Source organism: Aristolochia californica, unplaced genomic scaffold, assembly GCF_029961685.1.
Source record: "Aristolochia californica isolate CCGP_79_NKW_82.1479 unplaced genomic scaffold, dmAriCali1.0.hap1 SCAF_11, whole genome shotgun sequence".
In the NCBI taxonomy this organism is placed as follows: Eukaryota; Viridiplantae; Streptophyta; class Magnoliopsida; order Piperales; family Aristolochiaceae; genus Aristolochia; species Aristolochia californica.
Genome location: NW_027181782.1, coordinates 5,994,677 through 6,066,388, shown reverse-complemented (window position 1 = coordinate 6,066,388; position 71,712 = coordinate 5,994,677). Strand labels below are relative to the sequence as shown.

Genomic DNA, 71,712 nt, shown 5'->3' with positions numbered 1-71,712 from the left:
TTTCACTAGTGAAAGTGATTTGAAATCGGTTAATTAGCACGGACGTCGGGTGACAGTGAATTATTTTTTTGTGTTCGTATATAATAATTTTTTTAAAAAAACGAGGGAGCAAGGCGAGAGGGTGACGAGTGAAAGTGAAGTATTTAGGTAATTCACTTGCATCCGTTCCTAAAAACGCACGCGAACATGTTTTAGTGAAAGTGAATTCACTTCTATTTTGAGTGCACTAACAAATCTTAAATTATCTAGTGAATTCTTTTATGAAAAACGAGCGAAAGTGAATTGACTCTCTACAACGGCTAAATTCTCTTTCACTTGCTTGTTCCCCACTCTCTTTCTTCTGTCTCCCCACTTCATTTTCCATTTTGCACATTAATGCACAAAAATACTTTCCGTTGTACTTTTCATTACACATACTAACACAAAAAAAATACTTTTGTTAGGTAAAGTAGATTATTCTGGAATTCACTTTCACTGGGTAATCTACTTTGAAAATGCACTAACTCCCCTTTTATTTATTTTCAGATTCACTTCTTATGAGAGCCATAAACCTTCATTTTTATGTATAATAATATATACAAATTTGTTGAAAACAAAGTTGTGTTCATGTATATTTTTCCCTTTATTTCTTCTTTCTTTTTAGTTAGACTCTTTAGTTTACCCAGCTATGGACCAAGTAATTTAGTCATAATGTAATATTTGATTTATGATAAATAAACAGGAGGAGATGAGCTCGACCTAATTCTGAGCAAACCTCTTCTCCTCTCTCTCTCTCTCTTCTCTCTCCTATGGCTGTCTCTAATATATCTTTCTCTCTTGAGCTCTGATCTTATCTTCTCTTCTCTTCTTTTTCTACCCCTTTCTCTTCTACAACTCTTTTGTATAAGCAAAACATAACATGGATTAAAGCCCTAAAACTTGTTGAATTCAAGGGTTTAATCAATGGATGACTTGATTTGAGAAAAAAAAAAAAGGAAGAAGAGAAGAGAAGATGAGAAGAAGAAGGCAAGAACACGGGTTGAGGAAAGAAACTTTAGGGATTAAGAGAGGACACGAATGAGCTCCTTCCCTCTCTTTCTTATTTATATAGGTGGGGCATGGATGCCCAAATACATAAGAATAAAACTAACTATTAATTATTACTTATGTCACCCACTCTCATAATTACATAGAATACCACTCAAACTCTGCAACACTCTCCCTCAAGTTGGGGAGAAAACATCAAAAACCCCCAACTTGGAGCAAGTATTTGTGAATGAATTTGCAGCAATAGCCTTCGTGAAGATGTCTTCTAATTGATTCTTTGAAAGAATAAATTGCATAGATATTATTCCGGCTTGAAGTTTTTCTCGTATGAAATGACAGTCTATCTCAATGTGTTTGGTTTTCTCATAAAAGACTGGAGTGGTCACAATGTGAGTAGTTGCATGATTGTCACAATGAGGTTATATAGGCTTGGTTATCTGAAACCCAAGCACAATCATGAATGATTTTAACCATAACAATTCATTTGCTACAAGTACCATAACTTGATATTCTGTTTTCACTCTTGATCTAGCCACTACATTTTATTTTTTTATTCTCCAGGTGACTAGACTGCCCCCAATAGTTGTGGAGTAACGAGAGCTGAATTTTTTGTCTTAAGGGAACTCAGCCTAGTCAGCATCAACAAAGCCTTCAATTTTATGTATGACCATGACATTTATATAGCAGCCCTTGACCTGGACTTTTCTTGAGATGCCGAAGGTTTCTTTCTAATGCTTCCCAATGTGATTGTTGTGGTTGATGCATATATTAATAGATAACACTGACCAAATAGGAAATATCATGTCTTGTGACTGTGAGATAGATCAGCTTCCCAACTAATCGTTTAAACTGACCAACATAAACATCACTACTAGTTCCGACTCAACTTAACATTAGGTTCTGTAGGTGTGTCTGCGGGCTTGCATCCAAGCATCCCAGCCTCCTTCAACAAATCAACTACATACTTCCTTTGTGATTGGATTATACCATGTCTGGAGTGAAGAACTTCAATCTCATGGAAGTTGAGAAGCGCATGATCCTTGGTTTGGAACTCCTTAAGAAAGTCTTGTGTTACCTACTGAGTGCCACTAAGGTCATTGCCTGTAATAACAATATTATCCACATATACCACCATAAGAATGTTGCCCTAAGTGGAATTTCTGGTAAACACTGAGTGATCACTTTCACACCTCTTGAACCCAAGTATTGTAACCACAATGATAAAGATCAAACCAAGCCTACGAGACTATTTCAACCCATATATTATTTTATTCAATCGGCATATTTTCTCCCCCTCAACCACATTTGAGTACATGAGCCCCTATTTATAATTAAGGAAACAAGTGGAATCCAATTACAATTAAACTACCCTTATCCCAATTACACCCAGAGTCTAATACTTAATGATAAGTCCTAACATAATTAAACAAATGTGTTGTTTCTAAGTGGACAACATTGTTGGCTACATGTTCTTCTATACAAATAATTAGCCAACTAATTATCAAATTGTCATCTTTAATCGACTTTACATAGGATGGATCTTCTTCATCAATTTGTAGAAAATGCTTGGTTAAGTGACCCAAAAGATCTCGAGTAACAAGAAACCTTCTAACTGATTGAGACCAACTAGGATAATTGGACAATCCTTTGAAGGGAATAGTAGTAATTTTGAGAATGTCACTCTTACTACTTGTATTTTCTTCAACCATCTTAAATCAAACAAATGCTTAGCAAAGCACAAATAAGAAGAGGATATGGTACTAACTCAAAATCAAGATCCAATTATACAATTTCCAATTTTAAGAGTGAGTAAAATCAAGTTGGGATGGCTAAGAGAAGTCACTTAAAGTCATGCATAGGCTGCCATATAGATAAATCCGAGGGGAGAGAGCAATCTAAATTTCCAAATGCGTTCCAAATTTGAATAACAATCTGATTGCTTAAATTCAAATTTGGAATTTATATCAACTAAAACCACTTTCAAAGTTGAAAAAGATATCATGGCCGACAATGAGGAGATAAGATCGTACAAAATTAACTCAAAAAATATCCACCAATTCAAACCTAAAGAAATCTTGTACCAAATTAGCCACTTTCAAATTGAGATAGAGTATCTTAATCCACAAAACCAGGCACTAAATCATCCAAATGCCTATGTCAAGTGGAATCACCATCCATTAATAAATCAAATCCTCTTATAACCTTAAAGCAAAACTCAAGAGGGTAGAGAGAAAAACTCGTGCGTAACCCAAAATTCCAAAATCGTGGCTAATCACTTAAAAACCACAACTTTTGGACATTCTTTGACATCCTTTTAGCAAATAAGATCTCTTATAAATCCCATCCCATAGGAGGAAATACCAACTTTCAAATAACACATTATCAATCACTTTAAAAAAGTCATAGAGAGAACTTGTCTCATGCTTTATAGACTAATCCGAGTATATAAAAAACTTGTCATGAATCCAAATCACCAAAGAAAGGATCTTAAACATTATGAAATCGAGCCAAATCTCATGCAAGTATCAACTAAAGCTCAAATCATTCCCATCACATAAGCATCCTCTTCTTAAATAATCAATCTTGATAACAAAAACTTGTAACAACTGATCTTGATCAAACTTGTAATTTAGCCACAAGAATACCAAAATTATAACATCTTCTTAACACTAAGAATTATGTAAAAAAATAATAACCAAGAATAACGTATCTCTTCATAGTTGGATTCCTTCATTCACAAGTAACTTGCATGAAATCTTCATAAAATTTTTTGTATAACTTTGATTCCATATAGAATTTACGATCTTATGATAATAACCTCGAGCAAAGTAAGAAGAAGAAGGATAAGAGAAGAGAGAGAGGAGAGCTTAAAAGACAGTTCGACTACCAAAAAGAAAGAGGGAGAGAACTTATGCTCTACCTCTTACCCTATGCGTATTTATCCGCAAGCATCGGCTAGTGGACTCAATAGAGAGAGGAGAGCTTAAAAGAGAGTTGGGCTACCAAAGAGGGAGAGAACTTATGCTCTACCTTTTGGGCTACCAAAAACGAAAGATGGAGACAACTTATGTTCTCTTACCAAGTGACTCAATTTATCCTTAAGCATAGGCTTAGTGGACCCCACATATCGACGGTTTCAGTGCCACTCGGCGGCTGATCATTTTCGTTTTCATCCTCTGAAAAGGCAGAGAAACTTAGAAAGGGCGCGGGCAAAGATTAAGATAATGACGTCTACGTTCCTATCCGTTACGAACCCCATGAATGCAGCCATGTGGAACCCCCAGTGGAGGGCGCCAGCCATGGCCGAGGATTCTTAGCTCATACAACTATAAATAAAAATTCTGCCGTTCTTCTCTCAATTGAACTTCATCGCAGAAAATGGCTGCTACCCTCGTTTCTTCGACCCTCTTGAGACCGTCTTTTGCTCTGTACAAGTATCATTCCCTTCCCCTCTGTCTCTCTTTCAGTCCTGTTTTTTTTAATGTATCATTCTCTGCTGAAATGAAATTTTGTGCTTTAGGCCGTTGCCGGCATTGCAGGCGGTGAGGACTAACTTTCCCTGTAGACAAATCAGCGCTGGAAGCCCACGTTTGATATTCAGGTGAGTTTGAACTGGAAATAGGGTACGGGTTAATGAGTTTCGATTCTGGTTGCTGAAACTCCTGTGTTTGTTGCAGAGGAACAAGAGCTGAGGCGCGGAATCAAGAAGCAGTCGGGGTTCCGAGGTCGGTGCCCGTCAGGGTAGCGCACGAACTCCTTCAAGCTGGACATCGTTACCTCGATGTGAGGTGATTTTTCGTCCATTATTTGTAGTTTTGTTGGAAATTTGGGTTTTGGTTTACTACGAAACTGATTTTGGGTATTTATATTTTTGTCTTCATATCGGGTTTTACAGGACTTCCGATGAGTTCAGTACTGGGCATGCTCCTGACGCTATAAACGTTCCATACATGTTCAGAGTTGGAAGTGGTAAAATTTCTCATGTTCTGGATTTTCTATTGTCGCTGGCACTTCTAAATTGTGCTCAAACTTCCCATTCTTTCTGGGGCCTGATTAGATTATCTTCTTACTTAACCGGTATTTCACTCTTACAAAAAAATCATGGTGGGATTCTGCGAAGATAAGAAGCTCGCATAATGGGATTTTTTTTTCTTTTTCAACTCATCAAAGAATATCAAGAGTGGAGATGAGATAAAAAAATTCTCACAGTGGAATAATTCTTTTCATTTTTTCAGAATGTTCTCATAATCTGAGTATTCCTAAAATTGGAAGGAATTGAAATGCTACCCACTTTGTCAATCAATTTGTTACCAGTTCAAGTTGAACAGCATAAGCTGATAGTGGTTATTAGTCCACTGTATCAAAACCATTCTTATTTTAGGAAGTTCAGCTGTCAAAGGGGAAATATGTTTGATCTAGGACTCACTCATCTGCTTGTTTGATCGTATACTTCTCATGGATTTAGTGCCTCATAGAAGTGGTTTCATCTGCTCAGTTGAGGGTTAAACATTGTTAATCTCTTCTTGTGCCATCTTTTGTTCAAATACAAATGACCAGTGGCTGGGAAGCAAGATCAACTACCTGTCATTATTCATTAATGGTATTTGCTTATGAGATTTCACTCTCTCTCTCATTCTCTCTTCAAACAATAAGCAAGTTTTTTTGCCTTTTCTTTTTCTGTAAGTTAGGGATGACAAAGAACCCAAATTTTGTGGAGGAGGTGGCATCACATTTTGGGAAGGATGATGAGATAATAGTTGTAAGTTGAGGCTGCAGATACTTTACTGAATCAAATGAGATTATGGTCTATTAGCTATTACAAAAGTATATATCAACCTAAGTTATGGATCCTTTACAGGGCTGCCTGAGTGGGAAGAGGTCTCTGATGGCTGCAACTGATCTTCAATGTGCTGTGAGTAGGATATACCATTAAACTTAAGTCCTGGGAAGGATAACGTGATAATTATTTTACTTTGATAATGCGATTTAATAATGAGTGTTGTGTGGCAGAACATAAGTTTTCAAATTGTTGTATCTTTTGAAGCTGAACTTCTTTTTCTTTTACTTTGGTTATAGACTCTATGCATTTTAAATCCAACATCTAGGGGACCACTCTTTTCTACCTTGACCGATTTTGTGAGACATTTCAGGAAGTGCTGTGAAATATACTTGTTAGTAAAAGATCAAAATTGGAAATATTGGTGAAAAAAGAATAAGAATGGGAAACAACCCATATCCACATGAAACAAATCTAAAATTGAAAATGTAGTTGGTGATAAGATCCAAAATAGAACATTAGTTGAGTTTCAAACCTGGTATATGTTTCATATAAGCAAGCTAATGGCTTTCATAGTTGGTGGCAGTATCCCCTCCTCTCTAACTGTTAAATTGCTTGCTGAGGCCTAATGAAGAGAGGAATCTCATTTACCCTAAAAGAAGGCAAACAGAATATATTGACTTTCACTCTATACTCTAGTTCAACTTTAGTTTCTACCTTTCATTGTTCAGCCAGTCAAACTGACTCAAGGATTAACTATAGAAATCTTCACAGAAGACCATGGCTGCCCCAACTCTAGTACTAAAGTCACAAGGTAGCAATGCTTGAGGAAATTATCATTAAAAACAGCTTTTTGGAGTGTACAAGCTTGTTTCTGCGTTCTCCACTCATTAGCTGCTTCCGAGAAGGATTTCCAGTAACGGCGGACTGGTTCTGATTAATCGTTTAGGAGCTCTGATACCATGTAGAGAATAAGATTTGAAGAATTTTCCAATACTTTACATTCATCAATTCAGTCATTTATAGGTTACACAGAGATAAGATTTTACATGATAAACAGTTTTTATTGCTTCATAGTTACAATTTGAGACAATCTCAAATTCTATCAGCTCTTATCTTTATCTCTCTTATCTTCATCTCTATGATCTTTACCTCTATCAGTCTTGAGATCTTATTGGACGTGCATATCGAGCTAGCTGCACTATGACTGCAGTGACAGGTTATTTGCTTCACCAAAAGTTTAGAACCCTCTGCTTGTTAATTCAAGCATGAACTTGCAGACTTACCCATGTCGATCTTTATTCCTGGCCAACTTTCCAATTGGATTTGAAAGTTTATTGTCTGATCTTTGATTACAGTAGATTCGGTTTGTGAACATTGTTGCTACTAATAAAATTATAATCTTTGTTACTCTGTGGTGAACCAGTTTCTTGCTGTTCTTCTTTTCAGGGTTATACGGGCATCACTGATATAGCTGGTGGCTACTCTGCGTGGGTACAAAATGGACTTCCTACTGCTCAGTGACATAGAAAAGTGATCAACAAACGACACTCTGTGGATATTAGAAATAAAGGGAAATACTGCTCAGTCTGACTCAAATTGTGCTAGTTGAGAAGGGAGGGACACTTACAGCAAAATCGGCAGGCAAATCCTCTGGGGAAGATTTGTTTGTTTCTGTTACAAACTAGCTCATCAATATTGGCTGATTACATTGAGACTCCAATCCCCACGGAACTGTATAGCCCGTCTCAGAAACAAAAAATGTGATATTATTCTCGGCATAAGAACTCGTTTAAAGTTTTAAGAATTATAACAAGAACTTTTATCTTGTAAAATCTAGATCGAACTGGGTAGTTAAATCAGGTTCTGCCGAATTCTGGTTAACCAGCTGAACTTTGCTGATTCAACGAGACCCTCTTGATCGAAGCTCTATCAGCTAAAGACGCTTCGTCTCTGTATTGAATTGATAATACTGGTGATGATTTCATCGAAGGAAGGAACGTAATTACTCTCAAGTGACATCACCTTTTTTCCTAGACATCTCCTTTAACATTCATTTTTATTCTTACTACCTTAATCTCAATTTCCTTATGAACTTCGAGCTTTAGCCTCATTTCTTCTTCTTCTTCTTCTTCTTCTCCTTCTTCTTCTTCTTCGACGAAATTCAAGTGAGATTTGTTTATTTCAAGTTTTAGCTGTCTCAGTTTTAGCTGTCTCATTTCTTCACACTATCCACCATGAATGTGCACTTTTAGATGATCAATTATTTGTAGATGTTGATCGATCATGCCAGTATCATATCAATTAAATTTACTTTAAAAGCATGAGATGAATGATCTTAAGGGGTTCATATCCACCATGAATGTGCACTTTTAGATGATCAATTATTTGTAGATGTTGATCGATCATGCCAGTATCATATCAATTAAATTTACTTTAAAAGCATGAGATGAATGATCTTAAGGGGTTCATTAACAAACTTGGCACATGAACTTCGATTTCAAATTCATTTGAATCATTTACACAAATTTCAACTTCAAATTTGGTGTTAGTGTGGATGAGTTCATATGCACTGGAAAACAATATCCAGTAAAAGTGCCCCAAAATGAGAAAAATATTAAAAATAAGAGAATGAGTAACTAGTAATAATATACTTAAATAAAATTGAATACCTAAACACAAAATTAGGTAAAACAAACATGATTACTGCACTAATAAGTAATATAATATATAATTAAAATTATATTAATTAATTAAATTAGTTATTATATTATTTAATGATGGCAGTTTATTATACATTAATACAGTAATTACGTGAGCCAATTAACTGTGCACATGATTAATAATAAAAATAAATAAATAAAGTTAAAAATAACATAAACGAATAGAATAAAAATTTATTAATTTATTAATAACATAAGATATACTTTAACATAAAAAGGAATGATCAAACAAAAAGAATCGATCAAATGCTTACTTTAACACACTATATATTTTTACGTATTATTAATTAATAATATTTTTATTTTAAATTTAAAACCATTGGTTTTATTAATTATAAAAATGGGTTAATTAAACCAAAATAATTGATCAAATGTTTGATTTAAAAATATTTTAATTACCACTATTAAATCACTAATATAATACAGTAATTAAAAATAAATATAATGAATAAATAACAAAGGAATACAATAATTAAAAAATAAATATAATGGATAAATAAATCACTAATATAATACATTAATTTTAATTTCCTCCACCGAACTCGACTACGTTGTCCTCCACTATTGATTTACTTATTCTGAAACCCTAAAACCCCAATTTGAGGTGGCAAGCGTTTTCTGTTTGTACTTTCATGGTGCAAGATACGGTGTTGCTGAAGGAAATCGCCTCATTCTCGTGCTCTTCTAACGTTGTTCATCATCATGGGAGTCGCGGGCTCAAAACTCGAGAAAGCACTCGGTGACCAGTTTCTTGAAGGCGAGAGGTATTTCTGGTTGGAGAAGGAAGAGGGAGGCCGAGAGAGAGAAGGGAGAAGAGAGAAGGAGAAGAGAGTAGAGAGAAGGGAGAAGGAGGCTAAGGGGGAGAAGAAAATGTGAGAGGAAGAAGGTGACCGAGAGAGGAAGAAGGAGACTGAGAGAGAAGAGAGCGGGAGAGAGCGACGACACGTCCCGACGATTCATCTGGGTGAATCGAAAAAAACTAAGGATTCCTGATTCCGGAAATTATACCTTGGGGGGTTAGTCAACTTGAAGCAAGAGATAGCACCAGCGTTCAAGTCATGTAGATGAATAAGATGAATCCAAAAATCATCTCCACGATTTAATTTTGGGAATCTGGTTTTTACAGTATTTTGTGAATCATCCAGATGAAGCGGGAGTCGCACTTCGAACCCTCGTCGATTTTATTTTGGCTCTATCTCCCGTACCCTCCCTCTCTCGGTCTCTGCCTTCTCTCGTCACTTCTTCCTCAATTTTTTTCCTCCGTCTCTCATGGCCATCTCCGTTCTCCCTACTCCCTCTGGCTTCTCCCTTCTCCCTTCTCCCTCTTGGCCTCCCTTTCCCTTCTCCCTCTCGCTTCTCCCTTCTCCCTTCTCCCTCTTGCTACAAACATACTTTCGGCCTCCCTCTCTCTCCCTCACACTCGCTCTCCCTCTCTTCTCCCTCTCGGCCTCCCACTCCTTCCTCCCTGTCGCTACTATCTTTTCACCCAAAATACCTCCCGAATTCATTCGATTTCTCCCATTTTGATTTCAATTTTCTTCTATTTTCGACATTTTGGCGTAAATTTCTTCTATTCTACTTTGATTCGGCTTCGATTTCCCCATCTGGCTTCGATTTCACCCTTCGGCTTCAGTTTTCCCCAAATTTTAGAACCTAAGTCTAAACCTTAATTTTTTTCGATTAATTTAGTGACGTATTTGATTTAATTTTAATTTCTGTGCATAATTTGGGGATTTAGGGTTAGGGTTTATGGTTCAATTTTGTCTTTATAGGGTTTAATTTCGGGATTAGGGTTAGGGTTTGTGTACTTAGGGTTTAGTGCTTGGTATTTAAGAGTTTAGGGTTTAGGATATTTTTAGGGTTTAAGGTTTAGGGTATTTTTTAAAAATAGGGTTCTCAATTTTGGGGTGATAGGGTTTAGGGTTTAGAGTTTGAAACTTTTAGGGGTTTTAAGATCTAGGGTTTTAGGGTTTAAGTTATGGAATTAGGGTTGAGGGTTTAGGGTAATGTTTTTAGGGTTTAGAGTTTGGGGTGTTTAGTCGAGTTCAAACAAGGCTGAGTTGCCTACATCGGCGTCCATTAGCCAACGAAACTCAACCCCATCACTGACGAGGTACAGTTCGTAGTGATTACGAAATCATATGGGGCTCTACCAGAGGTGTTCGGTCAATTTGGACTTGATGTGTGTGTGTTTTTACATTGTTTAGTGCATATGCAATGGAAATAGTTTGATTAATTTTGCAATGTTTTAGAATGTTGTTGAAAATTTTTGAAGTGCTATGGAATGATTTTGCCATGTGGTGAGGAGATTCAGGTGTTATAAATATCCACCACGTGGTTTCTTTTTTGTGGTTTTTGTTTCCATGACGGGTAATGGTTGTCTGATAAAGTTTTTTCCATGAGGACCATCTCGGATTTAGATTATAAATGGTTGTAAGAAGACAACCAACTGCTCTATCATATGACATTTGGACCTTTGAAGAAGATAGTAAAATGCTCGATCTCTTGGTCGAACAAGTCCATATAGGGAACAAGTTTCTCTATGGGGTTTGGAAGCATGAGGTATATATGGACTGTGTCAATAAGTTCAATGAAGACGTAATCAATAAAAAAATTGTTGAACAGCTCAAGAATCGAACAAGATCATGGAAGAAAACATACCAAACGATAACGAGTTGTCTCAACACTAGTGGGTTCGGTTGGGATGCAACCACACAGCGAGTTACTGCATGTCATTCTGTATGGCAAGACTACATAAAGATCAGTAAATCATGATATACTGTAAAACATTTTGTATAATTTTCCTCATTACTAGAACTTTATTCCAAGTCGTTTAAACGATGTTTTATTTTTATAAGAGCATAGAGATGCTGAAAAGTATAGATAACAAGGTACAAGAAATTGGCTTTGGTAGTGGGAAACTCAATAGCCATGGGGATAGCTAGTATAACTCCTGTAGATCTGGGCGATGAACTCCTCCATGAGTGAGATCCTGTCTCGATGGATGACCCCGAGGATGTCAATGTAGTTAGAGAAACTCCATTGCAATTCACTAGCAAAAATGAGTCGATAGTTGGGCAATCTCGAAGAAGTAACGCGTCATCTTCGAGTTTTCATAGAAAGAGAAGCAAATTGCCCACTGATGATAGTAGTAAATCCATTGATGTAGTTAACCGTATCGCTCAGGCATTGAATAATGTTATGAAGCCTAATGAGGGCGATGTCAAAAAAGATTGTATCAATGCCCTCAAGGAAATCCCAAACTTGTCGGACGACATGAAGTATTGCGCGCCTAAATAGTTGGATACGCCAAGTAACAAGGCCCTGTTTACGACGATGACAGTGGAAGAACGGTCGGGTGGCTTAAATATTGTTCAAGAAAATATTTGTAATGCGTTTTAAGTATACTATCTTCTTTGGGAATATTGTTATGTATTAATGACGATGTTTGAATTATGACGTTGCAAGACTTATCAGTATGGTTAATATTTTTATTTTATATGATTGTTGTGTTAATATATTATATGGATGAATATGGTGGATGAGTATAGATGTGGTCAATTAAAGATTTTCATGGCTATGAATATGATTGTTGAGTATGGATGAATAGGTTATGATTGAAGATTGATGTTTATTTTTGTTTATGACTTCTAGGAAGATTAAATTTGCAAATTTTCATGGCTATTATGATAGACGAAGAAAGGGTTGCAACTTTTGTTGGATTAACATGTATTATTGTCATCATAGGAAGATACTATCTATGCCATTGCGATAGACGAGTACCAAGTTCTTATGGGATTAATGGTCCATTGTATTTGCAAAAAGCACTAGACAAAACACTAGTTAAATTTTGAAAAGTTTACATGATGAATCAAATTGTATTTCGCAAATTGGCAAAGATATTTAATAATAGAGGTTTTTATCAGCCACAAAGACCATCTCAATGGAAAAACAATTTGCCTATATTAAATGATGATTGTATCTTATTAGTTTTTGAACATGTGTTGTTCTTATGTGCTTTTAATTTGATGATTTTAATATTAAAGGCACAAACTCGTTATTAGAATAATCTTTCTTAGGTTATTAAAGAAGTTGTATATTTATTTATATATTATTTTTATTAAATTGTATTACTATATTAAACTAGATATTTAAGTATGGTAAATAAAATATAGTTACAATATCCATTTGATCAATTAATTATTTTCAATTTTGTGGAAATATATTATTAATTAATACCATGTAAAAAGCCATCTTCTGTTATTAATAAAATAATTCTTTATTTATTCATTATATTTATTTTTTAAATATTGTATTATATTAGTGATTTAATAGTGGTAATTAAGATATTGTTAAATCAAGCATTTGATCAATTATTTTGGTTTAATTAACCTATTTTTTATTTAATAAAATCAATGGTTTTAAATTTAATAGAAACATATTATTAATTAATAATACATACATAAATAGTATGTTAAAGTTTTGGTTAGATCAATTTTTTCTGTTTAATCATTCCTTTTTAGGTTATCATATGTTATTAATAAATGTATAGTATATCATATGTTAGTAAAAAATATATAGTATATCATATGTTATTAAAAAATATATAGTATATCATATGTTATTAATAAATTAATAACTGAACTTATTACATTAGTTTCTGTTATTTATAACGATATTTGTTTATTTTTTATAACTAACCATGTACGTATTTCATTGGCTCATGTAATTACTGTATTAATGTACAATAAAATGCAATCATTAAATAATATAATATCTAATTCAATTAATTAATATATTAATATATTTTAATTATACATTAAATTGCTTATGTGTAGTAATAATGCATGTTTTACCTAATATGGGGTTTAAGGATTATGTTTTAATTAAGTATATTGTTAGGGCTTAGGGATTCTCTTGTTTATTATATTGTTCTCATGTTGGGGCACTAACACTGGAAACTTTTTTCCAATGTACATGAAATCGTCCACACTAACACCAATTTTGAAGATAAAGTTCATGTAGATGAATGAAATTAATTTGAATTAGGAGATGAAGATGAATTTCAAATTTTCTTATTGTTGACTAACCCCCCTGGGCATCATCTTCGAATTCATCTGGTTCATTAACATGAATTGGGCGCTGGTGCACCACTAACGACGTCAGGATATGAACTAAGTAATGCAGGTGAACTTCATCTCCTGATTCGTGTTGACTAACGCCGCCCCCTAAGTGCTTCTAACATGTTTACAAGATGTATATGATATTTTTAAAATATGTATGAATGCAGTGTATATCCTAAAGCTCCAAGTTAGCATTGTACCTCATAGGAGTTAGACTACTCTCTTTTACATATGAGTTTTAACAAATCTCGGTAAATCCTAAACTCTAGTCTTCATCTTCCAATGGTGCTTCTTCAAGATTGACTTTCCATGATACTTGAACTCTTTGAGAAGTTTGATTCATTTTGAAACTTTAAACCTTGAAATGTATATCTCTTGAAGGAAAAGTATATGAAATACTTAATTTACAATTGTCAATTCAATTAATTTTTGTTATCATCAAAATAAAATAAACAAGTCAACCTATGGTCAACAACTCCGCCTCATTTTTTTCATTCTCTCTTCTTCTTCATAGTGAGATGATCTAATTCATAGGTTTCTTAAATTTGCCTCATATTTTTCTATTCACCTTCAAGGATCATGTCCTTGGGGTTCTGGTGGATGTCACAACAATCTTAACTTCATGACTTCACTCACTATGAATTTTCCAGAGTCTTTTATCTCTTGTACTCCTCCATTGGTTTTTCCTTTTGTGCTTGCATCCTCAAAAGTATTCATTATTTATATGAGCTTTTTCTAGATAGGATTTCCATAAATAACCTAATCTAAGTCAATTTTCTTTATAGATCCCTATTCTCCCTTATCTTTTTTAGGCCATTTGAATTACGCTCTCAAAAATAAGATTTATCTTTGTTAAAAGACACCCACATGTGTATGGGTGACATGACTAGTAAATAAGGAGAAATTTCATAGAGATGGCATAAAATTATAATTATGTAAGTTGGTGTATGTCCTTTTATGTCATTTTCCTTTTGAAACATGTAGTTTTAAGGGCATTGTAGTCATTGTAATCACCTTCACACAATTACAAATACAGCCTCAAGGCATGGGGTAGAGCATTTAAGCTTCTTCCTCTTGGCTCAAATACATCCTTACACCTTCTTTTTTTTTCTCTCTTCTTTCTCTCCATATGTTTTCTTCTCTCTTCTCTTCCAAGAGCTAGAGTTCATTTCTTTTCTCTTTCCTTTGAGATATCTTGTGTTTATATATTGGTCCTTGAATTCAACATGGTATCAGAGCAAACAAATATCTGACATAGAAAAGGAGAAGATAATGGAGAAGAAAGGGAGGAAGTAGATGAAGAAGAAAAAGAAAAAAAAAGGGAGTTTCTCGTTTTTCCCTTATTTTCTTTTCTAACTCCTATTTTTCATTGGATTTTTCATTCTTTTACTATATGTTCCATATAGAAAATTATGTACCATTGGAAATATCTTTGAGTCTAGTTTCCAAATAAAAAATATTCATTGAAATCATATTTTTCTAGAAAGATAAATCATCATCTGAAGTATCAAACGTCAAGCAGTAGAAAAGTTTTGTGTAGTAGCAGATTGCCTCAAATTCCTGAAAGGTTTTTACCAAAATTACTGAAGATTTATAATGAGAATTATATCTCAAAATAAATATATTTGAGTCTACTTTCTATCTCAATAAACCGTTTCTCAATCTAATCTTTTTAGACAGAGATATCTATATTGGAAGAATAAAAGGTCATGATAGTATCATCTTGCATGCAAATATCCGAATTTAAGCTAATTTTTTTGCTTCACTATTTGAGTTGCTAATGTTGGTTAAGTTTCCTATTTTTTTTCAAAATTTATTCTTGATTTTACCAACTGGAGTATCTTTCCTTCTTTAAAATTTTACTTTGTTTGATCTCTCATTACATTAGTTTTCTTAAGAGAAGTCTTTCCCTTTATGAGTTTAGTTTCCTTTTGTACCAAGTCTAGAAATTTTGAATTAGGAAGTCTTGTTTGCTCATTCTAAATATCAAAAACTAGTGTCCTAAAACCTCTCTCATTCCAGAAATTATCTTTTGAATATTTTTTTTTGCAAATTGGTCATGATGTGTTAAAAAATAATTGCCTTATTAGAGAAGTCCATTTTTTGAAAGTTTTCACTATTATGTTTCATCTCAAAAGTTTTTTATTGAAGATATTTTTTTAAGTTTCCTCAATCATCATCTTCATAGAATAGTTTTTTTTATCTCACTCTTGAGTCAAACTTGGTTACTTTTTACCCATCTATTGGATTAAAGTGCCTCCTTCTTACTTGGAAGTATGAAGAGTTACATTGTGCGCCTCCTTCCATTTGAGGTATGATTTTTGTTATCTTTTTATTCACACCCTTAATTCCTCAAAGTACTTTCTTCAATTTTTTTTTTTTTTTGTTAAAATCACTTTAGAGCAATACCTATAAACCCACTACCTAAAAATTATAGAAGTGCGCCCAACATCCAGCTTGAGTAAAGTCTTTTTATTCTTCACCCAAGAGATGTTTTTTGTTTGAGCTACCCTTAAAGTGAGTAGCTCTTGGTTGTACCCGAAAGTTGGGCTACTTTTTCGTCGTTGAAATTGAGCTGAGTGTGTTTTAGACTATGACTATTTTGACTGTTGTATGGAGCTTTATCGTAAGATTAGTAGTGATTTCTCTTCACGCACCTTTATGTTGTGCAAGTTGGGTCCCTTGGTGAAGAACAAAGAGATCCTCAGCTTTACGAGGAGAAGTAAGAAAAGAAATACAAGAGGTTGCCAATAATGAAAAATTCCACGTGGCTAGAATATCCAAGTAAAGGGGAGACAAAATGAGAACAAGATGAAGACTACAAGCAAAATGTGAACAAAAAGAAGATGAATCAAATCAAGACAATCAAAATTTAATTTTCAAACAAACAAGTTTGTTGACCAAGATTATTTGCAAATTGAAGTTACAAACATCAGCTTGAGGGGGGAGTTATAAGACACCCACGTGCGTAGGTCTGGCATGTCTAGTAAATAAAGAGAATTTTCATAGAGATGGCATAGAATTGTAATTATTCAAGTTGGTGTATGTCCACTTATTTCTTTTTCCTTTTCAAGCATGTAACCCTAAAGGCATTGTAGTCATTGTAAATACCTTTACACAACTATAAATATATCCTCAAGGCATGGGGTAGAGCATACAAGCCTCTTCCTCTTAGCTCAAATTTGTCCTTACACCTTTCTCTCTTTTCCTCTTCTTTCTTTCCTTATATTTTCTTCTATTCTCTCTTCCAAGAGCTAGAGTTCATCTCTTCTCTCCTTCCCTTGAGATCTCTTGTGTTTATATGTTGGCCCTTGAAATCAACAATAAAGTTTCACACCTATTTATCCATCCAGTCTTCCATATTTCATAATTGAATCCTAATGTGGGAGATCAACATGTTGTTGGTTCCATTACGCCTCACTTCGAAGACAACACTCTCTCACTATAACCCCTTGAAGAAGCACAATGTTCACCAAAATGTGTGCCTCCATACTAAAATTCTTCTTCAACAAGATCATGCTTGACCACACAATTCTATGTGGCAGCTTGAGGATGAGTCCTTAATGAGGTTTTCGGGATTTAAATCTTGAGGATAAGGTTCTATTAAAGGTTGGGAGGAATGTGAAGAGGTAGGGATATTTTGTGTGGTCAATTAGTAACTAATGGATGTAATTGAATTAGAGGGAATTATATCTTTTAGAAGGGTTAGATCAAGGAGGGGAATCTTGGCAGCCAAAAAGAAGGATAATAAGTGATGTCCCTCTGCTAGAGTTTCCTATTTCACAATAGTCTGGAAATTAACTATTTTCATGAACTACTCTCTTCAACCTAACTCTATTCTTCTCCCCTTTTGTCCAGCTAAGACATAATACATCTTCTCCTATCTCTTAAGGACTAGGGTTTTTATCAGAAAGAAGAGAAAAGGGAAAAGAGAGAAGAAAAGAGGGATTTACTTGGGGTCTATTTGGAAACCTTAGAAAAGAAAAAAAAAAGAGAATTTAACCATTTCCCAAAAATAGTTAGTAAAAATGAGATAATTATCAAACTCTTTTTCACGTATTATTTTTGGGAATAATAATGGTCAAATTCTTATTTTATTTTATTTTATTTTATTTTTCATAGGGTTCTGAACAAACCCTTAGAAAAGCCCAAGAGGAACTACTGGCTTGTGAGTCATGGAATTGAGCTTGATTATGCCCAAGCTCGATTTGTTCCAACTAAGAGCTCAGCTCATGGTTCAAACTCAGCTCGAGCTCAGATAAAACCAAGCCAAACTGATCGGGACACCGAACTAGCTTCGATCAGCACCACCGGTCCACCACTAGGCCCTAAAAGAACCGGAAGTTACAGCTCAAGAGAGATTTAAAATCTCAAATTCAGTTCAATAGCTCATAAAATAAACTCCCATTTGTTATTTTTACTCATTTATCTTTTATCCAATGAATTAAATCTCGTTTCTTAAGGTTAATGTCACTTTGATGAAAAGTGAGTTTTGGGAAAGAAAGCCCTATATTCTTATCCCTTTTTAATGGGGTTTTCCCCCTTCATCTTCTTCAATTTGATAAAAAGATGTTCCCCGAGTAAGAACAGAAATAAAATAAAAAGGAAACGTAAAAGAATGCATTCCTGATATCAGATGTGGAATCAAAGCGATGCCATTATTGTTCTTCATAATTAACTGTTGACTCTGTCCCCTACCCTTTCAAACGATTGGGAATATGAGAATACGTAAATCCTCTTAAATGCTGAATAATGATGTTACATATCTTCTACAGTCCTCCCTCGATTCTTCATTCCCAAGTTGTTTACTAACCAGGACGCTTGGATTGAAAGAAAAGAATGGAGGCCTAACCACCCAATGACTTGCACTTTAATACCCAAAGAATTTGCAAATCTTGATCATATGATTTACCCAAGACCAGGGGAGGCATCGAGAGCCGATTCGTTTGAGTAAACAAGTGGGAGTGTTGTAGGCAAGATCGGGACTGCTCTTTTCTGAATTCTGGTCTGTGACGAGTGAGAAAAAAGAGTCTCAGGGATCAAGTTTCAAGTATTTATTGTGGAGTTTGGTTGGTGGGATTTGATCTCTCCTTGCAGCTAGCTCCATTCCATTTGTGGTTTTTGGTTGTGCCGGTGGAGGAACGGAAGAAAGAAAAGCAGGGATTAGGAAGAGGAAGGCAATGAGGATAGCACATCAATTATCCAAAGTCTTGATTGATTTATGTTAAGAAACTATACTGACTATAAGCAAAAGTTGCTGTGATCTAACAATACACTTCCATTGCCTGTATAAAATAAACTGAAACAGGTGGTGGCATCAAATGTCCGAAGTTGTGGACGAAGAAGCCGCTCTTCCCGTCTCCTCCACAGGAGCGGCTGCTTGCAATTGCTCAACTACCTCCCTGTACTCTTGAACGTGCGCCGGCGCCTGCACTAGTTTCAGTCTCTCCCTGTACTCCTCCATTTCCCTCTTGTATCTCTCCTTGTCCTTCACTCCACAATCCTGATATGTCTGCGAGGAATTTATATAACAAATAATGTAAGGGTGACTGTCGAGAGAAATAAATTAAAAAATAACCAGGTCGTCAGGCAAGTTCTACCCTCACCAGCCTCTCTTCCTCCGTCAGCTTGTTCCATGACTCACCGATCATTTTACTGAACTCACGTTCTCGTTGCGGGTACAGTACTTTAAGCATGGAGTGCTTCTCGGCGAAGAAGAAGTTGTACGCGCTCCGGTTGGGTTTCGGATGAGAAGGGTCCCACCGCCTCCGTCCTCTCTTCCGTCGCCGGTGTAGACGAGTCGGAGAAGCGCCAGAGCCTTGGAGCTGAGCGTTTTCCGAGGAGGATGGAGTTGAGGGGTGGAACAGCACGCTGCGGAGTACCTCCGCACCCATCTTCACGGTTACCAAGTAGCCATGATCGAATTTCGCATCGATAGTTCCGACAACAGGGAGATTCAGTTGCCCTGAAATACAACTCAATGGGAAGTTATCCGACTCTCCTAGTTTGACAACCGACTCATGATAATGGATATATTCAATTCTCGTTCATTAAAAAAAAAAAACAAAAACAAAAAGTGCAGGAGCCAAGACGAAGACAACACGAGAAAAGACTAGAGAGAGGGAAAAGGCCCTCCCTCCGAGTATGAGAGCCAACCAACGCGAGGATCACTCACCTCCGATCTGCAGCCTTTTTCGCCTCTTGGGCAACTGTGTCTTCTCCTCTCCTCGCGTCTGCAATGCGTCAGGCGCAAACATTGAAAGATCCGCGCTTGATGGTTTGAATGTAGGGATTTTCGCAGGCGCTGTCACTTCAGAGATCGACAAGTCCAGAAGAGAACAAGCCCAAACCGAAGAGGAATCAAAGAAGAGCTTAGAATTCAGATGACTAAAAGAACAAAGAAAAGAAGACACCATGGGAGGACAAACCTCGAAAGATAAAAGAATGAAAAATGGAACCGGGAAAGGAGAAAACTTTACCATCGGGAGGAACTACGGGGCCTCTTAATCCGAAATAGTAGACATTCTCGAAGTGGTGAAGTAAGCTGATGTAGTATTTTCTAAGAACGAAGGAGGCGCTCGTCGTCGTTGGTGGAAAGTTAAATGCTGCTATCACCTCCTTCCATTTCCTCTCTCCCACAACCTGCTCATTGGAAAAACAAGAACTTTTCGAGTCGGAAACGCGGAATATGCGAAGATTTACATGCCCTTCAAAAGGAAATCTCTCAAGGTTGCAGATAAGGATTGCTTGGTAGAACCTTTTCCAGTCCACCCCTTTTTGTTACTTCCAGGTATAGCAGATGCAGGTCTAGCTCTTTCCCTCCGATCACCGGCATCCTTCAAGATAATAAACTGGACAAGTTATTAATCAAAACCCAGAAGACAAGAAAACTCCTTCAGTACAGATTGTGGATGAGGGAGTAGAAATACTTGTTTCGATCGAAACTTTATTTTGTTCCAAGAAATAAACACAAATTACATATTTTATTTCCGGAACTAAAATGCAATTATCAGAACATAACACTTCCCAAAACAAAAACTTGAAGGGACAATGGAAGGTAAACGGTAACCCAGAAGAGAATGTTACTTTTACATGTTCCAGACATCTTCCCCAAGAACACATTTTTAAATCCCTCCAATATAAAATACAAAAGACAGGAAATGAAACTGCACCACCCAACAAAGAAAAATAAAAAGCCGAAAAACATACATGAATCTGGTGCCCATCACAGAATGGAAACGTCGGAGAGAGTCCATGAAAAGCCCCTTATTCCTGACGACCTCTTCATGCGTCGCGACTGGGGCAGGATACTCCCTACCCTGCGCACCTTCTGGCGCCATTCCCGTCCCGCGACGAACTTGAAAACCTAAACCTACGAAACCGGAAATGCCTCGAAAACCCGAATCAAAGAAACAGGTACGGATTTTTAAACCAAGAGATCAGATAGAACAAAGCGCCTGCAAGTCCAATGGTTAAATACGGGGGATCGAGGTGGAGCAGAGACGCGTGGAACGTAACGGCTATATATAATTAGCCATTTTTATTATATTATAATCCCTGAGCATTGCGGAAGGTTTGATGGTCTTTATTTAATAATACGGCGCAGTAATAATGACGCTTCTGAGTTGGAGGGAGAGGGGAGAGGGAAGAGGGGGAGAGGCGAGAGGAGAGGCGAGAGAGAGGAGGAAGGATAAGAGTGTCAGCGACTCGGCAGCTCGGCAGGCAGCGAGCGATCTTTCTTCCGAGTTCTAACGATTCGGCGACTGTGACCGCGGTCGTATCCTCGAAGTATCAAGGCCGTGTGTTTTATTACACGGCCAGGATCTGGTACTTTTTGGGATGGAGATTGGTACACGTGACGTCACGAGCGGAGTTTGGCTATGAGGGGGTGAAATGACCGAAATGGCCCGAGTGGGTCGGTGGAGGAGACGGCCGCGTGGCGGGGTGGAATCGGGTGGGTGGTGGCAGTTGTCGAGGTCAGGAAAGAAGGGAACGCTCGGTTGGGCGGTTAATTGCCGGGCGCAGCTTTTTAGGGCGGTTGTTGACTCATGGTGGACAACGGCGTTGAGTTGATCCGGAAGAGGGTTCGACGGATTTCGGGAGTAATTTTTATTATTTAAATGCCTTACATAATGAATTTTATAATATTTTTAAAGATCTCATTGATGATTGTTTTTCGGACTTTGTCTATGTAGTTATTTATTTTTTATGATTCTATATTTTTATTTAAATAACTTTTACACTATTTATTGATCCCATTACCCGTTTAGTTATTCAATAAGAAGGTAAATACTAATATATATATATAGCTTCTATATCATAAATGCACTAAATTATATATAATAAAATATTTTTTTTTCATTTATATCATTAAAAGGGTTTATATATAGAGAAGGTTGATCAAATAAAAAAATCCATTTGGTGTGAAATATGTGAAACATTATCTCAGTCGTCCGATCATGATTGAATTATCTCAACCATTTCGCATGTTTCGCACCAAATGGTTTTCATATTGGATCAACCGTGTATATGAGGGTTGATCCAATACGAAAAGTCATTTGGTGTGAAACATATGAAATACTATCTCAGTCGTTTGATTAACGGCTATCGAATAGTTGAGATAGCCGTTTTGCACCAAATGGTTTTTCATATTGGATGTGTGTGTGTGTGTGTGATCAGGTACGAAACTCGATTCTGGTTGTTCAATCTTGATCAACGGCGGAGGAGAAATATTCATCACGCACCTCTCACTCCCCCTTCTTTCCCTCTCTTCTCATTTCGCCTAATCGCTCGCCTAACCCATCATTCTCCCCACTCCCATTAGCATGTTGTCGCCTTCGCATTGTCATCACCGTCGCCTAAGCCCCGCGACCTCGCCTCTCCTCTCCTCATTGCCTTCCGCCTCACCTTGTCGTCGTCCTCTTCCTCTTCCTTGTTGTCACCACTCATTCCCAACGGCACCTAATTCTTTCTTCCTTCTTTCATTCTGTTTTTCCTCTTCCACCAAAGCTTCTCCCATAGTTTCCATCACAGTCTCCAGTGACATCATCGTCATGTGGTTGCCATTCCATCGTCAGGTACGAGTGAACCTTAATCAAACTTTCACTTTAACAATTTATTTATTTATTTATTTGCAAAGCTTTGTTAGAGAACAGGAAGATTATTCGGCTAGCTTAAATTTTGACTTTGCTTTATCTGCTTATTCGGCTTATTTTATTTTTTATTTTGCTTTGTCTAATTAGAATAATTGTTGCTTTAGGGTTTTCTTTGTTGAATTATAGGAGTTGGGTAAGATTTCCTCTACTTTTTCAATGTTAAGTGCCAATTATTATCATTTTTCATTTATGTATTGAAAATTGTTATTAGTCGATACCTTTTGATTAATAGTAAACACATCTTCATGTTAAGTTGTGGAACCTAATTTAACACCTTACGTTGTGTCACGGATTGACCTATTGACTATTGTTTCATTAAGGGTAGTTTGGGGATTTTACACTTATAATTTGATTGCCCTAATTTTATTTTTATTGTTGGGGGCATCATTGTTAATGTTTCATCATTGAGGAGGATCATCAATTATGGCTGAGAGAGGTTAGAGGAAAACACGAGTGTGTGCGATATATCTTGTAAACTATTTCATCTTTGTTGATTTTCAGGACTCCATGATTTAGGTCATGGAGAATAATGAGAGAGACACCATTGGGAGAAAACTGGAGGTTATGGACTTAATCCAAACCCTCCCCCATAAGATATATTTATAGATATAAAAAATATCAATATTACAAGTATACCCTTCACCCTAATAAGAGTGAAGAAGAGACAGAAAAATGTAAACTAATTACATCAGTGCCACCCTAATTACATCATATATTGCAACACCCCCCTCAAGCTAGGAGGTAATGGCAGTCATCCCAGCTTGAGCCAAATAACATAATGTAATAATAATCACCTCCATCATGGTGTCCCAAGGATAAGTACGAAACTGGACACAAACTCTCAAAAGGTAAAAATGGGTGATAAAACATAAGTCGAAACTAAAGTCGAAGGATTTTGAAAGAATATAGTGACAATAATCACTAAAGTGGGTAATGTCTGTCATTTATAAGACGGCGATAAAAGACCTATAGGTACCAATAAAAAGTCTCAATGGGCTTAAAACACCCATATGAATAAAAGGGACAACCAAAGCAATGTTTTAAAAAGGGTTGGCCAATAAGGGTAAGTGAGAGTCAAATAAAGGATGGTAGGAGAAAGACTGCCAAAGGGTAATGGGTAACGGGTAAAAAGGAAGATACGATATTAAGGCCACCATGTGATTTATTTTTCTAAGAAATTCAAATTTTGCATAAATAAAACCAATGCCAACAACAGTCAACAAATAATGAATCCAAGGCAAGCAATCGAGGAGTTATTTTTCAGAAATAATGTCTCAATCAAAGAGACACAATAGCAGCAGTAGAAATGGACCAATGCCCAAATAACATGCACCATATGTGCAGTTGTATAGTATCGGATAACCGATAAATAATAGAAGTCCTTAAAAGTAATAAGGACACATGAAATAGTTCGCAGTGAGCACATCAGTACATAAGGAAGTTGCACCAAATCCGGTTAATAATCCAACCGAGGATAGAGAACCGAGTAGAACTGAGTCAAATAATAGACCAATATAGCCGAGTTGTGGGAGGAATCAGGATAGAACTCGGGACCCAGACACGTATACCGAGGCAAAAAAATTCTAGTCAGTTTGACCGGGCTGAGTTGACTCAGCCCGAGTTGACCCGAGTTAACTCAGCAGAACAAGTGGCTTGACTTAAGCGTTGAACCGGCGCTTGATTACGTCCGTTTCCTAAGTTAAGAAAATCAATTTTTCCAACAATGTCTTCTTCCCCCGGAGCCGAAAAACCAAAGATAGTGACGAACAGAGAAAATCCAGGCAGCTAATCAAGCTCCAACCGAATTTACGGAGCAGAGCAATATGGCTTCCATAAAAAACTCCTCCAAATAAACATCAATAAAATCAATCCAGCAAGGAAGATAAAAAATTTCAGAAGCTCACGGATATGTATCTCGGTATGGAAATCCAGCTGCAGCAGAAAAGAGTTTCTGAAATCTTCTGTTAACCAACTTAACAGCACAGATGACTAGCAAGGAGATTAATAGGTAGATATCCGATGAACCAAGGATCACAGACAAGAATTTTTGTGGATGCCGGATTCCGAATCAAAACATGACAACGTCTTAGTTCAGAAACGGCAACCAAGCTATTAGTATCAATCAGCCAGCATCTTGGTGTCGTCGTCATCGGCCTTCAAAAATGGAAACAAAGCCGAATCAATTTTCTGGATTGACAATAGATTGATTCTTCATCCAGAAACGAAAATGCATCTCCTCTATTAGAACTCGCTTTGTCTCGGGCAGAAGGAAGATGATGAATATCGTCATAATTATAATCAAGCAAACGAAAAGGATGAAAGTCCCATATCGGAGGTTATAGAGAGCAACAAAGAAACACTGAGCAATCATGACTGTGAAAAACATATTGATGCATACCACTATACTTTGCCCAGTTGATCTGGTCTCCAGAGGGAAGATTTCACTGGGAACCAACCAGCCAAGAGGTGCCCATGACCACCCATAGGCAAGGCAAAACAAGCAAGTCATGATCACTAGCACGATGTCGTCGGCTCTGGGGAGCATTTGCCCGTAACAGTATGTTACCAATGAAACCAGTAATAGAAAGATTGTCCCGACAACGAAACCAGTAAAATTAAGAACTCGCCACCAACAGCAGTAACTCGCCGGATGAAGATTCTGGTTTGAGTGAAGAAATGCAATAACTCGGACAGTAGAATCAGCAACATGTTCTATACTTTTAGCAGAAAAACTTCCAACCAGTAACATTATTTTTCATTGAAGATAAGTATCATAACTTTCTAGAAATAATGCTGAAGGTGGTGTTGATACAGGGTTGGATCAAACCAACGGGTTGGGATAGAGATGTATGTAACAAAACCATGATCATCCACCGAGCAGAATCTGATTCTGCTTTACAAACTCATTCACCGAGCAGCAGAAATCTGAAACTCAGCAACAGAAAGGGACTTCCATTAATGACGGAAAAAAAAACAGCAATATCAGCAAATAAAAAAATGATGGTTTTTTTTTTCAATTCTGAAAACCATAGATGTGAGTCCTAAAAATCAATGCTCTGATACCATGTTGATTTTCAGGACTCCATTATTTAGGTCATAGAGAATATAAGAGAGAGACACCATTGGGAGAAAACTGAAGGTTATGGACTTGATCCAAACCCTCCCCCATAAGGTATATTTATAGATATCAAAACTAATATTACAAGTATACCCTTGTGAAGAAAAGATAGAAAACGTAAACTAATTACATCAGTGTCACCCAAATTACACCATATATTGTAACAATCTTCATAGTGGATTATTGTAGCGGCAGAAGACAAGACGTAATCTCACCTAGAGGCGAACCTGTATAAATCTTGTGTTCTTCGTGCTTGCTTCCTTCTTCTTCTACGATTATTATTATTCTCGCTAGTTTTGAATTAGGGCATTTAATTCCTAACACTTCATAAACAACAAAAATATCTAAAAGAAAAACATTGCCCACCAAATTCTCTATCTCCATCTCCCACTACCTTTCAAAAGAGCTCCCCACGCATTAGCTTGTGCTCCAAATGATATAATCTTGAAAAAATCTTCAGCCTCAGATAATCTTTCTGATCTAGCCAACAAACCTTCTCCACAGAATTAAAAGTATTGAAAGCCTTTTTCTCCCAATCCATGGATCGTACAAGCAAAATGAACACCTGAGAAGATGAATTTTGGGAGATGAGTTTTTTTCCTCATTTCTTAAAACTAGTCACAACATCTTCAACTATCTCATTATCTACAATCCCTTGAATCATGACTACCCTGGATATCTCAGTCGTTTTGGGCATCCGAAAAAAAAAACTTATTAGTGCTTCTACATCCCCGTACTTCAATGAAGACCACATAAGAGCTTAATAATCTTCCCATGAACCTTCTTTCCTTTTTCAAGTGATACCAAACTTGCACATGCTTGCAAAATGCTTGAAAAGGTTGTTTGGTTTTGGATTTCACCAGAGACCAACATGTGGTTAAAGACTTCTAACGCTTCCTCACAATGAGATATTCGCCATAAAACCTTCAAAAATCGTTTGACTAAACAACTTCAATGCTTCTTCAACTTCTTCAGCTTGACCATATCGAGCAACCATGACACCATATAAAACTTCATTTTTCTTTAGCAACTCATCAAAGATATAACAACTTCTTTTAATTGCCCCATCTCAAAAGAGAAATTCAGAATGGTAGTCCACGAAACCACATCTATGGTGCTCATTCCATAAAAAAATGCTTCTTGCCACCCCAAACTGACCCATCCAAATTATATTTAATCGTATATACCCACTTATAGCTGATGGATTTCTTGCCTGAAAGAAGAGGAACTAGAGCTCATGTTTGATTCTCATAGAGTGCCCGCATATCTGCGCCTTCCACCCTGGATGTCTCAAAGCCTTCTGATAGGATTGTGGGACAAAGATGGAGGAGATAGATGTAAGAAATTGACAACATAAAGAATATAAATGATAGTGACACATAAAATTGGATATGGGGTGAGAAGTAGAGGGCATAGTGCAAGTTTTGGGTTCTTTCCCTAAGGCGATATGTCAAGTATCATATTGTGGTCCAAAAGGAATAGGAGGAGATGGACTTACCTCAATGGGATCCACAAATTTTGTAGGTGTGGTGTCGGCCAATGCTTCAAGGGGTTGAATAGTTGTCGCAACATGCATGTGGAAACAATAATAAATATGGGGATTTATGACCGAGAACGGAAGATGGTAGCCTATTTATAAGAAAGTACGCAGTAAGGATGACATGTGGCTAGTAGAAGTATGATACTTTTATGGTATATAATAATCCAAGGGTTGCATCTAGAATATGACGATACCTTCGTTCTGCTACATAGTTCTGTTGAGGGGTGAAGACACAAGACGTTTGATGGATAACGCCATTTTCTTGACAAAAAGAATCAAGGTCACTAGAGAGATATTCTTTGGCATTATCAAACCAAAGTATTTTTATTTTTTGACCAAATTGAGTAACTACCTTAGCATGAAAGGATTTAAAGATTTATGAAATTTCAGATCGCTCTTTAAAAAGAAATATCCATGTGGTACGAGTAAAATCATCAATGAAGGTAACGAAGTACTTGACTCATGAAATGTTTGAGACGCTCAAGGGTCCCCATATATCTATGTGACTCAACGAAAAAGGAACAACATCTTTAAGTTTAGACTGAGGAGAGTATGTGGTCCTCTGGTGTTTGCTCAATTGATATTTGACATAATTTGAATGCAGGAGAAGAAGAACAAGAGGTTGATAGAAAGGTGAAAGAAAGCGATGAAGATATATGATGTTCTTAAACGATAATAAATCAAAAACTTTATTTCATAGGTCTACAACTTTAAATTTTAGTAAAATTATTTATTTCAATCATCGTTAGTGTTATTTTTTTTATTACAAATAACATTATTGATGCTATAGAAATACTTCATATAAAGCTTCTTCTAATATTATGTTTCCTCATCCACCTAGGCTATGATAGGTTGCACTCTCTGAATCATCCGAGATGGTGTCGACACCATCACCATCTAAGATGATGATACTGAGTCACATAGGAGGGGTGATCTTGTCCTAGAGACACAATACGGAAGTTAACTATACTCCTCTCAATTATATTAAATTATATTTTACCCGCAATAATTTATATTCTGTGTATATAGATACATCCACACCTCTTGGTTTGTCCATATCGGTTCCATTTGCATCCTTGCATTCAAGGCGATATCAAGGCCCCACTAGGTGTTCCAGAGTTGATGAGCTGGTGGCAAACCATGTTCACTCATTTGGTGGTCCATGTATTGAGGACTTTTATGGAGGTGAAATGTAGAAAAATTCAAATCCTAAACCTAGATAGCTTGTGCCTATTCTTATGTTGAGGTAACATTTTAGGAAAATGTCGAATTTATGGAAAAAATAAATACTCTATTGACTTGTAGTAATCAGAGTACATGAACCCCTATTTATAATAGTGGAAAGTAGTAGAGTCCAATTACAATTAAGCTACCCTTGTCCCAATTACACCCAAACTCTAACACTTAAAGATAAGTCCTAGCATAATTAAATAACTCAACATAAATAGAAGACTAACATAACTAAAACAATTTTAAACTGAAACTCTTCTATGAGACCTCCTTCTGTAATAATTTTGGCTCTGTAAAACTTCTTATTATGAGAGTCATGTAAGACTCTTTCATATTTATTCTTCAACACTCCCCCTCAAGTTGGATTTTATAACTTCAACTTGCAATGAAAATGATTCTTAGTCTTCAATTTTCTTTTGTTGAAAAAAATTCTTCACAAATAAATTCTTCATAGATGCAAAAACTTCATCTTTTGTGCTCCTCCTTTCTTGAATATTTTGGCCACATAAAAATTAGCACAACATATGGAATAAAATACCTATTTCTTATACTTCTTCTTCTACTTCTCCCCCCTCAAGCTAGGAGGTAATGGCAGTGATCTCAGCTTGAAACAAATAACATAGATGTAGTAATAATATCCTCCATCACGGTGTCCCAAGGATAAGTACGAAACTGCACACACTCAAAAGGTAAAAATGGGTGATAAAACATAAGTCAAAACCAACATCAAGGATTTTGAACAAAAATAGTGACAATAATCACAAAAATGGTAATGCCTGTCATTCACTAGATAGCAATAAAAAACCCAAGGGTACTAATAAAAATTCTCAATAGATGGTACTAATAAAAAGTTTCAATAGACTTAAAAACACCCATAGATATAAAAAAGGTAAACCAACCAAAGCAACACACAAGAGGTTGGCCCAAAGGGTATGTGAGAGTCAAGAAAGGATGCTAGGAGAAAGGTAACCGACAAAAAGGGGTAAGTGAGATATTTTCTTGATATTGTTGATCAATAACAACAACTCAAAAAGTGACGCAAAAAAATCAGCTTAAATTCTGATTTTTCAATACAACAGGATTCCAACATGACCTTTGATTCCTCCGATGCGAATATATCCTTAAATATAGATAAAATTGACATAAAATTTTCTCCTTATGAAACTATAATTAAATAAATTTTATCCAAGTGTAACTTCTCTTCATAGAATATACTTTTTTTGAGATAAATAATCTAATAGATTTCGGTCTCTGTAATTTGGCCGAACTAATTACTCTTTCTTCTTTTTCCAGTCTAACCATTGACTCTTCCAAGATCAATATCTCCATATAAAAAAAATCAAATATAGAATTGGTTGAATAGGTAAGAAAATAGACTTACATATATTTCTTTTGATATATAATTATCCATATAAAGTCTCGTTCTTGATAGCATAAGCCGGCTTGAAAGTTGAAGTTTTCTACTACTGCTCGAACCTCTCTTGTAATCTGATCTTTGTTGCTTCAAATATATATTTCTCTTTGTAAAAAAGTTCGATTGTCAAAATTCATTTTGCGTTGGAAAGTAGACTCGAATATATTTTTGTCAATATATAATATGAAATATGAAAATCTCATAATAAAGGTGAAAACACAAAGCAAACAACGCGTATAGGGACTGAAAGAGAAAAAAAAAGATAGATACGAAACTAAACTGCTAGAGATAATAGATAAAAAAAGGATCACATTATCTCTGTGGGTTGACCGAGTCAACTCATAGAACCTGCTCTGATACCATGTTGAATTTATGGAAAAGAGAAATACTTCATTGACTTGTTGCAATCAGAGTACATGAACCCCTATTTATAATAGAGGAAAGTAATAGAGTCCAAGTACAATTAAACTACCCCTTGTCCCTATTACACCCAAACTCTAACACTTAAAAAAAGTTCTAGCATAATTAAATAACTCAACATAAATAGAATACTAACATAACTAAAACACCTTTAAACTGAAAATCTTCCGTGAGACCTGTTTCTGTAATAATTTTGGCTTTGTAAGACTTCTTATTGTGAGAGTCATGTAAGACTCTTCCATATTTGCTCTTCAACAAAAAACGTTGACATTGATTTCACTAGTAATGTATGTTAGTTTTGTGTTATAGGAAAATTTTGATGTCAATATCACTAGTAATGTGGTAGTACGAGCTGTCATGCATGCTATATTGGGTGCTACATTTTGATAGCACCAGACTGCTATGCATGGGTAGTATAAGTAGTGTGGATGCCACCACACAACACTATCTACTACTTAAAGAAGGATTTCCCTCAAAGACTGATAGTGGCTATGCATGAATGTGTTTAAGGGAGAGGGGTTCAAGGTAATCTAAATTTATATGGTTTTTTTAAATCGATTATTTTTTTATTTGACTAATGCCTAATTTTCATTTACAGAGAGATTCACGAGTAAATGTAAAAAATATTCAAAAACATAATGTTCGATATACCACGTGATCAAAGTCTTTTATGCGTATAAGAGAGGAGATGGTATGCATGTTTAATTTGGAGTATATTTTATTCAATTGTACTATTATTCTGACATATTTACATTGATGTGTCCTTATAAATATGTAGGGTACAAATTGCTCTAATATTGAGTAATTTTGGCTTACTCATCATTCCGATGAACGTGGACTAACGAATCTGAAGAATAATATGTAAGTATCATTTTCTTATAAATGTTACATGTTATTTTAAGCTTGAATAATTAAAAATTACCTCTTGTTATTTTTTCATAGGAGGAGATGCAACGGTTATTCCGAGAGGCACATGAGGTTGGTGAGCTAGTTGATGAGAGTGCCATTGTGAGACAGGTTTTTGAATTTTGGTCTGGCTACATGAAGGGGTTGAATTTGTCTCAAATGCCTCTTCCTAGGATGGCCCGACCACCTTCGTTCCAACCGCCTACACTTGCAGAACAGGAGTTGCAGGAAACTCCGAAGGAGCTAAGAAATGTAAAGCATCATACTAAGGAGCAAGATAACAAGATGAAGAACTTAGAGATGCAAATGCAAACTTAGAGCCAATAGCCACCAGATTCACCTCACGTGTATGGACTTTAGTTTTGTATCATTTTTGTATAATTTATAGTTTTTTAGTTTTGAAAATACTTTTTGTATGTCACAATTTTTTTATATTTAATAATATAACTCTTTGCTTATCTATTATTTATTTTATTTTTTATTTTAAAATTTTATGAATTATTAAACTTGGAAAAATATTTTTAAAAATAATTATTTCTATCAAAAAAGTAAAATTTGCTAGAAGAAAATTTTGTCTATTATTTATCTAGAAAAATTAAATTTTGTTGGCAGAAATTTTTGCCAAGAAATTTAAATTTCATTGAAAAGGATTATCTCTACAAATGATTTTTTTTCTTGCTAAAAATTATGCTAGAGAAAAAAATTCATTGGAAGAGGTTATTTATCCTAGAAAAATTTAAATTTGTTGGCAAATGGAAAATTAATTTTTTAAAAAAATTATTTATATTGTTTTTGCTAGCATAGAGCTTTCCCATCAACATTTTATTTTCATTGGGAAAGATCTTTGCCAAAAAAAAATTGAAATTTACTAGCAAAAACCTCTAATAGCATAAATTAGCCAACACAAAGTTGCTAGCAAAATTAGCCAATGAAAGTTGCTAGTGAAGTTATTGCTGGTAGAACGTTGTGCCAACAAAAATTGAACTTTTTCGAACAAAAAATTGGTTTTCGAAAAGTTAGTTTTTTTGTACTACACATTTGGAGGCTTACAAAAAAAAAATCTTCTAGATATGGTTAAAATTCCATTTATGGAATATGGGGTCAACTCCTTTACTCTGGGTCGAATCTATTTGCTCCAACAATACTTTTTAGGCTGGAGTTCACATTTTGTTTCCTTATAGGGTCAAGTCCTTTGTGTTGGAGTGGATTCCTATAGCTTTGTTCCTTCTATGAGAGTTGATTGCTTAATTAAAATCCAAACTCATTGTCAGTCAGATTCTACTTCTTGTAGCTAGCAGTTGAGTGCATGGGTTTAACTCCTTGATAATGGTCGACTCCTGCTGATATGTGATTTGAGATTTTCTGGAGATTTGAATATCTTGAGCTTGTGTGTTCAATAACTTGTGCATGTGCTGACTCCATATGGGTGTACTCAACTCCATCAACTTTTGATTGAGTTATATAATGTAATTTTGAATGTTGCGACCTTCTGCAACTTCATGTACTCAACTCCTTTCTTGTGGAGCTCCTTTTGAGGAATGCAAACTTTGTGCACGCTTAGAACAAAAAATGTGAATAACCTATGTTTGGTATCATCAAAATATGGGTTTATGGAGAAAACTTTCAGCTTCTTTTCCTCAATAGCATTGTCTTGAAGATGGAGAAGAAATAAAGAAAATCCTCACTCTCATTTGATCGTTTTAAAAATAGGGATAACATAGAGAAAATAGAGACAAATACAACCAAATGAATAGAAGAAGAGAGGTGTTCTCGAACATAAAACATGATGACTACATATTAACCTCTCTTCTAGATGGAAGGGAAACTCAAGGAGGGAAGGAGGAGCTGCATTGGAGGAAGAAATTAAAAAAAATCTAAGAAAGCCAAAAATTTGAATGTGGAGGCACTACGAAGATGATGAAAAAAGTGCATGAAAAGGAACTAAAACCTAAGAGAATAAGGGAAAGACTTTCTCTTCATCGTCTTTGTGAGTCCATGTTGAAATTTTAAGAGAGGAAATAAATGCATTGATAATGTTAATTGAGTATATTGAACTTCTATTTATAATAAAGGAAATAACTAGGATCAGAGTATCATTAAACTATCTATGACCCAATCACACTCAAAATCGAGCTCCTAATTATAATCTAAGTAAACAACAATTTAACAATTAAAGAGTTAAAATGATTAAAACACCTTAGAAATGAGAATCTCCAGTGAAACTTGCTTCTATGAGATTTCTATTAGACTCCACCATATTAATTATATTTCTTTGAGATTATGAGTCATGTAAAACTCCTCTATAATTGCTCTTCATCGATAAAACACAAATATAATTTACAGCCTACACATATATCCTTCGACTATGATAGTAGCTCAAATGTATGCAAAATTCACTTGACTTGGGAAAAAAATATTGCAACCCCAATCAATCATTTAAAATTAAAAGCTCTTTTGTGAAAGACTATCCAATAGATTGATAGATTTAAAAATAGTAGCCACGAAATGAATTGCTAAACCAAATTAATGATTTGAAAGTCTAATGAAACAAGTTCATCTAGAAACGACCGAGTACACATAAATATGTGAAAGTAAGGTTTTATGGTAGTAACATTTCTCCAATAAAACTTAGTCAAATAGAAGATTTGAAATTCAAAGCTCAAGAATAGTTCTTGGACTACTACAAATGGTTTAACAATCGAGGTATATCAATTCCAGCTCAATTAAAAGCTAAAATAACTAAGTATTTGAAAATCAGAATTCTATGTTATTTCACCAAACTAATGATTTTCAACATAAGGGTAGGGAGGGACAGGTAGGGATTGAGTAGAGGAGAAGGGGAACGGGGTAGGGACGAATTTTAATTTCCATCACTTTTAAAAGAATAGGTTTTGGGTAAATTCAATTTTTTTTATAAACCTAATCCTAACCTTACCCAAGCCAACTCATATGAAACATGAATACCTGCAGGAGGTTGCAATGGTTCATTGGTAAAATCAATTACCTCATATGAAGCTAAATATGCGCGCATAGATTCTACACAACACATCTACTTGCTGAAATCAAAGCTTGGCAGTTTCATTTTTCCCAGCTCCAAGAGCTTCTAGACTAGGAGGAAGAGTGCTATTAATGGCCTGTATCTCCTCTCTCCCATTCCCAAACTCTCCAACTTCCGCACATTTCCTTCTTCAATCCAGTTGAAGGTATATCCCCCCCTCTATGGGTTTGTTTCATTTGTTCATTAACATATTTGACGACCATTTTCGCATTCTTTAATTTCAGAGAGTGGCTTTAGTTCCAGTGAAGTGCTCTTCGTCTCCGAATGTCGACTCCGAGCATAAAAGTTCCTCTCCAGTTGGTATTTCTACATATAAGTGGTCCGCCGGGATTGAAGCGCTGGGGCTTGTGGAAACTGGGTACTTGACGTACCTCAAGGTCACCAATTCGGCCGCTTTCTGCCCCGTAAGCGGCGGGAGCTGCAGTGATATTCTCAATAGCGACTATGCTGTTGTTTTTGGTGGGTGCCCCTTGTCTTTGTTCTATAACAAATGGTTATTGAAAATGAATCCTTAAACGGGGTGTCTCGAGTTTTGAGCTTCAGATGCGTTATATTGTATTGTTCTACTTATAAGGTTAAATTTCAAATCAGAAGAATGAATACCAACTAATGGTATTTTCTCCTGCTTAAGGCTGGCCGTCCAGCCGCATAAGTTTGGATTTCTTAAGTTATTAATTTTTTTTTTTTTCGATTTTCTACTTGTCCCTTTCCGAGCAGAGCGGATTGTTGGTCGAACAGGTGAAAGGTTAGTTATCGCCCTTTCTATTTTGTTTTTCTTTCTTTTAGGGAGGAGGGGTTAGTAAGAGCAATTCGCTTGCAGTTTATATTCACGTTTCCTGCTTAGTGCTTACATAAAAAATATTGTGCGTGAATATGAATAGGTTATCTCAGAGTTGGATTGAAAATTTCCTGAAGGCAGATGATGGATCTTGTGAAGCGAGCTCCTAAACCTTAGTCTACTCTAAGATACCAGGTGACAAAACTCCTTTTTGTCGTTTCTCAAGAATCAGCTTCTACAGGGAACATAATTTTCTCAGTTTTGAAGATTAATTTTTTGAAATTTGTGTTTGCTTGTTAGATTTACTAGAATGTGACTTCTTTATCTTTTTGAAAGCTATGCATTCATTACAACACAGCATCAAAACGGACAATAACATACTCTTTGCGCTTTAGGATACATAACCTTAACCAATAGTCTCTTTCATTAATAAAATTAAACCACACTCTGCCCACAAAATGATTACAACATGCCCTACCAGTATTATCATTAGTTTAAACATCCATGATTTCATTAATTTCTCTGCATCTATGAGTTTCAAACAATTCCTCTGTTTTACTTAAAAAATTCCTAGAGTCATGAACTATTGGGTCCACATTCCACGGGGAATGGCATCTCTGATTAATACAATCCACGATGATCTTGGAGACCTCTTTGATCTCCAACTTGTTACCAGCAGCACATCAGTTAAATGCGATTCAAGTTTAGCAGTATAGGCCTGAGTCTGATTGTTAAATGTCCCCTTAAGTGGGATAAAAAAGCAAGCTGACATTAATCCTGAGCTATTGGCAACAAATCCTCCAACCCCTCAATTGGATCTCAATCCTTTGGCTGCCCCATCAAAATTTGCCACATGCCACTGAGCAGGTAGATTCTTCCATTTCATGTTTCTTTGAATTATCACTTCTCTAGTTGCACCTTCTCTGCAAGAATTATAGTCATGAAAATTTGAACTCAGTTTATCTCCTGCCATGATAAATTAGAACTTTTCTCTAGTGGCTTTCCTAGTGCTGGACGTGTGCTTGTCGATTTCCGAGGAGAGAGTTTGACGTCTAACAAGGTTTGCAAATGAGAGAGAAGGGTAGCTGCATGGGTGAAGAGTAAGTAGCTTGAGAGATGGAAGAGTGATGAGGGATGTGACGGTGACAGAGACAAAAGAGGATGGATGAACGAAGGGAAGGGGTATTCGGCTAGGGTTAGGGATGAGTAATTGAGAGAGGGATGGCTTGGCAGGAGAGGATTAAAGTTAAGAGAACAGAAGAGGGAGAGTCTAGGCAAGAGAGTAGAGGAAACTGGGTTGAGAGAGAAGTGGGGTTCGGTGGCTACAGAAGGAGAGAATGTTGGCATGGAGAGGGAGTGATGGACATGGGGATAATTTGGGTATAATTTGGCCTTGTTAATTGGTGATCATCTACCTCAAGGCTTGCGCCAAAATAATGATGCTAATGCTTGACGTGAATTGAGATATTACATGGGTATTTATAGCCAATGCCCAAGCCTACTCTGATTCCTGAACTTCCGAAATTCCAAAATTCTGCTTAACCCTAAACATTAAATCACTTCTCTAAATTCCATATATAACTCTAGAATGAAACTAAAAATACTCTTCCTACTTTTTTATTCACTGACCTACGTAGAGGTCTTATTGTTTGAACCAGATTGAGTTAGCTACAATCCAAAAACCAAAACCGACTCGATTACAAAATCAACCCCTAATCCTAATCTTCCAAAGTTTGTAAAAATATTCCCTTGGTCAGGCATTAAATTGTTTTGAGTATTGACCCACCTGGAGTACTGCTATCTGACGTCCATTTCTTTCTCTCCCCCATACTACACTTAGGGTGTAATCGAGTACAGAAAGGGTGGCAGAATGGACAAACTTGATATGAAAATTAGTACAAAACTAGAAATAGAAAATGTGACTGAATGATTCAAAGTTACATAGATGCACAGAGAATTTAATTCTAGACATGTTATCAAATTTAGGACACTGAATCGAAACATGGTCGGCCTACTTGATTCCATTAAGGCAAAAAGGACATGGCGGATCCTGCACAATGTTTCACTTAAAAAGAGTCCGTCTTTTGTCAATAATCTTCCTTTAGTAATAGTCCACACAAGGTCTTGAACCTCAGAGGCAAGGCTCCTCCAAATGGGCTCTCAGAAATTCCATGTTGGCCCAATGTTAAATCAGAGGTAGGCCAAAGTATTCCCTGATTAGCTTGACAACTTGCAAAGGTGAACTTCCCCAAGGATGAGTGAATTGACACATATATTCTCCTTATTGGATACTGGTTCCGGTTGTGTCTATTTGATAAGATAAACATCAGAAAATAAAAATAATAGTTTTTTATTCAATCAACACTAGAGTTCACAGGTACATTTTATTGGTAGTTTTGACTTTTAGCTGTAGTTCCTTTCTTTTTCTCATCTACATGTCCTTTATGTCTATAAATCTGATATATTAACTTTTTGCTTTACTATCATAATATCAATTTAACTAGTAAATTATATACCACTACTTTGCAGGTGGATTGTTTGAAAGAGGATTTCATCATTAATCCTTTTGCATTTGCCATGTGTTCCTCTTCCATTAATTGGTATGATTGCTTATGGTTTAGTTGCATATCTTGGTCTGCAACTAGCTGGAATGAACTTGCCCTTTGGTCTAAGTGAATCAAATGGTCACCACATCTTGCTTGGGACCTCCACCACAATGGCAGCTGCTAGTGCTTACTTCCTGTATCTTTTAAGCATATAATTTACAGTAACGTCGTGCTCATACTGTTTGCTTTCTTTATTCTTGTCATTCAGCTAATTCTTCCTCTCTTTGAAGGCATTATCCTTTCTTTCTGTTTTTTTTACTTTTTTTTGTTTTTGTTTTTCTGAAGCAAATTACTCAAGGTGAGTGATAAGTTCATTCCCTTTTGTTCATATGGTCAGGATCTTGGATGGGGTGGGATTCGAGAAGTGGCAGGCTTGCAATTAACAGTTGCTGCAATTGTGGTTGCTATTCTAAATAATTCATATGGTGCTGCTAAGCCCACAATAAAAAGGTCTTTTTCTTTAACTATCAAAAAAACAGTCTGTCCATTATTTTAGGCATTTGATTTTTTTTTTTAATGTTTTAGTGTATCCTGCATGTGCTTGCCACTAGGGGTGATATCGAGTCGAGCCGAACTCGAACCTGCCTATGTTCGAGCTAGGTTTGATTTAAATATTTCGAACTCGAGCTCGAGCCGAGCAGAGCCTCGAACCTAAAATTGTAATCAAACTCGAGCCCAATAATTTTAATCGAGCTCAAGCTCGAGCTCGAGCTCTAACCTACATTTAAAACTTTGCAAAAATTACATGTCAAATAAATTGTATATAAAATTATACATAAATTTTACTTAAATTGGGCATGAAAACATAGAAAAATAATAAGCTTTCTTTCCTCTTATTGAGTAGAGAGAAAAAATAGGAGAGAAAATAATATAGAAATATGGTTTCTCATGATTAGATGCACATAGAAAGTGGAAAAGAAAATTAACAAACATGAATTATAACAATGTCACCCTACCAAATGCCAGAATAAGAAATAGTTTCATGGTCAACTCATTAAATATAATACCAGGAAAAAGCAATGTCACCCCCCCCAAAATTATAGGATTTTCCTTCATTGATGCCACAAATCATTTTCTCCATCCAACCCAAGATAGAATGTAAATTTTCAAGTAATTATACATAACAGCCATGAAAAATCAGGCAATACATCTTTCTATTCATTGAAGATTAACTACAAGAAACCCTGGTTAAGAAGTATTATGAGAGGATTTTCATAAGCAAAGAGATTGAACATGGGACATAGTTCATTGACAAAATAAAAAGGGTTATAAAGGGCCTCCCCACAAGGAGGGATTTCCTAAAAACACAATGACATGAAACCATGGTTTTCCCTTTGGTTGTCTTCTTTTCTATTTGTGGTGCTGCAACTTAACCATGACAATGATCAGAACACTTGATTCATTGATAAAAATGGATTTAAGAGAGATAAGGTGCAACAAGGTAGAATCTTAATTATCTGCCCTTATCCTAATGTGGATCTAGAAAGAGCAGCCTAAACCCTATAAGACATGATAAAATGGTATAACAATATCCAATCACATGTGAATAAATCAAGGAGAAAGAAAAAACAAAATACCAAAAAGAGTATAAAATCACACAAGTAACACATATGAGATGGGCAAGACCTGCCGCCCTAAGCCTTTTCTTCTTAACTCTCTGTCAGGTTCCAGTTGGGGATTTGGGCGTAGAGGTCAGATAGTGTCGAGTGTGAAAGAGAAAAGGAGCGAGACTCGAGAGGATGATGAAGTTTGTATGAGAGAAAGGAAAGAGAGAAATCTTTGTAAGCCAGCGAAGGGACACACGGTCGTCTGCCGAGAGAGGCTCCTTGGCAGATGGCAATGAGGGAGACTTGTCCTTTCTCATCAGCGACGGACTCGAGAGGACAAGGTTTAACAGAAACAAGGAGAACCGGAATTTTTTTTCTTCTATCTTCCCCTTTCCTCGCTTTCCCTCCAAAATGGCTACAACTCAACTATTGATTGGAGTGGAGAGGTTGGTGCCGGAAGCCCAATTCCCAACTGCCGTCTGACGTGTAGAGGAAATGTTTTGGGCATTCAGCATCTTCGGTCCTAACTCTTTACTCTGTGTTTAAGTAAACGAGCCGGTTCTCGAACTTTTGAACCGAACCGAGCCTCATTCGGGTTCGGCTCGTTTACTTAAATGAGTCGGAAATCCGATCTTGAATTTGATTTGAGATCGGATTTTTTCAAATCGAACCGAGCCAGAACCGAACCGAGCTTGAGCTATTCGAGAACTGGCTCGGTTTGATGCCACCCCTACTTGCCACATTCTATCCTCTTTGCAAGTCATTGGGAATAATACAAGTAGCATATAGAGTTTCAGGTCATTAGGACTCTTTGGATTGAGACGATGAAAATGCAGAGTAAGATGGGGTGTCTTAGAGTAAAAGTGAAGAGAAGGGTGGTTGAGCATAATCAGTTTCAACCTATACTAGTTCAGTTAAATGCTTCTTTTAATTACAAGTCAAGTAACATCCTAGTTTAAGTAGGAAACAAAAATATGTGTTCACCTAAAATAAAAAATACATGAATAGGTAAGTTTGTAGACAAGTAGGATTCCAACACTGTATTGTACTCCAACAAACCCTGTCAAGCTGATCCATATAGATCATAGATGCCGTAGCTTGCTATAATTGCACACCTCACAAACTGATGATATTGAAGCTTGATATTGAAGCCTTGGTAAATAAAGCTACAAGCTGACTTTCTGATGAACTGTGTTGGGTACAATATTTTTTCATGCACTTTGTCTCGTTTAAATAATCTTGAAAAACATTTATGGCTATGTATGCCACTTGAGCTTTTCAACTGTCAAATAAATTCTTAGATCAAATTCATCATTCACTTATATAGTGAGTGCCCTTCAGCTGGGCAGTAAAAATGGACTCTGAGCTTGAACCAACATGTATAAATAAACCATGGTAGGAAGCTTCAGATTGCTACTTATTTCTTCTTGCTCTGCATAGCAATTTGTTAGAGTTTAGGGATATTTTGGTCATTTTACTAGGATATTATTGTGTCTTGATGTTCTAGTTAGTAAGATGTTAATTAGGGAAAACCAATAATGTACTTTTTATCATTTTTTACTACGGATTTATAGCTGTAAGTGGTACATGTGTCACAAGGGCAATATGGTCATTTTCTTTGTAATTCACTTAAGCAGAAGATTAGGGGTCTACCAAACACCTAACAAGACTGGGAGTTAAATGCAGTCTCTTTCTCCCCTCTTCTTCTCTTTCTTTTCCTCTTCTCCTCTTGTCCTCTCTTTAATCTTTCTTCTTCCATGAGTTTACATGGTATCAGAGCAATGAATCCACTTGAGGACACATAGTATTGGAGTTTTATCCTTCCTTCTCAAGTCTGGGAGTTCTCTAGAGGGAAAAACTTCAATCTTTTTCTGCTAATTGGCCTAAAGTTAGAATCTTTTCATTTCCTTGTGTGTTAGAACGTTCAAGGTGATGGCATTTGTTGCAAATTAGGCAGCTTCATGTGTTTTTGTGCCCTAAGAGGGTTGTTTTAAGGTCTGTGAGTTGGAAGTCATCTTGGATGCATTGATAAGTAAAGATTGGTCTTCTTGTGTTTATACTCAGGTAATTGAACCCTAGGTGTGTGCTAGTGTGGGCCCATAAGTGGCTATGCAATTATAGTGCTTGGAGTGATAAAGTGGGTTTGGTGTGCTGGAATTGGTGATGTTTGTGACTATTGATAGTACTAGATTTGGTGACGTTTGTGACTATTGATGGTACTAGATCGGCTGACATTGGTAAAGTTGTTACTCCTTCCAAGGGATCAAGTGAATCAGATTTTAAGGACTCTCACTCCATTCAAATAACCTCTACTAAGCTGAATGGGCATAACTACAGTAATTGCCACAGATTTGTTAAAATGTTCATAAGGCAAAAAGAAAGTTGAGGTTCCTTACTAAAGTTCCTCCCTCACCCTCTAATGATGATTTGGAGGTAGAATACAACCAAGTTATGATTTGGCTAGTGAATAGTATGAAGGAAACTCTGTGTGATGAGTTGTCTACATTAAAGGAGATCTAGGATACATTTTAATCTATTTTCCCCAAGAAACTAACCTGTCCAGAATTTATAATTTATATGCAATGTTTTTTAGTATATCAAGGGGTGTTAGGACAATGAATCAGTAATTTATAGAGATGAGAGGTGTCTTGCAAGATATCAATACATTTCATACTTGTGACATTTGTCAATAGTCAAGCTATATCAATGCATCCCTACCTTACCTCTAGATACTTCATATGAATGTTGGTTGTGTCAGCTAAGCAAGAACCTTCGGAATTCGTTTCCTCTAAGTATTCAACAAAGTTAGAGTCTGTTCCATTTAGCTCATTTTGACATATGGGGCCCATGTCGGGTCCACAATTCTGTGGTTTCAAGTATTTTTTAACATATCTAGATGATTATAAGCGTGTGACTTGGGTATATCTCCTTTGGAAGAAAACAAAAGTGTTGGATATATGTATCAAATTTCATGCTGAAATAAAAACATAATTTAGTGCTTCCATCCATGTCTTTCGTTTTGATAATGGGCTTTTGAAAATAATAAGTTCCTGTCTTTTTGTGATATGCATGAGATTATTCATCAAACCTCATGTGTGTATACTCTTTAGCAAAATGAGGTTGTCTTTTTTTTTTTTTTTTTAAATAAAAAATTTGGTAAGATCCACCGTAAGGTGGGTAGCCTTAACCGAGAGTGGTAATAGGTAAGCCCGAAGGCTGTTCCCGTCCCTATCTGGGGAGATGCTGGGGAGATGGCAACCATCTCTCCTTTCAACAAACACCTCAAAATGAGGTTGTTGAACAAAGGAATTGACATTTGCTTGAAGTTGCTCATACACTAATTGTTCTAGATGCATGTTTCATAGTCATTTTGGGGGTTGTTGTGCTCTCATCTTGCTATTTGATTAATAGAGGGCCATCCTCTGTGTTAGGTGGCTATAGCGTTGTGCATGTTTTGAATCCTGGGTGTATGCTATTTGATTTATCTCCTTGAGTTTTTGGATCTGTTTGTTTTGTTCATTGTGTTGCTCCTTATATTATAAATTCTCTATGACGGCTAATCGCTGTGTTTTCATGGGGTATTTCAAAAATCAGAAAGGTTATTAGTGTTATGATCCTCAATCTAGAAAAATGTATGTCTTTACTTATGTGACTTTCTTTGAGAATACACATTATTTTTCGCCTTTTGATGTTTCTCCTGTTGAAATAGATTTATCTCTTGAGTCGCCTTTACCTATTCCTATCATAGATGTCTCAAGCATGGACTCCACACCACAACAAAGAAAGCCATTACAAGTGTATCAGCATAAGCCTGTGCTTTTGCGGCATCACAAGTTAATGATCAAAGACAGGTATCAATGGTTCTCACTCCTAATTGCCTCCACAATTGACCTCCATGCCTGCAACTCCAGTTGTGAATGACCTTGATCTTCCTATTTACCTTTGGAAAGGTAAACGATCATGTACACATCCTATTTCTTGTTATGCGTCTTTTGATTCTGTTTTCCCTATGTATAGATTATTTACCTTGTCTTTGTCGAATATTTCCAGTCCTACTAAAGTGCAGGATATATTAACTTCTCTGGTGTGGAAAAAGGCTATAGATGAGGAAATGGGAGACTTAGTTCCTTGGAAAACGTGGGTCTTGGTTGATCTGCCTCCTTGGGCTGCTATGGCTGACTATAGATGGGTTTATACAGTTAAGTATAATGTTGATGGCATCGTGGAATGGTACAAAACAAGGTTGGTGTCTAGGGGATACACACAAACATATGATTTGACACTTTTTACCTTGTAGCTCGGTTTAGTATTGTGTGGATCTTGGTTTTGATAGCAGTGAATAGGAGTTGGTCTTTGTACCAAGTTGATATAAAAAATGTATCTTTGCATGGAGACTTGTAGGAAGATATATATATATATATATATATGGAATAACATCTAAGGTGTGTTGCTTAGGGGGAGATAAGCTATGTTAAAGCTCTAGAAAGCTATATATGGTTTGAAGCAGAGTCCAAGGGCATGGTTTGAGAAATTCATTATAGTGGTGATGTTATTTGGGTTCATCAGATGTCATTGTGGCCATTCCTTGTTTATTATATGTAGACAATCTAGTGTTGTTGTGCTAGTGATGTATATAAATGATATTGTGCTCGCTGGGGATGATATTGAAGGGATTTAGAATGTGAAGAAGCATCTCAAGGAGCACTTTAAGACAAAGACCTCGGTACAATTAAATACTTTTAGGAATAGCAATGGCCAAAAGCAAGAGTATGGTTTTATCGTAGAGGAAGTATGTGGTTAATATGCTGAGTGAACTTGGATTATTGTGTGCAAAACTTGCAAACACACCTATGGATATGAACTTGAGCTTGCATGATGACAATAGTGCACCACTTACCGATGGAGCTATGTATCCAAGATTGTTTGGCCAATTGCTTAATACTACTGTTACTAGACCAAACATACCATTTTTCGTTGGAGTTGTAAGTCAGTTTATGGAAACTCTCAGGAAAGTGCATCTTGAGGTAGCACATGGAATATTGAGATACTTGAAAGGTGCTCTTGGTAAGGGGTTGCGTTATGAACCACTTAGCCACTTAAATATTGTAGGTTTTTCAGATGTAGGCTATGCAAGAATGAAGTTAGGTGGAAAATTTACTACAGGCTATAGTGTGTTTGTCAGAGGTAAATATTGAGTAATATCGTATAATGTAAGTGAGTTTATGTGGGTGAATTTAGTGTAAGGGGGGGGGGGGGGGGGGGGATTCGTGATGTAGTGTTAAGTGGCAAAGTGACTATTCCATATGTAAGGACCATTGATCAGATTGGAGACTTATTCACCAAGGCCCTTGCTAAGTGTCCATCTTCAATTTTTGTTCCAAGTTGGGGTTAGTGGATATATATGTGTGGAATGTAAGGGTTCAATGGTATTTTGGTTATTTTACTAGAATATTATTGTATCCTGATGTTTTAGTTAGCAAAATGTTAATTAGGGAAGTCCAATGATGTAATTCTTATCAATTTTTATTACTGATTTATGGTTGTAAGTTGTATAAGTATCATAAGAACAATATCGTCCTTTTCTTTGTAATGTACTGAAGCTGTTTATAAGAGGATTATGGGTCGATCACACCCTAAGGAGACTGGAATTAATTGAAGGCTCTTTCTCCCTTCTTCTTCTCTTTCTTCTCCTCTTCTCCTCTTCTCCTCTCTGTAATCTTTCTTCTTCCTTTAGTTTACAATTCTATCTCTTCCTTTAGAATATTTCAGTAGGCAACGAATAAAGAAGACTAAGAGAGGGACTCTCAAAACCCTAACCAGTGTGCAAGACAAAAGATAAAAGAGAATGGGGTGGGACAATAACATTGAGACTAAAGAATTAAAAGATGATATCAAACCTAAAATAATAATGAAAATCATTAAGCAACAACACTTGGATCAGGCTGTATGGTAACAGTTTTATGCTACTCAACCTATTAAGCATAAAAAAGAATCACCCTGTCAACCTAACAAACTCTAGAAAATGAGATAATTTATATTCCACAAACTAAGGGTGTTGTATTTCCATAAATAAAGTTCGAACCAGACAAGGTGATAAAATATTTGAACAGAAAAATAGAGGTGACTCACGATTCAGAACCAAAAAATAAGAGAATTCCTAAAAACCACAACTCTTCATAATTATTTGTTGAGATGGAATTGCAAAATGGTAGTAGTTTGTTTGTGGAACTCCACAATTTACCTCTAGTTAAGGATGTGGCAGCATAGTAAAACCAGAGAATTAACTGATGGAGGAAATAACTGAAGAACCTCAACTTAGAAACAAGTCCAGCTGATTAGAAATACTAATAATGCCTAGGTTCAATCTCATAAGAAATTTGTGCACAAAACAATTCTCTATATGTTGTCATCACAGTTATTAAATACAACAACTTTCCAAGTGTTGCCACCATTGTTTTCCTTGTATGTCTCCACAATACTGGACACTATATTTTAAATTTTCTTCTAGTCTCTAAATGAAATCACATTCTCCTTTTGACTATTGATTCCCTCGTTTTCTTCATCTCTCTATTAATCGGATCGTACTAGCGGAATTAACAATGTACATATGTGCTTCCATCTGTTTGGACATAGATGACCAGAGCTGCCCTTCTTTGATCCTGCCCTTTATTTTTTAATACAATCATCCTATTTAGTGTTGTGAAACCTGAACTGAACAGGCTGGTCAAACGGTTTCAATTGGACCGGTGCCCTGTCTGGGTTGCCTATTTTCCAAAGCTGGGGAGGCTGAAACCCGGTTGACCTAGCTGGGTCATGTGGATAAACTGCTGAACTGTGCAACCCAACGACCCACCATGAACCGATCTGGAAGTAGTGGGGGCATCGATCCTTCCTCCCCTTCATTGGGCACTCAAAATCCCATGTTGCCTTTCCACATGAAACCACGTGAGCATGAACGTGTTCAGAAACAGTTAAGACCCTGAGAGAGCAATCTCCTTCAGCTGCAGGTAGAGGAAGAAACTGCATTGTGAGTGGTGGAAGATTAAAGAAGAAGTGTATCTGTGAAAAGATTATGTGGGTTGAGAGGCCAGGTTAGATGGACTTTCTAATGTCTTTTGTGAGTTGTACAGGCAGCAAGCGAAGAAAGAGTCAGAAAATGAACACAGGCAAAATATCAGCAAGAAGGGGAAAGCTCCTTGATAACTTTTCATTTTCTTTGTCCATGATTCTGATAAGTTTTTGATCGCTATGGCTGCAAATACGTGGAAGAAGAGAGGAATGCCCTCAATATGGTTGGTTTTTGCAGTCTTCCTCACTCTCAAATCTGACTTTCCTCTTTGGCTCTTTTGCCCTTTTACCTTTTGTTTTTGCCTGAAGAAGCTGTAATCCTTGTCCAAAAGCCATGATTTGTCCATTTGGTTCCTAGTTCATGACCAGTACAAATACTCAAATTGGAGAAACATGAAGATCAACAAAGCCCGTAAGAAAAACTTTTTTTTCTTCTAGTTTTCAAGTTGTTAAAAGTTACATCTATAGGGGTATTTTAGTCTTTTTACATATTAATATGAGTCCATGGAGTGTTAGTTAGATTGGATTGATGTTAGAAGTCTATGGTTAAGATTGTATGTTATTTGGATATGTAGTTATTGGGTTATGTATTATGGAGCCTCGAGGGGTATTTTGAAAAAAAGTGTTGGCCCAGGTGGCTTCTCAACAAGGGGGGTATTGAGATATTCAAACTAAAATCGTTTTGTGCAAGAAAAAAATATCATGCAATTAAGCAATTCAATGTAAGTACGATCATGCACACACGATAAAGACAATTTTTTTTGTTTTTTTTTTGTTTTTGATGTTGTTCTCCTAGGGGGTTAGTCAACATGACTTAGGACATGAAGATCAAGCGCATTACTCAGTTCATGTCCTGATGTCGTTAGGGAGCGCCAAAGATTATGTCATATACATGATTATCCATGACTTAGGAGTTTATGTCCCAAGAGTAAACAGTGGAAAGTGTTTTTCGCCTGATTTTGAGAATCATGTACATGACACTCGCGGGACGCTCTTTCGGGCCTCTGTCTCTCGCACACTGTCGCTCTCATTTTCGTTCTCTGGTTCCCGCAACTCTCTTTCGTTCCGCAACCCTCTCTCGTTCTCTGCTCCCTCTCTCTCTCTCTCTCTCTCTCTCTCTCTCTCTCTCCGGTCTCCCTCTCTACGACATCCTTCTCTCCTTCTCAGACTCGCTCTCCCTCTGAACCTCCCGCTCGCTTCTCCCTCTCTCTCTCTCTCTCTCTCTCTTCTCCCTCTCTTCTCCCTTTTGGTATCTCACTCCCTTCTCCCTCACGCTATTATCTTTTCCCCAAAAGACCTTCCAATTTCTTGCGATTTCCCCTGTTTCAATTTTGGTTTTCTTTGATTTTGACATTTGGGCTTCAATTTCTTAATTTCTACTTTGATTCGGCCTCGATTTTCACATTCGGCTTTGATTTCAGCCATCGGCTTCGGTTTAACAGCCATCCTCCCTCTCCTCTCTCTCTCGACCTTCGTTGCAGAGCACAAGAGGTTGAGCATCTGTTGCAGAGCTTCTCGGCCTCCCTCTCTTCTCCCTCTCTGCGTACCGTTAGAGCGCCGCCTCTATCGGCGTTGCCCGCCGTCGTTGCCGTTGCCCGTTGGCTCGCCGTTGAGGAAGACGACGATGGTTTAATTTTTCCTAAGTTAGAAAAAATTAAACTATCGTCATTAAAATCATTAATTTATAAAATTAATTTATAAAATAATTATTTTTATTTATTTAATATATTTATTTTATAATTACTATATTAAAATAGTGATTTAATAGTCATAATTAAAATATTGTTAAAATAAATATTTGATAAATTATTTTGGCATAATTATCCGATTGCTATAGTTAATTAAACCAATGGTTTTAAATTTTGAGATAATATATTATTAATTAATAATACATAAAATATATTATGTACAAATATATAGTGTGTTAAATTTATGATTAGATCAATTTTTTCTCTTAAATTATTCATTTTTAGGTTAAAGTATATCATATGTTATTAATAAATTAATAACTCAACGTATTACTTTCGTTTTTGTTATTTATAACGTTATTTATTTATTATTTGTAATTAATTATATGCGCATTTCATTGGCTCGTGTAATTACCATATTAATACACAATAAAATATCTAATTTAATTATTAAATATATTAATATATTTAATTATACGTTAAATAACTTATTCGTGTAGTAATAATGGTTGTTTTACCTAATTTGGGGTTTAAGGATTATGTTGTAATTAAGTGTACTGTAAAGATTTAGAGATTCTCTTGTTTTTTATGTTTTTCTCATGTTGGGGCACTAACACTGGAAACTGTTTTTCAGTGCACATAAAGTCGTCAAAACTAACACCAAGTGCGAAGATGATCTACATGTACATGACTGACATGATCTTCATGTTGGACATGAACTTGATCTTCATGTATCCATTTGGGGGACTAACCCGTCCCTAGTAGTAGTCACCGCTCAAATGCTTAGGAAAATTTTCACTATTACGCTCAAATAGTTGAAAAAATGCAAAGAGATTCTGAATTTATTCAGCCAAGTATAGTACACAATTTTCATATAACCCAATCTCCCCAAGAGATTATTGTTAGATTCTAGCTCTATCTAAGCATTTCTATCTAGATTATCATGTTCTAGATGAACTCCTCTCAATACCATAAAAGAAAGGGGAAATTGTATACCCTAACTTAGAGAGATGTTTCTCTTTGAGAGATTTCAAGTTTTCTCCTCCTTTGTGGCACGTTGTAGAATGATCAGGGGGTTTGTACTATCATGCATGCAATGATGATTGAAAGAAATAAAAAAATTTCACAGTGAGATCGCTATCTTTCTCTCAAAAGCATTTTTGAAAGGGAATTTGCAAGATAAAGTTTGGGGGCTTGAATATATGCTAATAAATGTTCATGTCTCTTTTTACTCATAGTTTGGTAGGGTATTTATGGTTTCCCTAACACAAACTAGCCGTTATTTGCCTATTGGCAAAAATCAGATCGTTGATTAATTGATCACTAGTAAGTGATTGATCGATCAATCGATCATAACGACAACTTATTGATTGATCAATATGTTATCATTGCTCCAAAAAAGTTAAGTTGATCGATCATTGCCGGTGGCTGAACGATCAATCGCGATTCCCTCTGGCTATGCAATACAAGTATATGAATTTTCATTTGATCGATCAAAGTTCCTTATTGGCAAGGTTCTATCTAATTGACCAATCTGGTGGGATAATCGATCATTCCATGTTAATTCAGATTATTTGGACAAGTATATTCCCCAAAGTCTCTAAAAGTTAAGAGAGAAGAGCCTAAGAACTTGAGGCTTGAGTTAAGTATAAGAGAGAAAGAAGAGAGAAGAGAGAGACCAGAGACAAAAAGAAGGGACAAAACCTCATTCTCCACCTATTAGTGACTTATATAAAATGATTTTTTTTTTTTTTTTTGTGTAATAGGATGTAAATACACTTTGACAAGAAAGTATCGGGGTAAAAACTTAAAACACTATATAAACCAAATTACAAGAGTGTTTCTAACAATCATCACCATTATCCTTTAAGATCTCTTAAGGGTCTGTCTGAAACACCTAGAGGAAAGGAAAAAAAAAAAAGAGAATTTAACCATTATTATTCTAAAAAAGAGTTAATAAAAATGAGATAATGATCAAATTCTCCTTTTGAACACTCAGTGCCTCGAGATTGTTCACAAAACTATATAAATCTTTAATTCGCAAGTGCATTTACTACATAATTTCTATAGAAAAACAAAAAAAATCTGAACTACTCTCATGGATTACATAGTTATTCAGATATCCAAACCTGAAGTACCTTCTTTATGCTCATAAGCCTCAACTAGAATGATTTTACATTCTCACTTTAGGAATGGCAACGAGCGGGGGATCCCTAACCAGCGTCAGGCTTAGTTTTTCATTCAGCTCTAACTTCTCTGGTTCCATTCCGTCCGGAAGATCCCAATCGAAAGAGTGGAGAAGAGCCCCCAAAATCAACGGAATGGTACGACTGGCAAGGGGAAGCCCCATGCACATTCTTCTTCCTGCACCAAACGGTATGAACTGGAAATGGTTCCCATTGTAATCCAACTCCGATTCCAGAAACCTCTCAGGCAAAAAACTGTCAGGATCCGTCCAAGAGTTCGGATCTCTTCCGATAGCGTAAGCATTCACTAGCACTTGACAGTCTTTAGGGACCGTGTAGCCCATTACTTGAGTTGTTTCCACAGCACGGTGGGGAATGAGGAAGGGAGCAGCTGGGTGAAGTCGCATCGTCTCCTTGATGCATGCCTGCAAGTATTGGAGGCGAGGGAGATGAGCCTCCGTCAGGGTGCCGTTGCCCACTTCTCTGTCGAGTTCTTCGACAACTTTCGTCAGTTGCTTGGGGTGTTTGATGAGCTCCGCCATGGCCCATTCTATGGTTGTGCTGCTTGTCTCCGAGCCGGGACCAAACGTCTCCTGGTAACGGAAGCAGAACGGAGAAATTAAGGCAAGAACTAAATGGAAGGAGAGCAAGAAGAAAAATGAACAGATAGATACGAACCAGAAAGATGGCATTTATCTGAGGGTCTCTGAAGCCATTGTCGAGCAAAACCTGCAGGAAATCATGTTTGGAGTTATCGTTCATTGCTCGCCGTTCCTTCACCACCGGTGTCCACAGAGCAACAACATCTTTCAATCTCTGAAGGCAAGCCCGGTTCAATCCGTTCAAATCAAGCCCACCGATAATAGGATAGAAATCCGCCAAGTTTGGACTGGCAGCTATGTAAAGCATCTCCCTTATAAGCCTCTGCATCCCCACCTCGTCGCCCTTCTCACCGTACCTGAACACATCTTGGGAGAAGACGACATGGCCCAAGATGTTAAGCAAGGTTCCGAACACAAACTCGGTGATCTTCACGGCCTCCCCTTTCTTCCCTTCCACGTACTGCAACATCTCCGCCACCTTTCGCTCCCTGACATGGATATGAGCGTCTAACATCTTGGTGGTAAACAGTTCTGTTCTGGCTATTCTCCTCAGCATCTTCCAGTTATCGGTACAATCCGTCCAAACCACGGAGTGCTCAGTGTGGTCGTTCATTCGAAGACTATGGGGAATATACCTGCCGGACATGGTTTTATCATGGGTTTTCAGGATTTCCATGGCGGATTCCTGGTTCGATGCGATAACCACAGGCTGCGCACCAAACTTCACTAGCATGAGTGGACCGTGAATCCGCGACAGCTTCATGAGATCGACATGGGGGGATTTGGATGGCATGGAGAAGATGTTGCCGACGATGGGCCATGGAAATGGTCCCGGCGGGAGATTTTTACGTTGGAATTGTTTGAGTAAGAGGAAGATGGGAACAAGGAAGAGAAGCCATAGGAGAAGTTCCATGGAGAATGAGAAAGTAGAAAGGAAAGAATGCGGAGTAGCTCCATTTATAATGTATAATCTATACTACCAAGTAACAGGTTCAGTTTCTCTCATTCACGGAAGAAAACGGTGACATATTTTTGACTGGAAAACTTGTTTGGAATACGTAATCGTGGCTGCTACAAGTCATCAAATGGCGGCTTCTTCAGGAACTGCCACGCAGGAGTCAATTTCGAGGGCTCCCACTAATTAAAAATTTCCTTTTCCACAAGTAGATGAAGGAATCAAAACGGAAGCCTTCGAAGTCACAATTTATAACATATTTGTTAGTAACTTTGATTATTTTACGTTTTATTCTGTGTTTGATTTAGGAGATTAGGTTGGGTGGTAGCAGGTAAAGATATTTTATTCTCTTTTGATTTTTTTTCTTCCTTGTGTTTGACACAATTTCTTTCTCTTTTTTAATCAGATAAAACCAAAGTAGAGGATCAATGGAATCCAACTTCTTCCTACTCGTGATCTAAACCACTACTATTGACTGATAAAGTCACAGCAGAAAAGCCCTCAGAAGACATAAAAGTCACAGCAGAGCAGATAAAGTTTTTTTTATTTACTATTGACTGATAAAGGTTTTTGTTCCCCTGAGCAGAAGACATAAAAGTTACAGCAGAAAAGGCCTCAGGAGGCAAAAAAGAGTTTTTTCTACTCAATAATTGAAACTACCTTCTAAAATGGGAGAAGCAGAGCAGTGTTATCTACAAGAGGAGATACAGTTCCCAGAAGAAACGAGTAGAGGTGGAGGAAAGACAATACCATCTTGCCAGGAGAGATGGGAGTAACAGAATGGAGTGGTGGGTTTTCCTCTACGAAATGTTCTTATATAGCGATGATCAAGCCACTATCTTGCTTGGGAAATCAGAATAATGGGAACTGTAATTCACCAGGAGTATGAAAACTTTTTAACTTCTTGAAGTGTAAAAACTACCCATTAACTCTTCTTCATTATTTTTTTTTTTTTCTGAAACGATGGGTGGGAATGTTTGAAGGGGATGTGCTGCACAGGAGAAATGGATTAATTAATAACCGCGTCCACTTTTTCAAAAGCAAGATAGTACTCGTTAGAGAAAGAGTATTTACCATCTTGCCAAGTAGATCTAACTAGTTGGGGTTCAGAAATAAAGAAACAGAAAGAACAGAACCCTTGTTTTCCAGAAGATATGCAGAAGGTTTTCATCCGAAAACAACAAAAAGTGAATTGTTAGAGAAATGGAGTTGAATAGAAATACTCCTTTTGGGGGGGTTAGTGCACATGACTCGGGACATGATCTTCATGCGCATTACGCAGGTCATGTCCTGATGTCGTTAGGGAGCGCCCAAATTCATGTCATGTACATGAATATACATGAATCAAGAGTTCATGTCTCAAGAGTAACGGGCGGAAAGTGCTTTCCGCCCGATTTTGAGAATCATCTACATGACTCTCTCGCGCGGGGCTGTCTCTCGGGGCTCTCTCTGCCGCACACCCTCTCTGCCATTGCATTCCCGCAACCCTCTCTCTTTCTCTGCTCCCTCTCTCGTCTCCTTTCCCGCAGCCCTCTCTCGTCTCCGTTCCCGGCCCTCTCTCGTCTCTGTTCCCGTAACCCTCTCTCGTCTCCGTTCTTGCAGCCCTCTCTTATTCTCTGCTCCCTCTCTCATTTCCGCAGCCCTCTCTCATTCCCGCAAAGCACGGGAGGTCGAGCATTTGCAGAGCTTCTCGGCCTCCCTCTCTTCTCCCTCTCGGCGTACCGTCGGAGCGCCGCCTCTGTCAGCATTGCCCGCCGCCGTCGCCGGCCGTTGCCTTTGCCTAGCCCGTCCCCGTCGCCATCGCCCCGCTGGCTCGCTGTTGAGGAAGACGAAGATGTTTAATTTTTCCTAAGTTAGGAAAAATTAAACTATCTTCATAAAAATTATTAATTTATAATTTTTATTTATAAAATAATTATTTTTATTTTACAATTACTATATTAAAATAGTGATTTAATAGTTATAATTAAAATATTATTAAAATAAATATTTGATAAATTATTTTGGCATAATTATCCGATTGTTATAGTTAATTAAACCAATGGTTTTAAATTTTGTGATAATATATTATTAATTAATAATACATAAAATATATTATGTACAAATATATAGTGTGTTAAAGTTATGATTAGATCAATTTTTTCTCTTAAATTATTCATTTTTAGGTTAAAATATATCATATGTTATTAATAAATTAATAACTTAATGTATTATTTTCGTTTTTTATTTATAATGTTATTTATTTATTATTTGTAATTAATCATATACGTATTTCATTGGCTCATGTAATTACCATATTAATGTACAATAAAATATCTAATTCAATTAATAAATATATTAGTATATTTAATTATACATTCAATAACTTATTCGTGTAGTAATAATGGTTGTTTTACCTAATTTTGGGTTTAACGATTATGTTGTAATTAAGTGCACTGTAAAGGTTTAGAAATTCTCTTATTTTTTATGTTTTTCTCATGTTGGGGCACTAACACTGGAAACTGTTTTCCAGTGCACATGAAGTCGTCAACACTAACACAAATTCTTACCTGATCTTCATGTATATGACATGACATGATCTTCATGTTGGACATGACTTGATCTTCAAGAATCCACTTTGGGGCACTAACCCCCCCTTTGTGATAAGGCACTCTTGGCCACCAGTTCTTGGCAGATTGATTGGTGGAATCCATTGAAAAAATGTGACTCTCATGTCGATTCTTTCACTGAAAAAGGTGTAATAAGGACAATTAGAAGAGGAAGTGGTTCATTTCTTTCAGTTCTAACTCCCTTCGAATAGACTCCAGATCCGAAAAAACAATCTAAGAACAAGCAAACACCCACTACCAGGATAATCTACGATTCATAAGAACAATCATCTTGGGATAGAATTAAATATTGTTGGGAGAAATGATACTCTCCCACTTTGTGTGAATCCATCGAGAAGTAATTTAATAGAGAAAAGCCACACACATACAAAGAACCAAGATTTTTTACGTGGAAAACCCTTCAAAACAAAGGGAAAACCACGGGACCTAGTCCAGTTAAAACTTTCACTATTAACACCGATGTGTACACAAATATTCTCTCTAGATAACACCAGAGGCATACAATCAATAATAATCTTAAGAAAAACACTTTCTTGGCAACCAAAACGATGTGAAATAAGAGATTTTATCTAAGATGACGTGTTACTGTTCACAGCTAAAAATACCAGAAATATTACTCCAAATCTGATCTCCACCGTTCAGATTGTAGAGCCCTCAGTTTTAAACGTCTTTGCAAAGTTTCAGCTCGATCGGACCACAGATAACACAAATCAAAGCATTTGGCGGAAACTATATGGACTATTCTGCTTTAACCGCCCCTTTCCTCTTTGCTTCTTCTTTTCCCCGTCTTCTCACTCACGTTCTCTTCAATTTATATTGGGAACCCACACAACAAATATAACCTTAACATATTCTCAGATGATCTAACTTAACAATCTCCTTCGGAAATGAATGATTCTCAAAATATGCATCATTTCGTATCACTCCTCCCTCTCTGCGAGCAGTGACAATGGCATCCGACATGGTGGGCACCGGCATCAATAATTCAGGGCTCTTTCTTTCTCCCTCCTTCATACGACATGAATTAAGTAAAAAGTATAGAAAGAAACATCCCATCAAGTTTGGTAGTTGGCTGTTATTTTCTCTCATTGATGATTTGATTTGATCGGTGATGCCAGTGAGAGTGCAGAGTACAGATTCTTTAAAACATTTAATGCGGTTCCATTGTTGTCAAATGCAAAAGTGATTGATTGTTGAAGACCACGTATAGCAGAGTATTAGTGCAGAGATGTGACCTACAAGACACTGATTATCGAGTTGTTTCATCAGGTAAACGGATGGAATCATTTCGTCATTTCAAGAGAAAGTGACGCACTGCTAGTTTTTCAAGCTCCTGGTTAGCTCTCGAACGCTTCCAGTTTTTCCTATTTCTGGGTGATAAAGTCGACATACGATAATAATTGAGAGAAAATGGAATTTAAAACAAAGAGACTACTAGTAGTTGATTCGGGCTAGAAGTTCTATTCCCAGACACAGAAGCAGAATTTCTGAATCCTTAATGCAGGCAAGAAATGGGAAAGGGTAGTGAGTACATGAATTTGTCACCATCAGTTTGGAAATTCTATTCCTTGTGTTTGACACAGTTTCTTTTTCTTTTTTAATCAGATAAAACCAAATTAGAGGACCATGGGAATCCAACTTGTTCCTATTCATGATCTAAACTACTACTATTGACTGATCTCTTCCCTCACTTAAATTTGGAAAATCTGGACTTCGAACATCCCCCCTTCCCTCCTCCTAATAAAGTCGTTTGTTCTCCCTAATTTGACTTTGACCTCCGACCTCAAACAAATAGTCCTGTTAGGTTTGATGAGGAACAAATGTAGAAGGGGTGAATAGGTTTGGTAAAATTTGTGTTATTTTTAGTTTTTTTTTTTTTTTTAGTCTTAATCTTATGTGTGTTTTCAATCATAAATACATTTCAAAGAGAGAAATCAATTTCACAATTAAATGTTCAAGCATAATCAATCAACCCCATAAAGAACACAAACAAACAAAATCAATGACACAGTCCTATGTTGGATAATTTGTTAATACACTCTCAAGGTGTGTAGAACCTCAACTATTATGTTTGAGTTGTCAAGTGCAGTTACAACAAATTGTGTCCAAGGTTAATTACAATGTTGCCTGCACAAGTACTTACTCCACTAAGTTTGATAATAACAACCAACTTACATAAACTCACCCTCATATAGATTTATAACCACAAATTAAGCACACAACCTCTAGGGTTTCAAAAACTAACTAGGCTAAACAAGCCTAGACCCAAACAGGGATTTGTATCTACTCACTAGGCCTAGACTTAAAAATGGAATTTCAACATCACTTAGCTATCACAAGGACTTATAGCTATCAATGACCTTTTCTCCTCAACCACATTAGACTCTTTGAAACAACCTTGAGATGAGGATGGTATTGTCTTGCCAAGGCTTAACCCAGATTCCAAGGATTACTTGTTGTTAGATTCTATGGTCCATGCCCTTATTGTCTTAAAATTACATTTCTTTACCGGTGGATTAGAAGAAGGAAAAAGATAAGAAAGTTTAGAGAAAAAATGAGACAAACGTGGGTGAGAAGAAAAGGAGATAGGAAGAGAAAAAGAACGTGTATTTTAAATCTTTGTTTTTCTATCTCAAAACATTCCAAGTCATATTAGAATCAATTCCAAATCATTTTTGAATCAAAACTCCCTTCATATGCAATATCGAGTGGTTTCATTTATGGTGCATGGCTGAATTCTGAATTTTGCCGGAACTTCTTATTCTAAATTTTCCTCTAAGTCTCATGTCTATTAATCAGTTAATAAAGAAACTAAACTATTTTGTAACATTTTTCTTTCACAATGTATTTTCCAAGACATTAGGATGAAGTAGGTGACCAGTGACAACTATGAAAGAGGAGGTTTTTACTTTATGGATCCCACAACATTGGCAACTGTAGCAACTACCAACATAGATACACAACAATGGCACAACCGGTTGGGTCATCCCTCTCTATCAAATTTGAAATCATTAGTTCCATCACTTAGTTCTATTTCTTAATTGTTGAGTTAATTTTGTGAGCTTGGGAAACATCATAGGTCTACTTTCCAACCCAAACAAAATAATATTTTGTCTAATCCTTTTGCTTTAGTTTATCTGGACATTTGGGGACCTATTAATATCCCAAATATTTCTCAAGAAAAGTATTTTATTGTTTTTGTGGATGATCATACAAGACTTAGTTATATTTGATGAAACATAGAACAAAAGTATTTACCATCTTTGATTCATTTTGTGCTATGGTAGAAATTAAGTTTCAAAAAAAGGGTCCAGATATTCATGTCCGATGATGCAAATGAGTATTTTTCCTCCTAGTTCCAAACCTTTTGTCACAAAAGGGTATTATCTATTGGGTATATGACCAAAGTCCTACATTGACTAGAAGTGGGGAAGATCATGGATATATAAGTGTGGACACTATCTCTATTGGTATGAGACCTTTTGGGCGTAAAGCCCAAGAGCAAATCTATGAGGGCTTAAGCCCAAAGTGGACAATATCATACAAATGTGAAGATAGGTAGTGTCCATAGTCCTTACAAGTTGTATCAGAGTTATGCACCAGAGTTAGCCATGGTGGATGGATCCTCTAAATATCGAACGAAGGTGGTCGACTTCGAATTAGATTGCAAAGGGATCCGTGGATGTGCTCCGGATTCTTCATAGACGTATCCAGGTTCCAACACGGTGTAGAGGATCTGGATAGAGCATGCTCTCGAGACAAGTGGTACTCCATGTAAGGCGTGTGCTTCCAACGCATTGGAGTGAAAAATCCGGGTTGGTAGAGAGTGGACAGATGGATGATAGTTTGAGGGGAGGCTCGACGTGTTCAAGGGGAGGATTGTTGGGTATATGACAGAAGTCACACATTGACTAGAAGTGGGGAAGATCATGGATATATAAGTGTAGACACTATCTCTATTGGTATGAAGCCTTTTGGGGGGTAAAGCCCAAGAGCAAATCCATGAGGGTTTAGGCCCAAAGTGAACAATATCATACCAATGTGGAGATAGGTAGTGTCCATAGCCCTTACAAGGGGTATCAAAGTTATGCCCTAGAGTTAGCCATGGTGGATGGATCCTCTTAATGTCGAACGAAGGTGGTGGGCCTCGAATTAGATCGCAAAGGGATCCGTAGATGTTCTCTATTGGACAGGTGGTGTGCTCCGGATTCTTCATGGACGTGTCCAGGTCCCAACACGGTGAAGAGGAGTTGATCTGGATAGAGCATGCTCTCGAGACAGGTGGTACTCCATGTAAGACGTGTGCTTATAACGCATTGGAGTGAAAAATCCGGGTTGGTAGAGAGTGGACGGATGAATGATTGTTTGAGGGGAGGCTCGGTGGTCCTTTGTTCAAGGGGAGGATTGTTGGGTATATGACAGAAGTCCCACATTGATTAGAAGTGGGGAAGATCATGGATATATAAGTGTGGACACTATCTCTATTGGTATGAGGCCTTTTGGGGGTAAAGCCCAAGAGCAAGTTCATGAGGGCTTAAGCCCAAAGTGGACAATATCATACCAATGTGGAGATAGGTAGTGTCCATAGTCCTTACAAGTGGTATCAGAGCTATGCCTATGCCCCAGAGTTATCCATGGTGGATGGATTCTCTGGATGTCAAACGAAGGTGATGGGTCTCGAATTAGATTGCAAAGGGATCCGTCGATGTGCTCCATTGGATAGGTGGTGTGCTCCGAATTCTTCATGGACGTTCTCAACACGGTGAAGAGGAGTTGATCTGGATAGAGCATGCTCTCAAGACAGGTGGTACTCCATGTAAGACGTGTGCTTCTAACGCATTGGAGTGAAAAATCCAGGTTGGTAGAGAGTGGACGGATGGATGATTATTTGAGGGGAGGCTCGGTGGTCTTTTGTTCAAGGGGAGGATTGTTGGGTATATGACCAAAGTCCCACATTAAGTAGAAGTGGAGAAGATCATGGATATATAAGTGTGGACACTATCTCTATTGGTATGAGGCCTTTTGGGGGTAAAACCCAAAAGCAAATCCATGAGGGCTTAGGCCCAAAGTGGTCAATATCATACCAATGTGGAGATAGGTAGTGTCCATAGTCCTTACAATTATTCATCAGTTTCATGCGTTTGCACACCCCAAAAAAAAGGTTTATCTGAAAGGAAAAAAAAAACATAATATTGAAGTTGGCAAAACAATTATGCTTGTTATGAATGTCTTTCAATTTGATTGATCATATGCGGTTCTCACTGCTTGGTTTTAATTAACTACATACCTTCAGTGTTCTATAGGGTCAGACTCCTTTTCCAAGTTTTCAAAGACATCTTTGTTTATGTTGTCATCGTGAGTATTTGGTTGCACCACCTTTGTTCGCATGTCCGTTTACTACATAATTTCTATAGAAAAAACAAAAAAATTTGAACAACTCTCTTGGATTATATAGTTATTCAGATATCCAAACCTAAAGTACCTTCTCATAAGCCTCAACTAGAATGATTTTACATTCTCACTTTAGGAATGGCAACTAGCGGGGGATCCCTAACCAGCGTCAGACTTAATTTTTTATTCAACCCTAACTTCTCTGGTTCCATTCCGTTCGGAAGATCCCAATCGAAAGAGTGGAGAAGAGAACCCAAAATCAACGGAATGGTACGACTGGCAAGGGGAAGCCCCATGCAGATTCTTCTTCCTGCACCAAACGGTATGAACTGGAATTTGTTCCCATTGTAATCCAACTCCGATTCCAGAAACCTCTCAAGCAAAAAACTGTCAGGATCCGTCCAAGAGTTCGAATATCTTTCGATAGCGTAAGCATTCACCAGCACTTGACAGTCTTTAGGGACTGTGTACCCCATTACTTGAGTTGTTTCCACAGCACGGTGAGGAATGAGGAAGGGAGCAGCTGAGTGAAGTCTGTAAGCCTAAACATGAATTTCTAACAACATGAAATTCGTCATATAATTTAAACGAAAGCAAAATCATACCTCCTTCTATACGTTTCAGATTCCTTCTCTCTATTCTTGTTCGGCGCTTTTGATCTCTGAACACTCACGGTGATGACTCAACTAAAGGGGCTTGAGTGATGAGACATGGACCGAAACTACCATCTGAAGCCAACCTCCCATCAAGGTTGTTCATGGCTTCGTGTTACCGAGGGAGTTGCAACTGCTAGAAGTTGAGACCATGATTATGAGAAAACCTTTTCTCATAATAAACGGTTAACATTCTCCCACTTGCTCCAAACTTCTAATATAATCTTAAACCCATCGATAATCTGAATTTAAGTAATAAATACATGAATCATGGCAATAGGTCTTCTAATGACGAGTATTATCTTCCATGTATTACTATGCATTTATTTCTTATACTTTATGAATGAACCCTATGTTTACTCTTGGTCCAACACAGATGAATTTTCTCAAAATTAAAGTACACATAAATATGAGAAAAAAACATCACATTAAATAAGACTTTCACTGAAATAACATTGTTCATACAATGAAAAATTTACATAATGGAACCAAGTCCCATATTCACAACATGATCCTTTTAAACGGTGGCATGCCCTTAGTCAAAGGATCTGCGATCATTAAGTCAGTGCTGACATGCTCAATGACCACTTTATTTTCTTTAACACGTTTTCTTATGGCCAAATACTTTATGTCGATGTGTTTACTTCGACTTCCACTTTGTTGTTCTTGGCCATAAAAACAGCAGCTGAATTATCGCAATATATTCTTAATGGCCTAGAGATAGAATCCATAATTCTAAGCCCATAAATGAAACTCTTAAGCCATACACCATGTGAAGTAGCCTCAAAATAGGAAACTAACTCGGCTTCCATAGTCGACGTGGCGGTCAAAGTCTGTTTGGCACTCCTCCATGATATTGCTCCATTGGCCATCAAGAAAATGTATCCTGATGTTGATTTGCGGAAATCCATACAACCAGCAAAGTCATAATCTGAGCAACCAATGACTTCTAGATTGTCTGTCCGTCTATACATCAGCATGTAGTCTTTGGTTCCTTGAAGGTACCTCATTACTTTCTTTGCAACTCTCCAGTGGTCAAACCCGAGATTACTTTGATATCGCCCCAACATTCCAACAGCAAATGCAATATCAGGTCTTGTGCAGACTTGAACATACATTAGACTTTCGACAGCAGAAGCATATGGAATGTCCTTCATTTGTGCCATTTCAAGGTCGTTCTTCGGGCATTGGTTCAAATTGAACTTATCACCCTTCACAATGGGAGCTACACTTGGTGAACAACCCTTCATCTGAAATCTCTCTAACACTGTATTAATACAGTTTTCCTGAGACAAACCTAAGATACCTCGAAATCTGTCTCTATGAATCTTAATGCCAATGACATAAGATGCCTCACCCATATCCTTCATATCGAAATTGTTAGAGAGAAGTGTTTCACCTCATGTAGAAAATCCTTATCATTGGTTGCTAGCAAAATGTCATCCACATATAAAACAAGAAAACAGATTTTACTCCCACTGACCTTCTGGTATATACATTGATCCATAATGTTTTCTACAAACCCGTATGAAGAAATTACATTATGGAATTTCAAATACGATTGGCGGGATGCTTGTTTTAATCCATATATTAAATTTTTTAGCTTGCAAACCAATTGGTCACCATCACTAGAGGGGGATCCTACAGGTTGTTTCATGTAAACATCCTCCTCTAGATCTCTATTGAGAAATGCCGTTTTCACATCCATTTGTTGCAACTCTAAGTCAAAATGGGCTACTAATGCCAAAATTATGCGCAAGGAATCTTTCTTAGATACAGGAGAAAAAGTTTCCTTGTAATCGATTCCTTCTTTCTGAGTGAATCCCTTAGCAACGAGTCTTGCCTTGTATCGGTCAATGTTGCCTAATGAGTCTTTCTTTGTTTTAAAGACCCATTTACATCCAATGGCTTTAAATCCACTAGGCAACTCAACAAGATCCCAGACTCCATTACTCTTCATAGAATTCATCTCTTCCTTCATAGCATTGTACCATAATTCTGATTCTTTGCAACTCATGGCTTCTGAAAAATACATGGGATCATTTGCGGTTCCAATGTTAGATTCTTGCAGATACACAATATAATTATCAGGAATTGCTGATCTCCTGAGTCTAGTAGATCTTCTTAATGTAGAACCATCATTTTCCTGAGAAGTATGTGGTTCAACTAGTTGTTCAAAAGTGTTTGGCAACTCTTGAAGTACTTGATCTACTGGAATGTCGTCAGTAGTTTGTGGAACTTCAATGATTGGTTGTTCAACACCAGTTTGTATTTGAGGGGTGCTATGAACAATAACTAATCTATCACTTGAGGTGGAAGGTTGAGATTTTGAATGATCCTTCTCAAAAACTATGTTCCGAGTTGGATTCCTCCCACTGATCAAGTAATTTTCAAGAAATTTTGCATTTCTTGATTCCACAATCCTAGTGTTGTGAGATGGACAATAAAATTTGCAACCTTTAGACCTTTCAACATATCCAATGAAATACCTACTAATGGTCCTTGGGTCCAACTTCTTCTCTTGTGGATTATAAATTCTCACTTCAGACGGGCATCCCCAAACGCGCATATGTCGCAAACTCGGTTTCCAACCTTTCCATAATTCAAATGGCATTTTTGGAACAACCTTGGTTGGAACTCGGTTTAATGTATACACTGCCGTCTTAAGTGCTTCAGGCCACAAGGATCTAGGAAGATTGGAGTTGCTAAGCATACTCCGCACTATGCCTAATAATGTTTCGGTTTCTTCTTTCTACTACACCATTTTGGTCCGGAGAACCAAGCATGGTATATTAGGCAACAATCCCATGTTCTTGAAGAAACTTTGCAAGTGGCCCAGGCGCTTGTCCATTCTCTGTGCATCTACCATAGTATTCTCCACCTCTATCTGATCTCACGATCTTAATTTGCTTACCGCATTGTGTTTCTACTTCAGCCTTAAAGATCTTAAAGGCATCTAAAGCTTCATTCTTATTATAAAGCATGTAAAGATACATGTATCGTGAGGAATCATCTATAAAAAAGATGAAGTATTTCTGACTATGTGAGTCCATGTCTGTACTACATATATCAGTATCTATGATCTCTAATATGGCTGAACTCCTATTGGCACCTTTCTTTGACTTGTTAGTCTGCTCTCCCTTAATGTAGTCTACACAAGTCTCAAAATCAGTAAAATCCAGAGTATTAAGTACCCCTTCATTCACTAATATTTTAATTCTATCTATGGAGATATGACCTAATCTCCGGTGCCATAATGTAGAGGAATCCTCATTAATAACACCTCTTTTATTACCAGTGTTAACATGCATTGAATCGTAAGTGGCATTGTTTTGTAAATTAATGTTATAAAGACCATCAGACAATGTACCATTCCCAACACAATCAGACTTATAATATAAACTGAAAGATGAGTCTGAAAAGTTAAAAGAATATTCATAAGGTACAAGCATTGAAACTGAAATCAAGTTTTCGGAGAAACTTGGAACATAAAAGGCCTTTTCTAATTTTAAAACAAAGCCACTACTTAAAGTTAAATAGCAAGTTCATATAGCTTCCACATGTGAGCTCATCTGGTCTCCTGAAAAAATGTGATGCTCACTTCCCACTGGTTTCCTTAGGTTTTGCAAACCTTGCAAGGAATTCGAGATGTGGATTGTTGATCCAGAATCAATCCACCAAGTGTAATTATTGACTTTAACCATATTAGATTCATAACAAACAAATGAGGTTGGTGTACCTTTGTCAGCAAGCCATTTCTAAAACTTGGCGCTTTCCTTCTTCATGTGTCCCTTCTTTTTATAGAAGAAACACTTGGAATCTTTCTTAATACTAGCTTGCGGGGGGGGGGGGGGGGGGGGGGGGGGGGGGGGGGGGGGTGTATTTTTCCCTTCCCTTTTTGTTTGGCTTGATATTTTCCCTTTCCATGTGTTGCCAGCATGACACTTTCTCCTTGTTCCATCACCAGTTGCCCTTCCTCTTGAATACACATGGTCAAAAGTTCATTAACTGATCATTTATCTTTATGTGTGTTGTACGAGATTTTGAAGGGTCCATATTGGTGCAGAAGGGAATTCAGAATGTAATGCACCACGAAAGATTCTGACATATCAACCTCGAGATTTTTTAATTAAGCCGCAATATCCCTCATTTGCATGATGTGCTCGCGCACACCTCTCATACTGGTGTGCTTTAGGGATGAGAACTTAGTGATTAGGGTGCTTGCTAATGCCTTATCTGAAGTGACAAATTGAGCATCAATGACTTTTAGCAAGTCTTTGACATTTTCATACTGCTCAACAGAGCCACGAAGACCAACAACAATTTTAGTCTTAATGAACAGTACACTGAGGCGATTAGATCGATCCCATCGTTCATAAAGTGTAATTTCAGCTACAGTGCTGGTATCAGTAATTACTGGTGGTTCGTCTTTCCTAATAGCATAATCTATGTCCATCCACCCTAAATGAAGAAGTATTCTCTCTTTCCAGACCTTATAGTTATCTCCCTTAAGATCAGGGATATCACAATGAATATCAGAGAAATGTGCAGGTTGTACAACTGTATAAAATTATAAATTACATGCTAATGTTAAAACTGAGGCTTGAATAAAATATCATGCTTTACCAATGTAAATCATGCTTAAAAATTAAATCAATTGACATAAAAAACATTGCATGTGGGCTAAATGTTTTTTAATTCAAGCATATTCAATATTCTTTATGAGTAAACTTGATGACAAAACTATCAAATTATTTATGAATTCATAATTCATGTGGGTAAATTATAAATAATTTGATATTTTATCCTAATTAATATACTCAAATATAATAAAAATTCTTGTGGGATAAAATTTATTATATTAAGCATAATTAATTACAATTAATATCTACTTGTTCTTTATGATAAAACTATCAAATTATTATGAATTCATAATCCCCATGGGTAAATTATGAATAACTTGATATTTTATCCTAACTAATAAACTCAAATATAATAAAAATTCCTGTGGGATAAAATTTATTGTATCAAGTAAAATTAGTTACAATTAATGTCTAATATTCTTTATGTGATCCTAATCATAATATATAATTTTTATTAAGTTAAAGATGTTGTGGCTACTCTCTAATTAATAAAAATTATATGGATCACTAGACATTAAATCTCATAAATGTATGAGAATAACATGAATTGCATAATTTTAACTTACACTAACATGTTATCATTATGCACAAAATATTCTCATAAGATATGCATAATTAAAAATTATAATATTATGCATAACTTTAATTTGATGCATTTAAATATATGCAAAAAATGCATAAAAACAGTAAGAGGAAATAAATCTAAAAATTCCAATATGCATAATAGCCGATGGCCAGTGGCCTAATGGTCACTGGCGCAATTGATTTTGCCAGTGTTTCTGCACGATGGAGGTCGTCTTCAACCTCCAGCCGCACGCAGAAAGAAGGTTCGTCGGCGTTCTTTCAAGTCGTCGACACCGGCAAACCTGTCGGAATGGTCACAGGCGTCGACGCTGCGACTCTGACGCTCTAAGGAGACGCGAGAGAGCCGCCAACAGTCCCGCACCGAGAGCGGACAGAAACTGTCAGCACTAGTTGTTTTTTATACAATGTCGACGCCGACAAACCATGCGGAATGGTCGCTTGCGTCGGTGCTGCGTCTTTCTCCGACACTTTTCGCCGATGCGAGAGCCCCGGTTGTCGCAAGTAGTTAGCGCATAATTTTTTTTTTAAAAAATAGAGACTGAAAACAGAGCTTTTAAACTTAAGCTCAAATGGAACCAAAACGCTGGATCAGAGGTCTGCTCTGATACCAACTGTAAGCCTAAATATGAATTTCTAACAACATGAAATTCATCATATAATTTAAACGTAAGCAAAATCATACCTTCTTCCATACGTTTCAGATTCCTTCTGTCTGTTCTTGTTCGGCTCTTCCGATCTCTGAACACTCACAGCGATGGCTCAACTGAAGGGGCTTGAGTGATAAGACAGGGGACCGAAACTACCATCTGAAGCCAACCTCCCATCAAGGTTGTTCATGGTTTCGTGCTACCGAGGGAGTTGCAACTGGCAGAAGTTGAGACCATGATTATGAGAAAACCGTTTCTCATAATAAACGGTTAACAGTCGCATCATCTCCTTGTGCATGCCTGCAAGTATTGGAGGCGAGGGAGATGAGCCTCCGTCAGGGTGCTGTTGCCCACTTCTCTGTCAAGTTCTTCGACAACTTTCGTCAGTTGCTTGGGGTGTTCGTCCGCCATGGCCCATTCTATGGTTGTGCTGCTTGTCTCCCAGCCGGGACCAAACGTCTCCTGGTAACGGAAGACGAACGGAGAAATTAAGGCAAGAACTGAACGGAAGGAGAGCAAGAAGAAAGATGAGCAGATAGATACGAACCAGAAAGATGGCATTTATCTGAGGATCTCTGAAGCCATTATCGAGCAAAACCTGCTGGAAATCATGTTTGGAGTTATCGTTCATTGCTCGCCGCTCCTTCACCACCGGTGTCCACAGAGCAATAACATCTTTCAATCTCTGAAGGCAAGCCCGGTTCAATCCGTGCAAATCAAGCCCACCGATATTAGGATAGAAATCCGCCATGTTTGGACTGGCAGCTATGTAAAGCATCTCCTTTATAAGCCTCTGCATTCCCACCTAGTCGCCCTTCTCGCCGCACCTGAACACGTCTTGGGAGAAGACGACATGGCCCAAGATGTTAAGCAAGGTTTCGAACACAAACTCGGTGATCTTCACGGCCTCCCCTTTCTTCCCTTCCACGTACTGCAACATCTTCGCCACCTTTCGCTCCCTGACATGGATATGAGCGTCTAACATCTCTCATTCACGGAAGAAAATGGTGACATCTTTGGCCTCTTCAGGAACTCCTACGCAGAGTCAATTTCGAGGATTCACTTTTCCTTTTCCACAAGTCGATGAAGGAATCAAAACGGAAGCCTTCGAAGTGACAATTTATACCATATTTTATTCGGAAATTTGTTAACTTGTAGCGGGGCCATATAGATATTTGTTAGTAACTTGATTATTTTACGTTTTATTCTAAGTTTGATTTAGGACAGTAGGTTGCGTGGTAGTAGGTAAGGATATTTTATTCTCTTTTGTGGATCCCACAAGCTATAGACACTTATTTACATCCAAGGGACTTCCAAGCCACTATCTTGCTTGGAAAATCAGAATAATGGGAACAGTAATTCACCAGGAGTGTGAAAACTTTTAACTTGTTCTCAGTGCAAGGCAAGGAGATCTCTTGAAGTGTAAAAATTACCCATTAACTGTTCTTCATTATTTTTTTTCTGAAACGATGGTGGGAATGTTTGAAGGGGATGTGCTACCATCTTGCCAAGTAGATCTAACTACTTGGGTTCAGAAATAAAGAAACAGAAAGAACAGAACCCTTGTTTCCCGAAAATATGCAAAAGCTTTCATCTGAAAACAAGATAAGTAAATTGTTTAAGAAATGGAGTTGAATTGAAATATTCCTTTGTGATAAGGCATTCTTGGCCACCAGTTGTTGGCAGATTGATTGGTGGAATCCATTGAAAAGTGTGACTCTTATGTCGATTCTTTCACTGAAAAAGGTGTAATAAGGACAATTAGAAGAGGAAGTGGGTTCATTTCTTTCAGTTCTAACTCCCTTCATCATTCCATCTATTAAGAATAGAAGGAATCTAAGAATAAGCAAACACCCACTACCAGGATAATCTACGATTCAGAAGAACAATCATCTTGGGATAGAATTCTAACTTTTACTGTAGAATTAACCCAAACTTAACAATCACCTTCGGAAATGAATGATTCTCAAAATATGCATCTTTGCGTATCAGTCCTCCCTCTCTGCGAGCTGTGACAATGGCATCCGACATCAATAATTCAGGGCTCTTTCTTTCTCCCTCCTTCATACGACATGGCCGTTCTCAAGTACCCAGAACTTGTTGGAATTACGTAAAAAGTATTGAAAGAAACATCCCATCAAGTTTGGTAGTTGGCTGTTATTTTCTTTCATTGATGATTTGATTTGATCGGTGATGCCAGTGAGAAAACATTTAATTTGGTTCCATTGTTGTCAAATGGAAAAGTGATTGATTGTTGAAGATGTGTGGTACTAATAGGCAATTGTCAGAGGTGGCCCAAGGGACCCGGATGACCGAGGGAAAGTAAAGTTTCCCGTTGATAGTTATCTTCCTTACCGGGAGTTACCGAGATACAGCGGAAAAACAGTATCTCTCTTTGGAATTGATAGAGACGTAGCCAAATATAGGTCTCCCTCGGGACTGATAGAGAGAGGGGTTTTGGTGAGAGGCGACGCTCGTCTCCGGAAGATAGCAGCTCGGGACGAGCGTCGCTGGTGCCAGAGAGAGAGCTCGGCGCCGTGAGCACTGTCGTGTGACGCCGTTGCTGTCGCCGGAAGAGAGAGTCTCAGCAGACAAAGAAGCTCGATAAGGACGACGCCGTTATCATCGTCGATGCCAGAAGAGATGAGATTTATCACCGTCGTGAGAAGCGACACCGCTGTCGAAAGAGGGTAGGCCCAGGATCTTGTATATGTGCTTGTGTGTGTGTCAGGAAGACGAAGCAATGAGCTTTGGTCTTGCCGGGACTCGTTGGTGCCAGAAGAATAGGATCAACGTCAGTGGGAGCTGCAAAAGAGAGGTTTCAGCCTCTGACACTCGTCCAGTTGACACTGTAGGGAGAGGCAGTAAAGAGGCGCCAATTCCAGTTCCGGTGCTGCTGAGAGAGGCGCCAATTCTGGTGCTGCTGGGAGAGACAACAAAGAGGCCCCAGTTCCGGTGCTGCTGAGAGAGGCAACAGAGAGGCGCCAATTCCGGCGGCTGAGAGAGGCAATAGAGAAGCACCAGTTCCAGTGCTGCTGGCAGAGGCAACAGAGAGGCGCCAGTTCCGGTGTTGTTGAGAGAGGTAGCAGAGAGGAGCCAATTCTGGTGCTACTGAGAGGGGCAACAGAGAGGTGCCAGTTCTGGTGCTACTGGCAGAGGTAGCAAGGAGGCTTTCCAGGGGTTGTTGGCAGAGGCAACAAGGAGGTTTTCCAAGGGCTATTGGCAGAGGCAACAAGGAGGCTTTCCAAGAGCTGCTGGCAGAGGCAGCAAGGAGGCTTTCTAGGAGCTGCTAGCAGAGGCAGCAAGGAAGCTTTCCAGGGGCTACTGGTAGAAGCAGCGAGGAGGTGTTTCAGGTGCTACGGGTAGAGGCAGCAGGGAGTCGTTTGTTGTAAGAGATAGTGTCATTGCTGTGAGAGATAGTGGGGCGACGTTGCTACTGTATCAGATAAGCCTCCCTATTGTATTGTGATCCTCAATTGATTTGAAATGAAATCCTCTACAGCTCCCGTGGACGTAGGCAGTTTGCCGAACCACAAAAATATTGTGTCATGCATGATTGTCTATCTCTTTATGGTCGTTTTTTCCCTAACAACTGGTATCAGAGCTGAGGTTCGGGTATGAGGGAAAACGATGGCAACAGAGAGGGCTCAGAGGCAAGTGGGAGCTGGCCAGGTGTTACACTTGAGAAACTGAAGTTGTGCGCAACTTCAGTTGGTCTTTTAGCATGAAGACAGGGGCAGTGAGTTGCAGAGGTAGAGGATATCATATTTGAAGAAGAGTTGTTGCATTGATATGTGTGAAGATAGATTGAAATCAATCTTCAAGTGGGAGATTGTCAGGTAGTACTGGGCAATTGTTAGAGGTGGGCCCAAGGGACCCGATGACCAAGGGAAAATAAAGTTTCCCTTGTTGATAGTTGTCTTCCTTATCGGGATTTATCGAGATGCAACGAAAAAACAGTATCTCTCTTTGGAACTAATAGAGACGCAGCCAAATACAAATCTCCCTCGGGACTAACAGAGAGAGAGGTACACTCGTCCCCGGAAGAGAGTAGCTCGGGACGAGAGTCGTCGGTGCTAGAGAGAGGACTCGGCGCCGTGAGCACTGTCTTGCGACGTCGTTGCCATCGCCATAAGAGAGGGTCTCGGCAGACAGAGATGCTCGATAAGGACAACGCCGTTGCCGTCCCCGGTGCCAGAAGAGATGAGATTTTTCATCATCGTGAGAAGCGACACTGCTGTCGAAAGAGGGTAAGCCTGGGATCTTGTATTTGTGCCTGTGTGTGCGCCAGGAAGATGAAGCAGGAGCTTCGGTCTCGGCAGGAAGATGAAGCAGAGAGCTTTGGTCTCACCAGGAAGACAAAGCATTGAGCTTTGGTCTTCCAGGGACTCGCCGGTGCCGGAAGAACAGGATCAGCGTCAATGGGAGTTGTGGAAGAGAGGTTTTGGCCTCTGACTCTCATCCGATCGTCGCTGCAGGGAGAGGCAGCAGAGAGGCGCTAGTTTCGGTGCTGCTGAGAGAGGCAACAGAGAGGCACCAGTTCCAGTGCTGTTGAGAGAGGCACTAGAGAAGCTCCAGTTACGGTGCTACTGGGAGAGGCAACACAGAGGCGCCAGTTCCGATGCTGTTGAGAGAGGCAGCAGAGAGGCGCCAGTTTCGATGGCTGAGAGAGGTAGTAGAGAGGCACCAGTTCCGCTGCTGCTGAGAGAGGCAGTAGAGAAGCACCAGTTCAAGTGTTGTTGGGAGAGGCAGCAGAGAGGTGCCAGTTCTAGTGCTGTTGAGAGAGGCAGCAGAGAGGCGCTAGTTCCGGTGTTGTTGAGAGAGGCAGCAGAGAAGTGCCAGTTCCAGTGCTGCTAAGAGAGGCAGCAGAGAGGCGCCAGTTCCGGTGCTACTGGCAGAGGCAGCAAGGAGGCTTTCCAGGGGCTACTGGCAGAGGCAGCAAGGAGGCTTTCCAGGGGCTGTTGGTAGAAGAAGCGAGGAGGCATTCCAGGTGTTGTGGGTAGAGGCAGCAAGGAGTTGTTGATGTGAGAGACAGTGTCGTTGTTGTGAGAGACAGTGGGACGACGTTGCTGCTGTAACAGATAAGCCTCCCTTTTGTATTGTGATCCTCAATTGATTTGAAATAAAATGCTCTACAACTCCCGTGGACGTAGGCAGTTTGCCGAACCACGAAAATATTATGTCGTGCATGATTACCTGTCTCTTTATGGTCATTTTTTCCCTAACAGAAGACCACATAGAGCAGAGTATTAGTGTAGAGATGA

General features: G+C 37.6%; 3 protein-coding genes, 1 long non-coding RNA gene, 1 other non-coding gene and 1 pseudogene across 7 annotated transcripts; 2 read left to right on the top strand and 4 right to left on the bottom strand.

Moving 5' to 3' along the window:
- The first annotated feature begins 4,315 nt into the window (after nucleotides 1-4,315).
- LOC137944487 (thiosulfate sulfurtransferase 16, chloroplastic-like) lies at nucleotides 4,316-7,790 on the top strand. Of its 2 annotated transcripts, XM_068790170.1 has the most exons (7): nucleotides 4,316-4,460; nucleotides 4,547-4,627; nucleotides 4,704-4,814; nucleotides 4,922-4,995; nucleotides 5,715-5,785; nucleotides 5,885-5,938; nucleotides 7,253-7,790. In XM_068790170.1, the coding sequence occupies exons 1-7, from the start codon at nucleotides 4,405-4,407 to the stop codon at nucleotides 7,325-7,327; spliced, it is 522 nt and encodes a 173-aa protein (XP_068646271.1). In that variant the 5' UTR covers nucleotides 4,316-4,404; the 3' UTR covers nucleotides 7,328-7,790. The 2 variants fall into 2 exon arrangements, with proteins under 2 accessions (XP_068646271.1, XP_068646273.1); XM_068790172.1 differs by lacking the exons at nucleotides 4,316-4,460; nucleotides 4,547-4,627; nucleotides 4,704-4,814; nucleotides 4,922-4,995 and adding an exon at nucleotides 5,573-5,626 and having other exon boundaries at nucleotides 5,711-5,785.
- An 11,065-nt stretch (nucleotides 7,791-18,855) lies between these two features.
- LOC137944395 (high mobility group B protein 9-like) lies at nucleotides 18,856-21,064 on the bottom strand. 2 transcript variants are annotated; one of them, XM_068790069.1, is made up of 6 exons: nucleotides 20,859-21,064; nucleotides 20,407-20,485; nucleotides 20,129-20,291; nucleotides 19,825-19,959; nucleotides 19,250-19,614; nucleotides 18,856-19,161 (listed from the first exon to the last, which is right to left on the bottom strand). In XM_068790069.1, exons 1-6 carry the CDS (start codon nucleotides 20,987-20,989, stop codon nucleotides 18,967-18,969), a joined length of 1,068 nt encoding a protein of 355 aa, XP_068646170.1. In that variant the 5' UTR covers nucleotides 20,990-21,064; the 3' UTR covers nucleotides 18,856-18,966. The 2 variants fall into 2 exon arrangements, with proteins under 2 accessions (XP_068646170.1, XP_068646171.1); XM_068790070.1 differs by having other exon boundaries at nucleotides 19,256-19,614.
- Nucleotides 21,065-35,481: 14,417 nt separating this feature from the next.
- Nucleotides 35,482-44,008, top strand: LOC137944668 (uncharacterized). The gene is made up of 3 exons (XR_011110835.1): nucleotides 35,482-38,324; nucleotides 43,170-43,371; nucleotides 43,472-44,008. It is a non-coding gene; the product is annotated as an uncharacterized lncRNA (long non-coding RNA).
- LOC137945072 (U6atac minor spliceosomal RNA) lies at nucleotides 42,567-42,702 on the bottom strand. The gene has a single exon (XR_011110892.1). It is a non-coding gene; the product is annotated as a U6atac minor spliceosomal RNA (small nuclear RNA).
- Nucleotides 44,009-50,184: 6,176 nt separating the features above from the next.
- LOC137944333 (corytuberine synthase-like) lies at nucleotides 50,185-53,712 on the bottom strand. The gene is made up of 2 exons (XM_068789991.1): nucleotides 51,042-53,712; nucleotides 50,185-50,956 (listed from the first exon to the last, which is right to left on the bottom strand). The coding sequence occupies exons 1-2, from the start codon at nucleotides 51,876-51,878 to the stop codon at nucleotides 50,351-50,353; spliced, it is 1,443 nt and encodes a 480-aa protein (XP_068646092.1). The 5' UTR covers nucleotides 51,879-53,712; the 3' UTR covers nucleotides 50,185-50,350.
- Nucleotides 53,713-55,463: 1,751 nt separating this feature from the next.
- LOC137944334 (corytuberine synthase-like) lies at nucleotides 55,464-67,523 on the bottom strand (annotated as a pseudogene).
- Between the last annotated feature and the right edge of the window lie 4,189 nt (nucleotides 67,524-71,712).

Coding starts and splice junctions, on each gene's coding strand:
- LOC137944487 (XM_068790170.1), top strand. CDS start 4,405: ATGGCTGCTACCCTCGTTTCTTCGACCCTCTTGAGACCGTCTTTTGCT. Junction 4,628..4,703: donor AGCCCACGTTTGATATTCAG/GTGAGTTTGAAC, acceptor TGTTTGTTGCAG/AGGAACAAGAGCTGAGGCGC. Junction 5,939..7,252: donor CAACTGATCTTCAATGTGCT/GTGAGTAGGATA, acceptor TCTTCTTTTCAG/GGTTATACGGGCATCACTGA.
- LOC137944395 (XM_068790069.1), bottom strand. CDS start 20,989: ATGGCGCCAGAAGGTGCGCAGGGTAGGGAGTATCCTGCCCCAGTCGCG. Junction 19,960..20,128: donor CCCCGTAGTTCCTCCCGATG/GTAAAGTTTTCT, acceptor CGATCTCTGAAG/TGACAGCGCCTGCGAAAATC. Junction 19,615..19,824: donor AAAAAGGCTGCAGATCGGAG/GTGAGTGATCCT, acceptor GTTGTATTTCAG/GGCAACTGAATCTCCCTGTT.
- LOC137944333 (XM_068789991.1), bottom strand. CDS start 51,878: ATGGAACTTCTCCTATGGCTTCTCTTCCTTGTTCCCATCTTCCTCTTA. Junction 50,957..51,041: donor AGATAAATGCCATCTTTCTG/GTTCGTATCTAT, acceptor TTCCGTTACCAG/GAGACGTTTGGTCCCGGCTC.